Raw genomic sequence first — 70,968 nt, 5'->3', positions numbered from 1 at the left:
AAGAAGTTTCACTTCTTTATCCAGAAGCTACATTAGAGGAAATACCTTTGCTTTTGGCGGATACAGACTCTCTGTCGACCGTCTGTGTGTCCCATGTGTTCCTCTTAGGATGACATCATGCTGACCTCCCTTGACAAATGGCTCAGCCCAAAAACAATTTGGCAATTTTCATTTCCTTTCAAAATCATTCCATTTCCCTCCCTTCCCTGACTTTTTAAATTAATCTCACCCCACCTCTCTCTCTTTCACACACACACAATTTTCATTTTTACAAAACTATTTTCCTTTTCTTTCATACTCAATTTGGTCCCAAATCCCCTTTTTGTCGAAAAGAAGTTTGACAAAAAGTTTTCAGTCCTCTCTCCTTAAATTATTTCTTGACATTTAAGCCCGAGTTTGGCTGGCAAAGAACAAACTCATTATGCCCTTAAGTCATCCTCAGACTTCACAGCCTACAAATGTAAGTAGTTAAACAGAGTATAGATCATACAGCACTGGAGCAGAAAGGAATTACATGCAGAAAACAAGCCATCGGTGCCTGTCTGTGAGATAGAAGTTGATTTTCCAACTCAGCCTCTACAGCTAGATGGAACTTTAGTTCTGCTGGGTTTGACTGCACTTGAGCTGAGCAGCTGTATGGTTCTTACTAGATTTGAGCACAAGTTTCCTTCAAGGGTTCCCGGATGTGTCTTTGAGGGCAAGTCAGGTGACAAACCTTCATATTTAATAACATGTGGCCAATCAAGTTGAACTACTTCTCACTTTAGCTATCATCCCTTTTACAGTGTGAGAGAAATATGGGCTGACTCATGCAGTTTCATAGTTTGCAACAGGATACAACCTACTCCCGATTATCCGAATAGCTTGCGGGGACATGACTCGTTCCACAGTTACATGGGACTCTGGAGTCAGCACTTTCACCTCATGGCCCAGCTTGGCTCTCTGCTCCCAAGTGTCGGGCATTGGGCACTGGACCAAAGTTAGGACCCATCACTCCCCTCCAGCCCAGCTCCGCTATTCGTGGGTAGGCTGCTGGGGCCAGTGCCTGGGGTAGTTGCTCTGCACCCTTCTCTATTGCTCCAAGTTGAGGTGGGTTGGGGCACCAGAACTGAGATTGGGGGCACCTGTCTCTCCCACCATCTCAATGACCCCAGGTGGCACGGAGAAGGAATCTGCCTGAGTGCAATGCACAAAGGGATCAAATCAGGACAAGGGGGAGGAAAAGAGGTAGGCTGGGACAAGGAGTCTGGAGAGATTGGACCTGGGAGGGGAGACTGGGACCCTGGGGGTGGCCTGGAAGGGGAAACTGGGACTGGCAGCCACTCCTTTCTCTTCCTGCAATCCCCTGCCTCGTTCACTGCTCCCCTTCCAGCATCAACCACAAATGAGGCAGGCGCCTCTCTGACTGCCCAGCAGGTCTGACTTATGTTAACACAGGTGTTTGTGTGTCAGTGTAACGATTCCACCTGGCTCCGGTGGATGCTGGAGGCGATATCTCCTCATAGACACCCCAAGGCCCTGGAAGTGCTGAGCAGAAGCAGCACATGCTGTTACCTCATGGCCTTCCCCAGCAGAGGGATCATGACTGGGAACGAGGGAAGGCTGAGAGGTAACGGACCCAGGACACTGGCTCTGACCCCCCTCCCATGTGCAGAGCAATGCGACTGGGTCACCGCTCATGCCCATGCATGGACAGTGGAGAGAAGAGGGATCAGACAGGCCCTAGATTCCCCCACCATCATCTGTCTCTTTCCCCTTTGCAGACATGGATGAGGATTTCCGGGAGAGCCTGAGGGACTACGTCACTGCCCTCGTGGGCTCAGCCAGTCAATACGTCTGGAGGGACCGGAATGGGAAACCGCTCACTGAGACACACCTCACTGCTGGGATACAGGTGAGGACAGGGCAGCCTGGGAGGAGAGCTCAGCCTCTAAGCAGAGTCAAGATGGATTAGGACATGGATAGGAAACCACTGACTTTGACGCAGGGAATGAGGCAGGGGGGCATGCTCCCCTCACTGTCAGTGATTACCCACATTCCTGTGCAGCGTTGCCATGTGGCTGTTACCCAGCTGCCCCACCCCAGGGACAGCTTCATCTCAGCATGGGGTGAGCCCTGCTCATTGTTCACACTCTTTCTAAGCTCTGTGGTGTCCTCTGTCACAACTGTTTGTTTTGGTTCCTTTGCAAAATTCTCTGAGCTGGTGAAAGAATGTCACTTTAGCTTCTCCTTTACCTTTCAGGTACCTTCTCTGCCTCTGACCCAATCTTGGGGTGCCTCTCCTAACCGTCCATGCCAGTGCTGGGGTGGGGTTAGGAAATGCATCCATCCTGCTGGAGGTGAAAGGGGAAGGATCTGGGTGAAATCTTAGGTTCGTGGACTCTGGGGTAAAAGAATTTGGTGCTGGAGGGTTCGCCCGGCCTACGGACATGTCTCCAGTTTATGAGACCCATAGAACTAAATCCTGTTTTTGCTCAGCAGATGCCTATCAGCATTTAAATGAGAGGAGCTTGTTAGAACTAGTCTGAAAATTGGGGTGTTTTTCCTGAAGAAAACATGGAGTTTCCAGCTAACCCCAAAATATCTCTGTGTGGAAAGGTCATCGTGGCAGGTCCTGGGAATTGTAGTTCTTGTGACTCACATTCTCTATTCTCCTGGGTTGGGCACCTGGTTGGACTACATCTCCCATGATGCACTGCAGGCACCCTGCACCACCACCCCTCCCCAAGAGATGAGATGCTGCTTCTGCATCATGGGGATTGTAGGTCCAGCACCTCATCCTCCCCATTCTCTTCTATAGGTTGGTGTAATGGGGTGGTCACCCCGCTCCAGCCCTGAAAGGGTTAAAGGCCAGCCCTTGGAGAGGGCTGGGGCTGAAAGCCAATAGGAAAAGGCTGGGAGGCAGCCAATCAGGGCCAGGCTGAGCCCTATAAAAGAGCTGCAAGGCCAGACGTTACAGAGTCTCTCTCCCTCTTTGTAGAGAGAGAAGGACCTAGCTGTCTGAAGGAGCAAGGGTACCTGAGGCTGAGCAGTGAGGGGGAATAGGGCAAAGGAGCTGGGGAGCTCCAGCCTGTCAACTCCCCAGGCTGAGGCCTTGGTTTAGGCCTAAGAAGGTACTGGGGCTACAGGGGTGCAGCCCGAGGATAGGCGGAGGCAGTTGGTCCAACCCCCATGCTGGTGATGAGTGGCTGTTACGGACTGCAGTCTGCCCCTTGAGAAAGGGGCTAAATGATGACTGGCAGTAGCCATTGAGGCAAGGTGGGGATAGAGAGTTGGGGTTCCCCTGGGAGGGGAGACCCAAAGTGTGGGGACTGCTGTGGGGGCAGAACCCCAAGGTAAAGGGCACTGGGGTCTGGGAGGGACACAGGGGCCTAAGGCAGGCAAGACACTAGCCTGCAGAGGGTGCTGGACAAGAGCTAATTCCCACACGACCAGCAGGAGGTGCCGTGGCGGTGAGTGTTGATTGGCTACATTTGGGCTCCCAACTTGGCATGTAATTCCCATGAGCCTGGCCTACAGAGGAGAATGGGAGGTTGGGGCAACCAGACTACATTTCCCATGATGCCCCACAGTCTCCTTTCTTGGTGAGGGGAGGCAGTGCATGACTGCTGCAGGGCACCATGGGAGGTTAGTTCACACTGAGTTCTGGGGGTATAGAGGAGAATCAGGCATCTGAACCACACTTCCCATGACTCACCAGCATCTCCTCTCTTGATGCAAGTACCATGGCCCTGGTGCATCATGGGAGGCACATGCAGTGGCAAGGGAAGGGGGCAGGATAAGGTGGATTCAGGGGCTCTGTCTGCTAGCCCCTCTGGGGAGCGGTGTGCTCCAGCCATATTCTCCCCCCCCCCCCCCGGCCCTGTGCTGGAGCCGGCAGCACAGACCTTTCCACCTGGCATCACAGGGCCTCTGGGGAGGTGGGAATTGATCCAGCTGAGCAGAACTTCTGTGCTGGCTTCTTCGGCCTGATCTTCCTGCACAGCCCTCACCAAGCCCTTCAAGTCATGGTTGTTCTGCCTTCTCCCACAGCATAGACAGACCCTTAGACACAGACTGTAAAGTTCTCTTGGGTGTCAGCCTAGGATTGGCTGGGGTGGGTGCTACCCAGACCCCCTTCTAGAGGAGAATTGGATGCAGGGAGCTACTCTGCATGGGGGAATTGTCCGGCCTAGCTATTCTGGAATAGTTACTCTGCAATAACCTCTCCAGGATAGCACCACAGCAGAGACCATTCTGGAGCAATTTCTCCTTCACTACAAGATTTAACCCAGCCAAAACAATACCCCACCCCCCACCCCCAAATAAGAGCTGAAATTCACACCCAAACCACCTGCCTCCTGGAGAGTGATAACCCTCCCCAATACCACCAGACCCATGAGAGCCAGTGTCACTGATGCATTCTCGGGAGTCAGCCTCAGGCCGAGCCTGGCTGGGACAGAGGTTTCCAAAGTCCTCAGCTACAGGAACGTGCCGGCAGGGCAGGGCAGGGCAGGGAGCTGAGGCTGAGCTGCTGTGGGGATCAAATTATAAAGTGGTCATACCAGAAGCCCCAAGCAGGTGCCAAACTGGCTAACAGTGTCGCTCTATTAGGTGAGGCTGCTGTGGGGGGAACTGCAGCCATGAGGTGGAGACAGGGCCCCATAAAATGTGGTTCACCCCATCCTTGTCTTCCCTGTGCAGATGGCCATCACCTTCCAGAACCAGAGAGTTACCATGCTCTCTTTTTGAGGGAGAGGGTGAGTCCGAGGAGTGGGGGGCTGTGCCCCCAGCCGAGGTAACCCCAGGGAACCAGTCTGGCCAGCCCCACTGACTACAGGCTTTGGGACAGGAGATTGGAGTTCATATTTGCTTATAGGGTGGCTGTGTAGATGGGAGACTCTGACCCTGACACAAGGGGAGGCCCAATCTGAGTGGAGGGGGGAGGGATCTGTGCAGTGCCTCATGTCTCCGTTCTCCATCAAGGAGGTGGGCTCTGTGCAGGGTCTGGCAAAATGGGGGGACCTGATCTCAGTTGGCAGGGGGCAGGGTGTCTGTGCAGCACCTGGTGTGATGGAGGCCCCGATATCACTCATGGGGCATCTGTGCAGTATCCTGTGTGACGGGGACCCAGTTTCAGTCTGGGTCTGTGCTACAATTGCCCCTTCTGATGCTCTTGGCCGTCTCCTCTCCCGGCGGGTGCAGGACGGCAACTCCCAGAACCCGATTACCTGCTTGAAGGTGAGGCCAAGCAAGATGGCAGAGCAGCGTGGGCAGTTGCTGTGATGGTGCTGGACAGACATGCAGGAGCCAGCACCAGAGAAAGAGGCCCTGTGACAGAGCTGGAGGAGGAGCTGACACAGGAGGTGAAAACCTTCCTGGAGACCCATGCTTCAAGAAATTTGTCATTGTGGTGGGTGTCGGCATGCAGGTACCAGTCCTAGCGCTGGTGAATGGAGCTGCCGGTGCCAGGATTGCTGCCATTGGAGCTGGAGCAGGTGCTGTGACTGGGGTATCCATGGGCTGGGGCGTGGGTGTGGACATAGGGCAGAAGGAAACCAAAAGGGCCAGGGCTGCCAGAGGCCAAAGGGAGGAGGAGGACAACACTGCCAAGCCATCCGATGAGGACCCACTGATCTGAATGGTGACCCCAGTCTGGGGTGATGAATGTGGTAACAGGGCTGCATTGTGGCCCAGACCGGTCACCCATGCACCACCCCAGAGAGGGGGAGTCATCACCCACAGATTCTAAGAAGGGACATTGGTCCAACCTGCTCTTGAAAACCTCCAATGACTGTGTGACACACAGGCCCATCGGTACCAGCTGGCAGAGATTTCAGTGCCCTGTGTCAGCAACTCCTAACAGGCCTGACAAACTCGCTTCACCTAACAAACTGCTGTCATGGTTTGTAGCCATAAATAGTGTGGTGTAATGTATCGAATTCAAGCCGGGAGCACACTGGACATTAATATCTGTCTGTAGTTGTTGGGATATGTAAAGGTTAGCAAAGAGCTGGGAAACTGCTGGTGTGCTAGCATGGTATTAGGGAGTAAAGGCACAGACAGGCACTGTTTCTTTCCTTGATGGATAAAGTTCCCATCCCTCTCCCTTCCCTTCTGCCTGTTAAGGATAGATAAGCGTTGCAGCTGCATAAGGAATGTGACTGTCTGAAGGATACCCTTTGTGTGAAGAAGTGTTATCTCCCCACCCTTCCTTTCCCCGCTACATAAACAAGCTCAGGGTCATGGCCCTTCCTCCTTCCCCTGTGAACTGCTGATTAAGGGAACTTGTGGCTACAGTTATTGCAAAGAAATGTATCTTCAAGGTAAAAATGTGGGCATAATATGCTTAATGCTGTAAACAGGGTCGGTATAATTATATTCAGTACAAAGCTATTAATATTCATTATATGCACCTTTATATTATCAAACAATGGTTTTGGGCGTTGTCAAGGTTCCTTTCCCACTCTGAACTCGAGGGTACAGATGTGGGGACCTGCATGAAAGACCCCCTAAGCTTATTCTTACCAGTTTTAGGTTAAAAACTTCCTCAAGGTACAAACTTTGCCTTGTCCTTGAACCCTATGCTGCCACCACCAAGCGTCTTAAACAAAGAACAGGGAAAGAGCCCACTTGGAGTCATCTTCCCCCCAAAATATCCCCCCAAGCCCTATACCCCCTTTCCTGGGGAAGGCTTGATAAAAATCCTCAACAATTTGCATAGGTGAACACAGACCCAAACCCGTGGATCTTAAGAACAAGGAAAAAGCAATCAGGATCTTAAAAGAAGAATTTTAATTAAAGAAACAGTAAAAGAACCACCTCTGTAAAATCAGGATGGTAAAAACCTTACAGGGTTATCAGATTTAAAACATAGAGAACCCCTCTCAGCAAAACCTTAAGTTACAAAAAGACACAAAAAGGAATATACATTCCATTCTGCACAGCTTATTTACCAGCCATTTAAACAAAAGAAAATCTAATGCATTTCGAGCTAGATTGCTTACTGATTTTTTACAGGAGTTCTGAAGAGCATTCCTGACCTGGTCCTGGCAAAAGCATCACACAGACAGACACCCTTTGTTTCTCCCCCCTCCAGCTTTGAAAATATCTTGTCTCCTCATTGGTCATTGTGGTCAGGTGCCAGCAAGGTTATCTTAGCTTCTTAACCCTTAACAGGTGAAAGGGTTTTGCATCTGGCCAGGAGGGATTTTATAGTTCTGTATACAGAAAGGTGGTTATACGCTTCCCTTTATATTTGACAACCCGTGCCTCCCCAAATCACAGATAGGGTGAAAGGCTGGCTGGGATTTCTTCCTGGAGCTCTAGGAGAAAAAAGAGTTAATAAGACACATGCACCTCTAAATATACTACCAAGTGTATAAAGACTAACAATATTTTCCACATCTCACGGACAATTTTAACCAGTTGATTCTGGGAAGCTTTCACAGGAGAGTGTGTCAGCCACTTTGTTAGAAGCTCCTGAGATGTGTTGGATGTCAAAATCAAAATCTTGGAGAGTTAAACTCCACCGAAGAAGTTTTTTGTTATTTCCCGTGGCGGTACGAAGCCACTGTAGCGCAGCATGGTCGGTTTGCAGGTGGAAACGCCATCCCCAAACATATGGACGTAGCTTTTCCAGAACGTAGACAATGGCGTAACATTCTTTTTCACTGACTGACCAGTTGCTTTCCCTCTCAGACAGCTTCTTGCTGAGAAACACGACAGGATGGAATTCTTGATCTGGTCCTTCCTGCATTAAAACTGCTCCCACACCAAGCTCGGACACATCTGTGGTTACTAGGAATGGTTTGTCAAAGTCTGGGGCCCTTAATACAGGGTAAGACATGAGTGTTGCTTTAAGCTGGTTAAAGGCCATCTGACACTCTTCGGTCCACTGAACTGCATTTGGCTGTTTCTTTTTGGTTAGGTCTGTCAGTGGGGCGGCGATTTGGCTGTGTTGTGGTACAAATCACCTTTAATATCCAGCCTAGCATAAGGAGGATTGGACCTGTTTCTTTGACTTTGGGACAGGCCACTTTTGGATAGCATCCACTGTGGCCTGTAGGGGGTTGATAGTTCCTTGACCCACCTGGTATCCAAGGTAAGTCACTCTGTTTAGGCCTATTTGACACTTCTTAGCCTTAACAGTTAGTCCTGCCTCCCTTATGCTCTCGAAGACTTTTTGTAGATGTTCCAGGTGTTCTGCCCATGAATCCAAAAATATGGCCTCATCGTCAAGGTAGGTGACTGCATATGCTCCTAACCCCTCTAGGAGATCATCTACAAGTCTTTGGAAGGTGGCGGGTGCATTCCGCAGCTCGAAAGGGAGCACATTAAATTCATACAGCTCGACGTGTGGTGAAGGCTGAACTTTCCGTGGCAGATTCATCTAGCAGTACCTGCCAGTACCCCTTGGGCTCTAATAGTTCATCTGTGCATGGCATTGGATAGTTGTCTGGGCGAGTTACAGCATATAGCTTACGGTCGTCCATGCAACAATGTATCTCCCAATCTGGTTTGGGAACTAGAACCACTGGAGATGCCCATGCACTGCCAGAGGGGCGGATTACACCCATCTGTAACATATCCTGGATCTCCCATTCTATAGCAGTTTTAGCTTGAGGAGACACCTGGTAAGGTTGGACTTTAATTGGGTGAGCATTACCTGTGTCATTGGAGTGATATGCCCATTCAATCAGTTCTGGGGTGGCTGAGAACTTTGGCACATAGCTAGTACACTGCTTCTGGATCTGCTGTCGCTGCATACGCCCAAGGGTCATGGACAGTTTCACCTCTTCCACACCACCAGCACTTTTCCCTTCGTAGTAGACACCTTCAGGCCACTCAGCGTCCTCTCCTCCCTGGGCTGTAAACTGACAAACCTTTAATTCTCTGGAATAAAAGGGCTTTAGAGAATTAATATGGTACACCTTAGGCTTTTGGTTGGAGGTGGGGAATGCTATGAGATAATTAACAGCTCCCAGGTGCTCTTGGACTGTGAATGGCCCTTCCAACGATGCTTCCATTTTATGGGCTTGGAGTGCCTTTAAGACCATGACTTGGTCCCCTACTTTGAAGGAACGCTCTCTGGCATGTTTATCATACCAGGCTTTTTGCTCTTTTTGAGCATCCTGTAGGTTTTCTTTAGCAAGGGCTAAAGAGGTTCGGAGGGTGTTTTGTAAGTTGGTTACAAAGTCCAGAATGTTCGTTTCTGGAGAAGGTGTAAACCCCTCCCATTGCTGCTTCACCAACTGTAATGGCCCCTTAACCTCACGGCCATATACAAGTTCAAATGGTGAAAACCCTAAACTGGGATGTGGTACAGCTCTGTAGGCAAAGAGTAACTGCTGCAACACTAGGTTCCAATCATTAGAGTGCTCATTTACGAATTTACGTATCATGGCCCCCAAAGTTCCATTAAACTTCTCCACCATGCCATTTGTTTGATGGTGGTAAGGAGTGGCAACCAAGTGATTTACCCCATTAGCTTCCCAAAGGTTTTCCATAGTTCCTGCCAGGAAATTAGTTCCTGCATCTGTGAGGATGTCGGAGGGCCAACCTACCCTGGCAAAAATGTCTGCGAGTGCCTGGCACACACTTTTAGCCCTGGTGTTGCTTAGAACTAGTGCTTCCAGCCATCGGGTGGCAAAATCCATGAAAGTCAGTATGTACTGCTTTCCTCTGGGTGTCTTTTTCGGAAAAGGACCTAGAATATCCACAGCTACTTGCTCAAATGGAACTTCAATGATGGGGAGTGGCTGGAGAGGGGCTTTTACCTGGTCTTGGGGTTTTTCCATTTTTTGGCATACCTCACAAGTCTAGACATAGGTAGAAACATCCTTGCCCATTCCCTCCCAGTGGAATGACCTCCCCAACCAGTCTTTGGTCCTGTTCACCCCAGCATGGCCACGAGGATGATCCATGAGCTAAGCTCAAGAGCTTGACCCAGTACTTAGTTGGAAGTACCAACTGTCTCTGAGGATGCCAGTCTTCCTGGTGTCCACCAGAAAGAGTTTCCTTGTATAAAAGTCCTTTTTCTACAACAAACCTGGATCAATTAGAAGAGCTGAGAGGCGGTGGTTGCTCTGTGCTGCCGTCCAAGCTCTCTGGAGGCTTTCATCTACTTCCTGTTCGATTTGGAACTGTTCCCTTGCTGCTGGAGACATCAGTTCCTCATTAGATTGTGGACCTAGGCTTGGTCCCTTTGGAAGCGAGGTAGGGGATGGGGCTGTTTCCGTTGACTGTGAACCGCTCTCCACTGGTGCACTATGTTGGGGTCAGTTTCCGGCTGAGCCTCTTGTGTAGGGTTATCGGCTGCTGCTGGTTCAGGTTTGGTGGGGCCCTCTGGTGTTGGGGTTGCAAGTACTGGATTCAGTGCTGGCAATGGATCTGGTGCTAGTTGTTCTGCCGGTTCCGGTTCTGGGACTGGCTCTGTCTGGGTCTCTGGGACTGGATCCACTACTGCTGTTGCAGACATTGGCCTGGGGTCCGGGTCCATCACCTCTGACCGGGTCCTGGTAGAAGTTTCCAGAATAGAGCTAGGCATGACGGCTGGTTTAGCCTGGCTGCAGGTGACCATTCCCACCCTCTTGGCTGACTTGACACGATTGGCCAAGTCTTCCCCCAACAGCATGCAGATGGGATAATCATCATAGACTGCAAAAGTCCACGTTCCTGACCAGCCCTTGTACTGGACAGGCAACTTGGCTGTAGGCAAATCGAAAGAGTTGGACTTGAAGGGTTGAATCGTCACTTGGATCTCTGGGTTGATTAAATTGGGGTCCACTAAGGAAGCATGGATAGCTGACACTTGTGCTCCGGTGTCCCTCCACGCGGTGACCTTCTTCCCACCCACACTCACAGTTTCCCTCCGCTCCAAGGTATCTGTTAGGTATCTGGGCCTGAGGACCTCTGGGGTGATCCCAGTGCAATGAACTGTAATCTGTTGGGGTTCTTGGGGCAATTGGACTTTACATGCCCCGTCTCGTTGTATTTAAAACATCGTCCAGCTGACGGGTCACTGGGGCGAGGTGGGTTGCTGGAGAATGGTGTGGCGAGACAATAAGGTGTCTGGAGGGTTCCTTGGGGGGTAAGTGGAGCCTTGGGCAGCCCCCGGTAGTAAGGGGTGGTCTGAGGTTGTCCCTTCTGGTATCCGCTCCAACTGCGACCAGTTTTTTTCTTTTCTGCCACCTCCACCCATTTGGGTCCAATCTCCCCCGCCTCGATTAGTTTTGGGCTTCCCATCTAGGATGTATCTTTCTATTTTCTCAGGAACACCCTCTAGGAACTGCTCCATTTGCATTAGGAAGGGCAAATCTTCTGGAGATTCAACACTTGCTCCTGATATCCAGGCATCCCAATGTTTCACAATGTGGTAGGCATGTTGGGTAAATGACACGTCTGGTTTCCACCTTAGGGCTCTGAACCTCTGACAAGAATGCTCGGGTGTTATCCCCGTTCTGACTCTCGCCTTGGATTTAAACAGTTCATACTAGTTCATGTGTTCTTTAGGCATTTCAGCCGCCACCTCAGCTAAGGGTCCACTGAGCTGCGGCCTCAGCTCTACCATGTATTTGTCTGTAGAGATGCTGTACAAAAGGCAGGCCCTTTCGACATTTTCTAAGAAGGCCTCGGTATCATCGCCTGCCTTGTAGGTGGGGAACTTTCTGGGATGGGAAGTGGTACCTGGAGAAGGATTGCTAGGGTTTGTTGGTATATTCTGCTGAGCCTTTACCTTCTCCATCTCCTCCACATGCTTCCTCTTTTTTTCCTTCTCCTCCATCTCCATTCGTCTGAGTTCTACCTGTCTTTCATGTTCCTTTTCTTTTTTCCTCGGCCTCAAACCTGGCTAATTCCAGCTTTTGTTGAACTGTGGAGTCTGTCATCCTAACCTCTCTGTTTTTAACTAACTTTACACCGAAGAGTGAGAAAGAAAACAAAAAAAACCCTTGGCTTGTAAAATTTTGCTGTGGTGTAATATGATACCTATATTCTCTGATAGTGATTGTCAGCCTACAGAGAAATCCTAAAAAAAAGAAGAAACCTAAAACCTTTGTCTCCAGGCAAATAGGCAGAAAACCCCTCCAGTTGCTCTTAGGTAAAAAAAACAAAAACAAAACTTCAGGTCTGTCAAGACTTGTGAATTTCCCTGCAGGAGGTTAACTACCCTGCCTTTAGGTAGAGAACTCCAGCTCACAAAAGACAATTCCCTTTTGTCCCTGCTCTGGCCCCAAAGCAGAGAGAAAAAACTCTGTTTTCAGTTTAACCTGCTTTCCAGCAGCCCAAAGGAAAAAAAAATATTTCCTTTTCAAATCTGTGCTTCTGGTTCAAAAAATCTCAATGATTTCAAGTTGATTCCACCACTCTGCCACCATGTCAAGGTTCCTTCCCCACTCTGAACCCAAGGGTACAGATGTGGGGACCTGCATGAAAACCTCCTAAGCTTACTTTTACTAGCTTAGGTTAAAACTTTCCCAAGGTACAAACTATTTTACTTTTGCCCTTGGACTTTTGCTGCCACCACCAAACGTCTAACCGGTTTTATTTTATTAGGAAAGAGCTTGTTTGGAAACGTCTTTCCCCCCCAGAATCCTCACCAAAATCTTGCACCCCCCTTCCTGGGGAAGGTTTGATAAAAATCCTCCCCAATTTGTATAGGTGACCACAGACCCAAACCCTTGGATCTTAAGAACAATGAAAAAGCATTCAGTTTCTTAAAAGAAGAATTTTAATAGAAGAAAAATAAAAGAATTACCTCTGTAAAATCAGGATGGTAAATACCTTACAGGGTAATTAGATTCAAAATATAGAGAATCCCTCTAGGCAAAACCTTAAGTTACAAAAAGACACACAGACAGGAATATTCATTCTATTCAGCACAGCTTATTTTCTCAGGCATTTAAACAAACAGAATCTAATGCATATCTAGCTAGATTACTTACTAAGTTCTAAGACTTCATTCCTGTTCTGTCCCTGGCAAAAGCATCACACAGACAGACCCAGACCCTTTGTTTCTCCCCTCCTCCAGCTTTGAAAGTATCTTGTCTCCTCATTGGTCGTTGTGGTCAGGTGCCAGCGAGGTTATCCTAGCTTCTTAACCCTTTACAGGTGAAAGGGTTTTTCGTCTGGCCAGGAGGGATTTTAAAGGTCTTTACCCTTCCCTTTATGTTTATGACAGGGTGTCTGCAGCTCTTGTGGGTTCCTTCTGCCCAATGTTGCCACCCACCGCCACACCAATATACCTCCTGGTTGTAGTGTTACACCCCAATGGCCCCCTCCCTCAGGGGACCCCCAGGGGGAGGCAGATTAGCATTGTATATGCACTGTATATTGCTAATGTGGTTGCAAGCATTGCAGGGCATTTTGGGAAGGGTTAAAGGTGTGAGTGTGGAATGGAAGATTTTTTTGCAGGTGGCGAAAGGCCAGAGGGGGAAGGAGGAAAAAAGCAGAGAACTGGTTAATTTATACTCCAGCTTACTCGGCCAAAGCTCACAGCTGACGCTTGGCTGCCTGTCAAGAAAGATGGGGGGCCTTGAATTCACTGACTAGCTGTGAGAAAGACAGATGCAGCTGAACAGACTTTCAAGACAGCGAGGCCAGCATGAAGGAAAACAAAGTTTAAGGATGCAGAGATTGAAAACAGTGGCAAGATGACAAGAGGGGGAGCTGAGTCTCATGCCCCTGGAGCCGGGATGTTTTGGAAAAGTGAAGAGACCACAGAGAGCCGGTTTGGACTGGCACGAACACCAGAAGCAGAGGTCCCTGAGTGGAACGCCCCCCAAGAAACCCAGGACTTAAAACTCTCCTGAAAGCTGGAGCAACTCAAAGATCAGTAGTGGATCCTTGGACGGCCTGGGACCAGGACACCATTCCCATCCACCCTTCCCCATCCTTTTCTTATGATGTTACACCCAGGCCTGGCCAGTTTCGGGCAGTACAGGAGTAAGTATGACCGTGGGTTAGGGCTGGGGGTACTAACACTTTGTTTTTTCCTTCCTTCAGTAATGTGGGAAATTCCCAACACACTCTCCGCTGTTTTGTTTTATTCATAAAGCTTTAAAATTAGACACTTGGTGTGTTGCATCATCTCCTCCCCAAAAATGATCCTGTGGCATTGGCCTGATCAGCTGATGTCTCAGGCAGATCGGTAACAGAAATCTGTCACAGTACTGCCCACCCCACTCCCATCCCCACCCCAATTGTCATTGCTTAGCTCTGCAGCCTCAGAAGAAAGAAAAGAAAAAATAACACAAAGGCCGAAATACAGAACAAAACCTCTCCAACAACTCCAGGAAATTATTAATGATGTGACTCCAATAGTGCAATCCGTAGCTCTCCAGGAAGGTCTCAGCCTCCTGAATCAGCTCCTCCTCTAGTGCCGTCAGCAGGGTCTCATCCGGCTCCTTCATCTCCTCCCGGCACCGCTCCAGCAGCAACCTGCGCAGCTCTGCCAACTCCTCCGCCATTGTGCTTGATGTCTTCAGAAAGCTGAAATCGCCCTGAGACTTGCCGCCCTGAATTGACTGGCAGAGGAGGGGGGGCCCAATGCTGTTAGAAGGGGTGGGTGTGCGACCCTGTCTCACGAATGGACCCTCTGGCTACAGCAAAGCAACTTCCCCATACCCCTGTGACTGAGATTGGGGCCCCCATTGTAGATGGGTTGGAATCTCCCATCTCCGCAGCCACCCTGGAAGTCAGAGGTATGAGCTCCTGTGTCCTACCCCAAATACCAGAGCCCGTGGGGCTGGCTGGCAATTTTCCCTGTGGTTCCCCTGGCTGTGGCACAGACCCCTGCCCCCCAGACTCACCTTCTTCCTCAGAAAGTCAGCGTGGTCTCGGCGGGCTCTGTCCATGGCTCTCTGGTTGATGCGCCTCTGATAGTGCCTCTGATAGCGCTCTCTGTAGGTCTCCAGGAAGGTCTCAGCCTCCCGAGTCAGCTCCACCTCTAGCACCGTCAGCAGGGTCTCCTTCGGCTCCTTCATCTCCTCCCGGCACCGCCCCAGCAGTGACCTGCGCTTCTCTACGAACTGCTCCGCCATTGCACACGGTGTCACCTTCAGACAGTCATCCATGCGCTGGGACAGGCCATCCTGCGTTGAGGGGGAAAGGAGGGGCACAGGCTGTTAGAAGGGGCGGGTGTGTGACCTTGTCTCACCCATGGACCCTCTGGCTACAGCACAGCAACTTCCCTCCACCCCCCTGACCAAGGTCATGGCCCCCACTGGACATGGTTTGGAGCCTCCCATCTCTTCAGCCATCCTGGGAGCTGGAGATATGAACTCTCATCTCATGCGCCAAAGCCCAGAGCCTGGCTAGGGGTTTTCTCTGGCGTTCCCCTGGCTGGGGCACAGACCCAACCCCTGACTCGCCTTCTCCCTCAAAAAGTCAGCTTGGTCTATGCGGGCTCTGTCCATGACACTGTCGTTGGTGGCGTGACTCTGATAGCGCCTTCTGTAGGTCTCCAGGAAGGTGTTGGCCTCCCGAGTCAGCTCCGTCTCCAGCGCCGTCAGCAGGGTCTCCTCCGGCTCCTTCATCTCCTCCCGGCATTGCTCCAGCAGTGACCTGCGCCGCACCAAGAAGTGCTCTGCCATTTCGCTCCGTGTCACCTTCAGACAGTCAGCCATGCGCTGGGACAGGCCATCCTGCATTGAGCGGGAGAGGAGGGGGAGAGTACGGGCCACAAGGCTGTTAGAAGGGGCGGGTGTGCGACCCTGTCTCGCCCATGGATGCTCTGGTTACAGCACAGCAAATTCCCTCCCCTCCTGTGACTGAGATTGGGTCCCGTATCCTGCCGGGCGCTGCACTGACCCCCTGACTGAGATCAGAGCCACCATTGCAGATGGGTTGGAATCTCCCATCTCCGCTGCCACCCTGGGAGTCAGAGGTATGTACTCCCGTCTCCTACCCCAAAGTCCAGACCCTGTGGGGCTGTCTGGGATTTTACCCTGGGGTTCCCCTGAACGTGGCAAAGACCCCTGCTCCTCAGACTGACCATCTTCTTCAGAAAGTCAGCGTGGTCTCGGCGGGCGCTGTCCATGGCTCTCTGGTTGATGTTGTGCCTCTGATAGCACTCTCCGTAGGTCTCCAGGAAGGTCTCGGCCTCCCGAGTCAGCTCCATCTCTAGCGCCGTCAGCAGGGTCTCCTTCGGCTCCTTCATCTCCTCCCGGCACTGCCCCAGCAGCGACCTGCGCTGCTCCGCCAACTGCTTCACCATTGCGCTCGGTGTCACCTTCAGACAGTCGGCCATGCGCTGGGACAGGCTGCCCTGCGGTGAGCGGGAGAGCAGGGGGCCCAAGGCTGTTAGAAGGGGCGGGTGTGCGACCCTGTCTCACCCCTCTGGCTACAGCACAGCAACTTCCCTCCACCCCCCTGACCAAGGTCACGGTCCCCACTGGACATGGGTTGGAGCCTCCCATCTCTTCAGCCACCCTGGGACCCTGAGATACGAACTCCTGTCTCCTGCCCCAAAGCCCAGAGCCTGGCTGGGATTTTTCCCCGCGGTTCCCCTGGCTGGGGCACAGACCCAACCCCTGACTCGCCTTCTCCCTCAAAAAGTCAGCTTGGTCTCTGCGGGCTCTGTCCATGACACTCTTGTTGGTGGCGTGACTCTGATAGCGCCTTCTGTAGGTCTCCAGGAAGGTCTCAGCCTCCCAAGTCAGCTCCGTCTCCAGCGCTGTCAGCAGGGTCTCCTCCGGCTCCTTCATCTCCTCCCGGCATTGCTCCAGCAGCAACCTGCGCTGCTCCGCCAACTGCTTCACCATTGCGCTCTGTGTCACCTTCAGACAGTCGGCCATGCGCTGGGACAGGCCATCCTGCATTGAGCAGGAGAGGAGGCGGAGAATAGGGGTCCCCAAGGCTGTTAGATGGAGCGAGTGTGCGACCTGTCTTTCCCATGGACCCTCCAGTTACAGCACAGCAACTTCCTCCCTCTTGTGACTGAGATTGGGGTCCCTGTTGTGCTGGGTGCTGGACACCCGCCCCACCCACCCCGACTGAGATGACGGCCCCCATTGTAGATGGGTTGGAATCTCCCTTTTCCACAGCCACTCTGCGAATCAGAGGTACGAGCTGCTATCTCCTACCCCAAAGCCCAGACCCCTTGGGGATGGCTGCAATTTTTCCCTGTGGTTCCCCTGGCTGTGGCACAGACCCCTGCCCCCCAGACTCACCTTCTTCCTCAGAAAGTCAGCGTGGTCTCGGCGGGCGCTGTCCATGGCTCTCTGGTTGATGTTGTGCCTCTGATAGCACTCTCCGTAGGTCTCCAGGAAGGTCTCGGAGTCCCGAGTCAGCTCCATCTCTAGTGCCGTCAGCAGGGTCTCCTCCGGCTCCTTCATCTCCTCCCGGCACCGCCCCAGCAGCGACCTGCGCTGCTCCGCCAACTGCTTCACCATTGCGCTCGGTGTCACCTTCAGACAGTCATCCATGCGCTGGGACAGGCTGCCCTGCGGTGAGCGGGAGAGCAGGGGGCCCAAGGCTGTTAGAAGGGGCGGGTGTGCGACCCTGTCTCACCCCTCTGGCTACAGCACAGCAACTTCCCTCCACCCCCCTGACCAAGGTCACGGTCCCCACTGGACATGGGTTGGAGCCTCCCATCTCTTCAGCCACCCTGGGACCCTGAGATACGAGCTCCCGTCTCCTGCCCCAAAGCCCAGAGCCTGGCTAGGGGTTTTCTCTGGCGTTCCCCTGGCTGGGGCACAGACCCAACCCCTGACTCGCCTTCTCCCTCAAAAAGTCAGCTTGGTCTCTGTGGGCTCTGTCCATGACACTCTTGTTGGTGGCGTGACTCTGATAGCGCCTTCTGTAGGTCTCCAGGAAGGTGTTGGCTTCCCGAGTCAGCTCTGTTTCCAGCGCTGTCAGCAGGGTCTCCTCTGGCTCCTTCATCTCCTCCCGGCACCGCTCCAGCAGTGACTTGCGCTGCTCCCCGAACTGCTGCGCCATTGCGCTCGGTGTCACCTTCAGACAGTCGGCCATGCACTGGGACAGGCCGTCCTGCATTGAGCGGGAGAGGAGGGGGGCCAAGGCTGTTAGAAGGAGCGGCTGTGCGACCCTGTCTCACCTATGGACCCTTTGACTACAGAACAGCAACTTCCCTCCACCCCCCGACCAAGGTCACGGCCCCCACTGGACATGGGTTGGAGTCTCCCATCTCCGCAACCACACTGGGACCCGGAGATGAGAACTCCCATCTCCTGCCCCAAAGCCCACAGCCCATGGGACTGGCTGGGATTGTTCTCTGGGGTTCCCTTCACTGGGGCACAGTTCCTGCTCCATCCCATCCCCCCCGACTCACCTTCTCCCTCAGAAACACAGCGTGGCCTGCGTGGGCTCTGTCCATGACTCTCTGGTTGTGGAAGGTGATGGCCATCTGTGCAGGGAGGACAATGCTGGGGTGAGCCGCCGTTTATGGGGACTTGGCTCCACCTAGTGGCTGCAGCTTCCACCACAGTAGGCTCACCTAACAGCAATGCTGCTAGCTGGTGTGGCAGCTGCTTGGGGCTTCTTGTGCCGCCAGTCTCCAGTTTGTTTCTCACGGCAGCCCAGCTTCGGCTCCCTGCCCTGGCCTGCACTTTGCACTTGCAGCACCTTCCTGTAGCCCAGGACTCTGCAAACCCCTTTCCCAGCTGGGCTTGGCCTGAGGCTGACACCTGTGAGCATGTCAATGACGCCGGCTCTCACAGGTCTGTCGGTATTTGGGAGTTTTATCCATCTCCAGGAGGCAGATGGTTTGGATGGGAATCTCAGCTTTTTTTTTTTTTTGGTGGGGGGGAAGGGTATTGTTCTGGGCTGGGTTAAATCTTGTTGAGGAAGAGCAATTGTTGGCCTGAGACCTGATCGGCCCCGCCCCCCCCCCCCACACACACATTAAACCAGCCTTGGGAGATACTCAGGGATATCTCCACTAAAAGTGTAAAGAAGAAGAATGTTCTGCTGCTGATAAAGCAGCCCCAGCTCAGGAATGTCTCTCACAAGCGTTATAACCACGGAGGTTGTGAAGTGGAGACACCAAGGGCTGGGAAATCAGGGAGGATACAGAAGAGACTGAACAAATGGTAAGATAAGCCCTGACCAGCATTTTATGCTGACCCTCTGCACAAACAGTGAAGGTCAAAACCAAGTTACCATTTGGGCATGAAAGAGAAAATGTACAGAACGTGGGCAGGAAGAAGGACACATAGGTGCCAGGGTGTAATTGTTTAAAATTTCTGTTATTTAGGGGTGTGGGATAATGTGATAGGTTTAGTAAACATGAAAGAGGGAGCTAATTTTACCTATATAATGGAAATGAAAAACAATGCACTTTGGGAATGAACTCCGGACTGCAGTACAACATCAAGCTACATCATCCTACCCCCTGCACGACCGTGACATGTATGGGCTCCAGGAACCCCTGATGAATGAATCCTGACTGGCCATTTGGTGAAATTTGTCTGTATATCGGGAGAGGTGAGCATAAGGGATTTGATTGGTATATGTGTTCTGTGTGTGTTGCTAATAAATAGATGTTTAGAGCACAACTGTGTAAGGCTCTTTTGCTGGGAAAAGGTTCTGCATACCTGTACAGCCCTGAGCCCCGAGGGGAAGGGCAGATACTTAAATGGACCAGGTTTCTTCCTGATCCCCATGGGTATGGACAGGTTTGCCAGAAGCTGGTGTAAGCAGTTTGGATGAGCTCCACCCTGACATCTGGTGGTGAGGTGTGGCAAGTTGTGGAAAAGAACTTCAGGGGCTGATCTCATTTGCATAGGCACACCCACCCCACCTAGAATGAGGCCATAGCTGCCCAAATGGTCACTTTGGCTGCTGTGGGATCCCCAGTGTCTCTGTTATTGGGGCAGGAAGAATAAATTTTTATTACCCTGATTATGGGCATCAAGGACAGTAGAACTGTACTTGGCCTTTTGTTATGATGGAGGGACTCGCCATCAACTAAGTAACACTCCCTAGGCAAGGGACATGGGTTCCAAAATTCTGTGAATGGAAAAAGGCTGGGGATAGGTGTTAATACTTGGTGGCATGGGCCCCCTGGTGAGGGCCTTATATGCTAATTGCACTTCCTCCTCTCTCCACTGTAGAACATCAGAGCTAATTTTGATTCTATTAGAAGTCTAGTTATAGGCTGCTGAGCTGAATTCACTTTGGGCTAATGGTGCACCAGCACTGAGGCTCCCCTACTAAAGCTGAAATCACAAAAGAGCTGAACTTACTATGAGCTGAAATCACTGAGTGTTGTGTTAAGTAGTGGGGGAGCCTGAAGATATATGCAAAAAGAAAAGGAGGACTTGTGGCACCTTAGAGACTAACCAATTTATTTGAGCATAAGCTTTTGTGAGCTACAGCTCACTTCATTGGATGCATCTGATGAAGTGAGCTGTAGCTCACGAAAGCTTATACTCAAATAAATTGGTTAGTCTCTAAGGTTCCACAAGTCCTCCTTTTCTTTTTGCAAATACAGACTAACACGGCTGCTACTCTGAAACCTGAAGATATATGGTGGAGCAGTTTGCGGGACGGCGAGCAGAGCGGCTGGCGGGGCGGAGTGGCTGGTGGGACTGTGAGCAGAGCAGAGCGGCTGGTGGGGCGGAGCAGCTGGCGGGGCGGAGCCCCATGGAGAGGTGGGGCCAACAGCTTTGGACCACGTAAGGTGCCCCTTAACCCCTCCCGCCAATCTCCACCCAGGTTGGGAGGTAAAACTCTGCAGATAAACTTTCGAACTCTGGGGCTCCCCTGACCAGGGACAGAGACTTTTGGGTCGTTGGACTTTTGGGACTTTGGGTGATTTTGGGTTGCTGGACTCAAGAACCAAAGGGAAAGGACATGCCCCAATTTGCTTGGGGTGGGTTTTTTGCTCATGGGTTGTGTTATGAATCCTGTTGGTGGTGTTTCCCCAACATAATGCCACATTGTTTCTCTCTGTCATTAAAAGTCTTTTTGCTACACTCAGACTATGTGCTTGCGAGAGGGGAAATATTGCCTCTTGGAGGCACCCAGCGGGGGTGGTATATATTTGTCCCAGGTCACTGGGTGGGGGCTTGAGCCAGTTTTGCACTGTGTTATTGGAATGGATCCCCTAGATATTGAACCCGGCCCTTGTTGCTGCCAACTCTGATGGGCAGAAGGGTTACACTGGGAATGGGCGACAGGGGATGGATCACTTGATGATGACCTGTTCTGTTCATTCCCTCTGGGGCAGCTGGCCCTGACCACTCTGGGAAGACAGGACACTGGGCTAAATGGACCTTTGGTCTGACCCAGTATGGCTGTTCTTATGCACTTATACGTCGTACACCCTGAGCCCTCAGTAGGGAAAGGGTGAGGGTACCTTAAATTGACTGGGTCACGCCTTGAGCCCTTGGTAGCGTAGGTAGGTGGGGTGCCCTAAACTGACCCAGTAACACAATGACTCCAGAACAGTCTCTGCTTTTGCACTATTCTGGAGTGGCTACTGCAGAATATTTATTCCAGAATAGCTAGGTCAATCTATTCCTCCCATGTACATAAGCTATGACCCCCCCCCGCCATTCTCCTCTAGAAGAGGGCCTGCGTCGCACCTATCCCAGCCTATCTGAAGCTGACACCCAAGAGAGCTTTACTGTCCATGCCTATGGTTATGTCTACACAGCGATGTAAGCCCAGAGTTAGTAGGAATGGAGTTAGCAGCCCCTGGGGTTGTTAACCTAGGGCTGGAGCATCTATACGCATTTGTAACCCCAGGTTAGGAGTGGTTGAACCCTGGGTTCCAGCTTGGAGCTCCAGCATCTACACTGCATTATGGAGGCCAGAGTGAAACCACCCATATCCCAGAATTGCTAGCACCTGCCCCAGCTGCAGCTGCCCTTTCCCCCTTTGGTGGTGGTGCAGCCTGGGAAAACTGAACTGTTCAGCAAACCTGACTGGCCACAGGAGAAAGAAAGTCGGCCCCATGCAATTGTGGGATACTTTGGGCAGCCTCCCAGAGCACAAGTCCAGCAGGGCTAAGGCTAGGCTGTAAAGCAACAGGCCTTAAACCCTAGCTCCCAGCTTGACTCAGGCTCGGACCCTCCATCCCTAGGTCCCTGAATTCAGGATCACAATAGAGCCTTTTGAGCCACCTTCCCCCATCTCACCACATTTGCCTCTTATGATTCACTACAGCCACCAAAAAAGGACACTGTGGTGTATTGTGGGAAATGTAGTTTGGCTGCCTTATTCTCCTCTATATTCCCAGCTCCATGGTCAAACTAGAACTCCCATGGTGCCACAGGGCCATGATGCCTGGCTTCCCCTCACCAAACAAGGAGATGCTGGTGCATCATGGGAGAGGAAGTCTAGTTGCCCCATTGTCTTCTAAGGCCAGGCTCATGGGAGATGCTGTTCAACTAGGATGCTCAACTGGGATGGGGTGTACCAGGCCCTTTAGGGCTCCTGCTGGAGGTATTGCAGTCCTAGCACACCCCATCCCAGGAAAAGGAGCAATGCGGGTGGGTCCTCCAGGCCTGCAGGGAAGCAGCCAATCAGGGTGCAGCAGGCTCAGTTAAAAGGAGCTACAAGGGCTGAGCAGGGCAGTTGCTGGCTGGGACCAGAAGGGTAAAGAAGGCCTAAAAGGCTGAGAGACTCCACAGGGAAAGAGACTGGGGAGAAACCCAGCTCACACAGGGACAGGACTGGGAAGGTGTCCAGGCACAGAGGCCTGAGAGAAGACCCTGAGAACTCAGGACAGAGACAGAGAAACTCTCCAGGCAAGGAGGTCTGGGGGAGACCCTGCTCACACAGGGAACAGACAGAGAACCCAAGAAGGTGGTGGGACAGATTGGGAAGCAGCCCAGGAAATGCAGCAGTAGCAACTGGGAAAGAAAGCAGCAGGTGGCCGCTACTTGCAGGGTCACTGGGTTGGGACCCAGAGTAGTGAGCCAGCCCAGGTCCCCCACTGGTGCAGTGGCCAGAGCCCTGAAAAGGGGGCAAGTTTAGTATTAGAGCCTGAGAAATGGGCTACAGTTTAAACAGGCCCAGAGATGAGGCTCAAGACCCCACAGAGGGCCAACCATTTGTTGGACTGTGTTACCCGGGAAGAGGTTCCTTTGTATGTCTTTAGACGATGTGTGACTTAGCCAAAGGGCTGAGGCACCCCTGACTATGGCAACCGCTGACAGGGGGCACCAGGAAGATAAAAAGGGAAGAGTGCAGGATCACACCCAGCTGACAGGAGGTGTTCAAGAGAGGTGGGTGTCCCCCCATCACACCAACCCATAGAGGAGAATGAGGCATGTGAGGAGCATGAACTACAGTTCCCAGGAGCCACCTTGGCAGCATTGCCAAATGGAAACATATGGGGGTTTTGTAGGAAACTCAACGGGTTCTGCACGAAAAACCTAAACAAATATCCCCACTTTTGGGCCAGTTCTGATAAACTGCTGTCATTTACATGCCAAAATACAAAGGGCAGGTGTATCCCCATGCCCGGGGACTGGCATGTTGATGTTATGGGCCTCATGAACTGGAGACGCATCCGTAGACTGGGAAAATCCTCCAGCATCAGCTACCCTCTGGTCTTGTCAAATTCTTCTACTTTGGAGTCCAGGAACCTGAGACCTTTTCCCAGGCACCTCCAGTAGCATGGCCCCAGTTCCCAGCACCTCACCGGCCCTGGTATGAATGGGAGAGGGGCAACAACCCACTATCAGGTCAGAGGCAGAGATGGTACCTGGCAGGGAGAGGAGAAGCCGAAGCAATGTTTCTTCATCACATCAGATAAATTCTGCAAAGGAACCAAAAGAAATCATCACGTCACAGACTCCACAGGACTTAGAAAGGCTGTGAACATGGGGATGGTTCGCCTGGCGCTGAGATGCAACCGCCTCTGGGGTGGGGCAACTGGGGAATTCAGGGTATTGGGGTCATCACTGACTCCAAGGAGAGAGCATCCCCTTCCTGCTCCCTCCAGCAGAGCTGGCCGGTCCCCACCTTTATCTTGGCAGCGAGCTGTGTCCCGGTGAGCAGCTCCCCATGCCGGTCCGTCTGGATGTGTTGACTGGCCGAGCTCACCAGGGTGGTGACGTAGTCACTCAGGCTCTCCCGGAAATCCTCATCCATGTCTGCAAAGGGAAGAGTGACGGACGATAGTGGGGGAATATAGGGCCTGTCTGATCCCACTTCTCTCTACCTTCCACATGTAGGGCTGATCAGCGCCCCAGTCACATTATTCTGCACAAGGCAGGGGGCTCAGAGCCACTGTCCCAGGTCTGTTACCTCTCAGGGTTCCCTTGCTCCCCATCATGATCCGCTTCCCAGGTAAGGGCATCAGGTAGCAGCGGCTCCTGCTTCTGCTCAGCACTTCCAGGGTCTTGGGGTGTTTGCAGGAGGATGTCGCCTCCAGCTTCTGCCGGAGCCAGGTGGAATCGTTACATTGACACACAAAAATACGTGTTAACATTAGTCAGACCATCTGGGCAGTAAGAGAGGGTCTGGAGGAGCCCGGCCTGGTTTGTGATAGGCATTGGAAGGGGTGCAGTGAACGAGGCAGGGGATTGCAGGAAGAGAAAGGAGTGAGTCCCAGATCTCAGCCTCCCCCCACCCTGTACCCAGTCTATCCAGACGCTTTGTCCCAGCATGCTCCTTTCTCTACCCCGGGCATGGCTTTTCTCCGCTCCACACTGCAATCAAGCAGCTTCCTTTCCCATGCCACCTGGGCTCATTGAGAGCATGGGAGAGACAGGAGGTCCCCTCTCAGTTCTGGTGCCTGGCCTGGAGCAGTAATTGCAGAGAAAGTCCAGCTTTGCTTCTCTATCCCGAGGCTGGAGTATGTTTCGTTGCTCTGTGGGGACGGAGCATGCTCAGTCTGGGCAGAATGTGGAGCTGTGAGGGGCTGGAGCATGGTCAGCATGGACGAACTCTTTGGAGACTTTAGCAGCTAAACTCCAGCCAGTCTCTCCTGAGCATGTGCAAAATGAGATTGTCCAACAGCTGGTTTCTTGCCCTAATGTGTGGGGGATTTTCTCGGGAACATCCCATGGCATATCTTTGATACACTGGCCACTCCACCCACCATCAAATTTAGAGTCCTTACTCTGAATCAGGGAGGGCGAGGGGGCTAGAGATGTTAAAAAAAGGAACATAAGAATTTTCTTTCAATATTGCCAAACAACGTGTTTTTCTTTAGCCTCATTCTCAGAAACAGCTGGAGGAAGCAAGCACAAATTCAGCTGGAGGCAGAGAACAAGCATGGAAAATTTCATCCCAAACATTTAAAGTTTGGCAAAGTTATAAGTAACTTTAAAGGGGTCTTATAATGGGATTTGTCAGGCAACCTTTATAAAGATTGGGGCTACCAGCCCCCAAGAGGGGAAAGGCCCCGTGTCCCATTACCCACCCCCTGAGCCAGCCAGTCCCCAACACTGAGTCTGGATCGCAGCTACCACCCCCCAGATGATACAGGCCCTGGGTCCCATTCCCCCCAAGTCCCCCAGTCACCTGTATGATTTGTCTCAGATACTTCTCACCACCCTGGACTCCAAGGATCTGGGAGCTGCTCCAATCCCTCACCAGCAAGTCTAGATGCTGCAGGGGAGACAGGAGGGGACTGGGAGTCACTGGGGGGGGTGGGGAGAGGCTGGGACAGGGAGAAGGACGGTGTCTGCTGGGGAAACGTCAACCCGTCGGGAGTGGGGCAAGGGGTGCATGGGGCAGGAGCATGCTGTGGAGTGGGTGAGGGGTGCAATATGGCGATACATGGGGCAGGGCAGACGGGAGGGAAACCGTCTCACCTGAATGGGCTCCAGTCCGTAGGCTTCTCCCACCACTTCGGCCACCTGCACAAACATCTGTGGAGAGAAAAGAGGGGTGGGGTGAGTCTGGGGGACCTGGGAGGCATTTAGTCTGGGGGGAAGTAATCCTGCCTGTGAACAGAAAGGGTCCTGAGCACCCCCTTCCCCCACATCTGAGCTTCTCCCTCTGCCCAGGGCAGAGAGTGAGGCCCAGTGAGTGCAAAATGAATCTTGAGATGGACAGAGACGATTTCAGTGGGGCAGAGAGAATGAGGCTGCACCTGGCCATGGGAGTGGGAGGGAGGCCATGGGACACAGGGGTTTGGCACCGGGGCAACGACTGTCAGTGCACACCCCTCCTCTGTCTGGTTTCAGGGCTTTCTCCTTCTCTCTAGGGTGCTCTATAGATGTGTGGGGGGAAGCGGGAGTGGGTCTGTGATCAGCATTTGGGGTCCTTTTACCGAGGGGTTCCACTCCACAAACACACAATTGCTTCAGGCTGAAGGATGCTATCAACTTTCTTAGTGCAGCCCTAGGGGTCAAATCACAGCTCTGCTCATGCCTCGAACAATCCTGGCCATGCAGCATTTCCCTGAGCTCTGCCTGGGCCTCCATATCTCTGCGTGAACCAAGTTTTTGCCAATGACAGAACCCAGGGCAGCGAGAGCAGATAAAACCCTCCCCCGCTGACCCCTCCCCCACACAGAGAATCCCCCCGGGGCACGGTACAGGGGCAGGACACACCGTATGCCGCAGGCAGCAGTGATGTCACTAAGGACGCAACTCACAGAGACTTGACCTGGCGTGGCTGGGGCTGGGTAAGAGCCTGAAGAGAAGAACAGAGCAGAGCAGGGGACAGAGCAAACGCCCCAGGCCCTGGCCCCAGCAGCCTTCCCACTGATGGCGGAGCGGGGCTGGAGGGGAGGGAGGAGGCCTAACTTTGGCCCAGTGGCCCATGCCGGACACGTGGGAGCAGAGAACCGTGCTGGGCCGTGCGGTGACCGTGCTGACTCCAGAGGCCCACGTGACTATGGGAGAGTCAGTTTCTCTCTCTGGGCCTCAGTTTCCCTCCAGGACCTATGGGGAGGGATAATAACCCTGTGGGACTAACAGGAGAACCTGGCTTGGCCACATTCTCCATTGCACTGCCCGGCCTCACCTCCAGGTATTCGAGATCCGGGTCCTTCACCCGACGGCCAATGTTTAGTATCTGCAAATAATCAGTAGACAGAGAGAGCTACAGCAATGAGTAGTGACGGCCACCCCAGGCCACTTCCCAGCCACGTCAGCAGCCCTGAGCACAGCGCCCCCTAGTGCCACACTGGGACATTGGGGCCAACGCTGAGTGCCAGGGGAGAGCGCCCCCTGCTGAGCCTTCACCATAATCCCTGCAGCACAGCACCCCCTAGTGCTGCACTGGGGCATTGGGGCAGCCTTGATTGCCAAGGGAGAGCGCCCCATGCTGAGCCCCTGCCCCGCTGCCTGCAGCACAGTGGCCCCCAGGGAACTTCCCAACCTGGTAGGAGCTGAGCAGCATGGATAAGGCAGAGAGTTTGATGCTGGTCTCCTTGTTCCTTTCAATGTCCATGGAGCCCTCGGTGTCGACCAGCAGCACGGCCACCTGGGGGGGGGGGCCAAGAGTGAGAGCCCCGGGTCAGCTCCTGGCTTTGTCCAGCCACCCATAGCCCTTCCATCCCCAGAGCCTGCCCACTGCTCAGCCCCCATGGCACCTGGCATCTCATTCTTGCCTTCCCTGGAAGTCCCCCAGTGTTAGCTCCCTACTTCTGTCTCTTCTCCATTCCCCCTCTTCTCTCTCCACCTGGTTCCCCTGGGGCCTCCTTTCCCATGTCTTGGTCCATCTCTCCCTGTTTTCCCCCATTCCCTCTGTTCCCAGCCCTCTACCCTGTTCCCCATTCCCTTTTCCCAGCCCCCGCATGGCCTCCTCCCCCTTCCCTGTGCACCCCCAACACCCCCACTTACCTTTCCCCCCTTGGCTGGGACCCAGAAGGGCAGACTCCATGCCCACACCCCCTTGGTGACTTGCTGCTCGTCCGCACGCCACTCAAACCCCTCCAGGAGCTTGTCCTCCTGGCCCATCCATGACCCATCCCTCACGTCCTGCGGGGAGGGAACATGGCAGGGGGGAGGTCAGTGCATGGTGGGGGATGAGAGTGACTGGTACCCCCCTCTTACCCCAGACTGCAAACCCTGGGAGGGGCACAGTGGTTAATTGTGCTAGTGTGGGGCGGGGAGGAATACATGGTGACAGGTGTACTCGTAATCTGATAGACAAACAGACCCACTGCTGTCTAGACACAGAGAGAGAGACACGCTGTGTTCCAGACAGGCAGACAGATGCGTTAGGGTCCAGCCATGGCCCGAGCTAACTGGACATGGTGCGGGGAGGGCTGCTCACAGACACATGTTTAGCTCTGAACCTGCCAGCAGGGGGCAGGATGGGGCTGCTCACATTCACAGCTCACTCCTGCTCCCGTTCACACTCACCGGGCTCTGGAGCCGGCGCAGCAGGTAGTTCAGCAGGAAGGATTTGCCCCAGCGCTGCTCCCCGATAATGGAGACCAGGCAGACAGGGGCATCCCCCACCCCACCTTGCTCCAGGCAGCCGCTCAGGGCCTCCTCGTCCAGGGTCAAGTTCCCTTCCTCGTCCAGATGCACCAGCTGTACCGGGCGCCCCGACTCCGGCTGAGCCCCCGGCCCCTGCTGCAGGGAGAGAGCAGTGTTAGATCTGGGACCACACCCCCCAAGTGAGCCGGTCCTGCAGCTCCCTGATCAGAGCCCCATGCCCCATTCCCACCCCCTGGAGCCAGCCCATCCCCCTGCCCTAGGGCTGGATCAGAGCCAGAACTCTCTGGAGGGGAAACACCCCTAGATTCTTGCTGGAACACATCAAGGGAGACTGCACCTGGCTGGGGAAGACCTTAAAGAAATGGAGACTCAGGTGATCTTCAGTGGGAGGAGAAGAGCAAAGATGAGACAAGATGCTGATGATCAACAGATGTCTCAGGCAGTGGAGCTAAGGAGGGCTTGAGGATGTTCGACCACTGGGAGGCTTGTAGGCCAAAAGCCTAATGGGAAGAAATTTTTTCAAATAAAATTGTACTCCATTTTGCTTATTTTGCTTTATACTCCATTTTTCTAGTTTTGAATTAGTAAGAAGAAATTGTTCTGAGTTTATTCTTTACTGATTCTCTAATGATCGTTTTGAGAATGATAGAAGTTTTATGGCTGTAATTGCTTTATTTACTGTTCGGTGAGAATGAAGAATGTATGGTAATTAACTGAGAAGGGACAGCTAGGCCAGATGATCAAGAAGGGAGTGGAGGAGTCAAGGGGTGCCAATTTTCACCCAGATGGCAGACTGACGACCCTAAAGCAAAGGCATGCACCCCAAGGACAAGATAAAGAGTGGAGCCAGAGGGACGAGATAAGAAACAGCTGTGGATAACTCCGAGTAACAACCCAAATAATGCTGATTGGAGGAACCTTGAACAGCTCTGGTGTAACACAAAAGGTCCAGAGACTTGTATGGGAATTTATCACTACAAAAGAAGGGTGTATTGCCATGGGACTTTGGATTCATTCTGCATCAACATCAGAGCTTCGAACATGCTCGACAGAGCCCAGCTCACCCTCCCTCATGTGCAGTTTCCTCTGGCCACTGAAACTGACCGAGCAACACTAAGGACTGGTAACTATAAGATCCAGCTGCAGAACCTTTGGTGTGTGTGTGTGTGGTGTGATTGAATGCATATGGTAATTGTTGTATCTTCAATAAATGTGTCATATTGCCTTTTTTGCCCTGAAAAAGGTCCTGTGTGCTTCTTATGAGCATAACAGCCGTTCATGGCCAGAGGACTGATCTCATGGAATGGACACCACCTGAGTAGGGAGAGAGATAGACTTCCAGGATGGAGGTTGGCACAACTGATTAAAAGGGCTTTAAACTAGCAACCCTCGGAGATGGCCTTTGAATCTCAAGGCCTGATTCTTACACTGAGCGGGAGGCAAATCAAGTAGGAGAGGACACAGCAATGGAGAAAGGAAAGACAGGGGCTGGAGAATGGACGACAAGAGGAACAATAGTGCTAAGAGCACCGACACTAACAGTCAGGTGGCCGATACTGGCAGTAAAAGGACTGTACCTACCTGGGTGAGAAATCTGAGCAAAGCCAAGCGGAATCAGTAAGATGTTTGCCCAGCAACACCAGGAGCCTGGGTGACAAAATGGAGGAAGTAGAACTACAGGTGCAGGATGGGAAACCAGATATTATGGGGAGAACAGAACCATGGGGCAATAACAGCCTTGGCTCGGTTACAGGAAAAAAAGAAAAAAGGCAAAGGTGGCGGAGTAGCATTGTATATTCATGATGAGGTGGAGTGTAAAGAAATGAGAAGGGATGGAATGGATAAAACAGAATCTGTTTGGGTCATAATCACTGTAGGGGAGGAAAGCTACCAGAGGCTCCCCAGGGAGAGTGCTTGGGGTCTGCTACAGACCCAAAGGTCCAGTTTGGGGTGGATAGAGACCCCTTTAATAGTTTGAATGAAAGAAATACCACTGGCAATTGTGTGATTATGAGAGACTTTAATTTTCCAGACAGAGATTGGGGGAGAAATCTATTAATAATGGAAGGGCCTGGATATTCACCAAATAGTCACGAACCAACAAGAGGTGATGCCAGTTTAGATTTGGTATTGGTAAGTAGCGAGGACGTCACTGAAGAACTGGCTGTAGAGGACAGTCTTGGTTCGAGTGACCATGAGCTAATTCAGGTTAAATTAAATGGAAGGATAAAGCAAAACAGGTCGGCAGAAGGGAGTCCTGGATTTCAAAAGGGCAAACTGTAAAAAATTAAGGGAATTAAGTAGGGAAGTGGATGGCTTGCAAATCTCAAGGATCTGGATGTGGAGGAGGCTTGGAATTACTTTCAGTCAAAGTTGCTGAAACTCTCTGGAGTCTGCATCCAGGAAGACACCTGTAGGGAAGGGCGTATAAATAGCCTTATAAATAAAAAGAAAACGAGGAAAGAAGAAGTGGGACTGCTAAGCACTGAAGGTGGGGTGGAGATTAAAGATATAGCTGTAAGCAGAGTCTGAATGACCTCTCCCCTGACATCTGGTGGTGAGCTGTGGAAAAGGACTTCAGGAGCTGATCTTGTGTGCATGGACACACCCACCCTGCTTAGGTGCTCAGCATGATGGGATTGCTTTCCCAAATGGTCACCTTTGGCTGGTGTTGGATCCCCAGCTTCTTTGTTTTTGGGGTAGGAGTAATAAAGGGTTGTTATCCTTGTTGTGTGAATCAAGGGCAATAGAATTGTACCAAGCATACCCCGAAGGAACGCACATACACACGTATGTACATGTGTTGTGGGCCTTGCCGGCTTTGCCTAAGGGTCCCAAACACCACTTGCCCCTTCCTCTCTCCTCTGTATAACAGAGCTAATTTAGACTCAATTGAGAGTCTTGTTACATGCTGCAGAGCTGAAATTGCAGATACCTAGGTCTAAGTATTAGACCTGCTTTCGGACAGTGTCTCTGATGCAAGAGACTGCCCAGTGTGCACCAGTAGTGAGGCTCCCCCACTAACAGCTGAAATCACTGAGAGCTGTGTCAAGTGGGGGGCCCAGAAGAGACCTTGGTGCGGCCAGCAGGGTGGCTGGCGGAGAGTGTCAGAGCAGAGCCCCGGAGAGAGGGTCAGTGAATGAGTGCCCGAGGAGCAGAGAGAGTAAGGCCTCCTTCTACCCCGCCATTTTCACCCAGGGCAGGAGGAGAACTCTGTGGATGCATCTCTGAACTCTGGGGCTTCACTGTCCAAGGACAGCAACTGTGAATGGGGTGCAGAGAAGGGACGGGCACATTAAATGGCCTTTTGGGTTGCTGGACTTAAGAACCTGAGGGGAAAAGGACACTGCCCAGCCACTTGGGGGGTGGGTCTTTTACTCATGGTTTATGTTTATAAACCCTGTATGCAGGGTTTTCCCAAATTAACAAGTTACTTCCCTACTTTTATTAAAAGTTTCTTTTCTACACTCAGACTCTGTGCTTGAGAGTGGGGAGGTATTGCATCTCAGAGGTGCCCAGGGGTGGAGTGTAAGTTTCCCAGGTTACTGGGTGGGGGCTCGAGCCGGTTCCATGTTGTATTGATGGAAAGGAACCCCTAGATATTGAACCAGGCCCTGGTTGCTGTCAGCTCCAGCTCACAGAAGGGTTACCTAGGTGTGACCTAACTGCTAAATGAATACCTTGCCTCAGTTTTTAATAAGAGGAATGAGAAGCTTGTGGCAGGATGGCCATGTTAAAGAAAAATGAATTCAAATTGGAACAGGTACAGAGAAGGGCTACTAGGATTATTTGATGACTGGAAAACCTGCCTTAGGAGAGAAGACTCAAAGAGCTTGGCTGATTTAGCCTAACCAAAAGAAGGCTGAGGGGAGCTATGATTGTACTCTAGAAAAACAACAGAGGTACAAATACCAGGGAGGGAGAGGAGTTATTTAAGTTAAGCACAAACATTGACACAAGAACAAAACGTTATGAATTTTCCATTCACACTTGCACCAGATGTGCCATAACCACTAAAATTAAGGTCACAGTGTTAACTGAGCATGCTGGGGAGAGGAAGGCAGGGCCTGGCAGTAGGTGATATTGCTGAATATTTCATCACCTTTGAGAGACTGTGCACCCTCTATGCATTCCTGAAGATCACAAGATGACCGCATTGGTAGCAAAATTGACTGGAAGAGCTTTGGACATATTCAACAAGATGCCTACTGAGGATGCTTCTGACTATGGTATATTTAAGGATTTGGTTTTGAAACAATTTCAAATTACATCTGAAACTTACAGAGTAAAATTTAGAGCCATTAAGAGAGGGGCTCCACTAAGTAATGTGGCTTATGTAAACCAGATGAAGGATCTGTTAGATAAATGGGTCAAAGGAAGGGGAGTAAATAGCTTTAAAGTGATGTGTGATTTGGTTGTACAGGAGCAGTTCCTGACTATGACCAATGATGATGTAAAGCAGTGTTTGTGGGAAAAGAAAATGGACTCAGCCGAAAGTCTTGCTTCTTATGCTGATCAATACGAGCAGTCCCACACTGCCAGAGAGGCTGGGCAAATCGGAACAAAATGGGTGGAGGTAGCAGAGAGGAACAACCGTAGTCACAGTTTGGGAAGATACCAAAAGGGACAGCCCGAGACCATGCCATACCACCATGGGCAGCCCAAGGCCCCACCTACACCCCAAGGAAAACCCCAGACACCTTATCCTCCCACCACACCATTCTCCAGCAACCCACCTCACCCCAGTGACCAGTCAGCTGGGTGATGTTTTAAATGTAATGACCTAGGGCATGTAAAGGCCAACTGCCCCAAGAACCCCAACAGATTGCAGTTCATTGTACCGGGGTCACACCAAAGGTCCTCAGGCCCAGATGCCTCCCAGATATGCTCAGAGCGAAGGGAAACTGTGAGTGTGTGGGAAAAAGGTTATCGTGTGGAGGGACACTGGAGCACAGGTGTCAGCTATCCACCAATCCTTAGTGGACCCCAAATTCATTAACCCAGAGGCCCAAGTGACGATTCAATCCTTCAAGTCAAACTCTTTTGACTTGCCTACAGCCAAGTTGCCTGTCCAGTACAAGGGCTGGTCAGGAATGTGGACTTTTGCAGTCTATGATGATTATCCCATTCCCGTGCTGCTTGGGGAAGACTTGGCCAACCATGTGAAGCTAGCCAAGAGGGTGGGAATGGTCACCCGCAGCCAGGCTAAGCCAGCCTCCAAACCTATCCCTGTTCCTGAGCCTACTACAAGGGCCCAGTCTGTGTTACCAGAGACGCAGATTGAGGTGGTGGAACCAGACCCCATGTCAACATCTGCAACATCCGTAGTGGATCCAATCGCAGAGACCCGGCCACAGCCATTCCAAGAACTGGAATGGGCGGAGCAACCAGTACCAGAACCATTGTCAGCACTGAATCTAGTGCTCGTAACCCCATCTGCAACTCCAACACCAGAGGGCACCACCAAGCTTGCACTGGCAGCAGCAGATAAACCTATGCAAGAGGCTCAGCCAGAGCCTGAACCCCAACCTAGTGCACTTGCAGAGTGCGGTTCACAGTCAACAGAAACAGGCCCATCACCTACATCGCTTCCAGAGGGACCAAGCTCAAGTCCACAATCCAGTGAGGAACTGATGTCTACAGCATCAAAGGAACAGTTCCAGGCCAAGCAGGAAGCAGGTGAAAGCCTCCAGGGAGCTTGGACTGTGGCATGGTGCAACCCACCGCCTCTCAGCTCTTCTAATCGATCCCGGTTTGTTGTAGAAAGAGGACTTTTATACAAGGAAACTCTTTCTGGTGGGCACCAGGAAGACTGGCATCCTCAGAGACAGTTGGTAGTTCCAACTAAGTACCGGGTAAAGCTCTTGAGTTTAGCCCACAATCATCTTAGTGGCCATGCTGGGGTAAACAGGACCAACGAACATTTGGGGAAGTCCTTCCACTCAGGAGGGAATGGGCAAGGATGTTTCTACCTATGTCTGGTTTTGTGAGGTGTGCCAAAGAGTGGGAAACCCCCAAGATCAGGTCAAAGCCCCTCTCCAGCCACTCCCCATAATTGAGGTTCCATTTCTGCAAGTAGCTGTGGATATTCTGGGTCCTTTTCCGAAAAAGACACCCAGAGGAAAGCAGTACATACTGACTTTCATAGATTTTGCCACCCGATGGCCGGAAGCAGTAGCTCTACGCAACACCAGCGCTAAAAGTGTGTTCCAGGCATTAACAGACATTTTCCCCAGGGTAGGTTGACCCTCCGACATCCTTATGATTGATTTTCAGTGTCCTAAAAACCCAGGGATTTGGTCTGTGCTCACCAGTACCAATTGGTAAGGATATTATTCTCAAGCCTCCCCAGGAAAGCGGGTGTAAGGGCTTGGGGGGATTGCTGGGGGAAGAGGAACTCCAAGTGGTCCTTTTCCCTGGTTCTTTGTTAAAGCGCTTGGTGGTGGCAGAATACCCTAGTCTAAGGGCAAGATTTTGTGCTTTGGGGAAGTTTTTAACCTAAGCTGGTAGAAATAAGCTTAGGGGGTCTTTCATGTGGGTCCCCACATCTTTACCCCAGAGTTCAGAGTAGCGAGGGAACCCTGACAAGTACATCTTCTCCAGCAGTGGGGCTACCCTTTCTGAGGTACTAGGGTGTCTTTGTGCCCTTTCTACTGTGGAGGGGAGGAAGTCAACAATGATGTCTCAGGCAGGAACTGTGGTGATAACCATGGTACCGAGGTGCTGGGTATCACTCAGTACTGAGGCAGAGGGTCCCAAAGTGCTGGGTATCAGAGAGATGGGCACAAAGACTATTGGTACTGAAGGTTAGTGCTGGGGGAAAAGCCATCTGCACATATAGCCAGTACTTCAGGCTCTCTTTTCACAGTCAGTACTGTGACACCAGAGGGACCCATCTTAGGCCTCTGTCTACACTTCGACTGCAGTCTGAGAAAAATCGTAACACATGGTGATTCTTGTGTCTCACTTCCATAGGCATAGAAGGGGTGACCTAGGTCTCAGCTCTGGGGAAGGACTTAGCTACTCCTCCCGTCTCAGAGACTGACCCCTTCTTTGACAAGTGAGTCCAAGACCTTGAAGTTGAGGCACAGCTCACAGGCTCACTCAGGGATGAAGCCTGTTCAGGGCTCTCACAGCATTTTCCTCTGGAGGCTCAGATATGAGGAGGAATAGTGTGAGGTGAGCCTCTCTCACCTTCTGAGTTCCTTTACAAAAAGGACAAATTGAATACCTATTGGGGATATACCCTTCCCCAAGACAAAAGGGCACTCCTCGTGTTCATCATTCAGCAGAATAGCTGCATCACAAGAGGAACAAATTCTGAAAAGCAGGGACCCACAGACATAAAAACAATCAGACCATCTAACAACTATACTATCTAATTCTGGACTAATTTACTAACTTGATACACACAAAAGGCATGTAATTCATGAAGAGTGCAAGAGCACTGGGCAATGCCAAGGGTTCTGCCTCTCAACCACAGGAGGTTAGAGGGAACTGAGGGATGTTTGGGCATGCTCTGTCCTCTGTGCTCTTGGGGGGGGGGGGGAAGCGGGCGGGGAGGAGGCTGTAATCCAGAGACCCCTTGGTGTCAACTGGCAGAGGGCACAGGGGTGCATCAGGATTACAGGGATCTGCTGGGTTTGGCCTCTATGTACAAGTTCACCAAAGAGTGTAAAAGGTAAGGGGCCTACTGAAAGTCTGTGTCACGGTGGTCATTGTAATCATTGTGAAATGTAGGTATGGACAATATGTAAGGAGTTATGTGTATATATATATTGAAAGTTATGTTCTTAACGTCTGAGTTGGAGCTGGTCACCAGAACATGATAAACAAATTTCTCTCAGGCAAGAGATGTTTATCTGTTTGGCTATATGTAAATTGAATATTTTATTATTTAAAATGGACACCCGTTTACATTCTGAGCTGAATGCTAATGAAGGGATTGTGACATCTTCAAGACAGAATTTACAGAAAGAAATAAACCAGCAGGCGGGAGGCCTGTTTACAAGTGAAGACAATTGATTTTTGGACTATTATTGTAGGTACAGAGCTACACTTTGCTTCCTTTGCTGAGGAGACCAAAGCTTGTTTCATGAAAAAAGGCTCAGAGCCAGGCCTGGCTGAAAAATGCTGCAAAAAGTTTGAGGTGAGCTACACGTTATTAGAAAAAGGGCATGTCTTGTTAATTAAGTCTAGGCTCTGGAATACATATCATTATTTTGTTTTATATGTAACCATTTGTTTCCAATGTTTCTACTTGCTATTACTTGAATCTCTGTTCTTTGTTCAATAAACTTATACATGCTTTCACTATAAACAAATCTAAGTAGAGGAGGTTACTCACCCTGTGCCGTAACTGACATTCTTCGAGATGAGTGTCCCTGTGGGTGCTCCACAGCAGGTCAAGGTGCATCCCAGCACCTTTGATCGGAGATTTCTACAGCAGTACCCCTACGGGCCGCGCACGCGCTGTGCCTACCTCTCGAGCTGTCAGTGTTTGAATAGCAGGTGCACAGCCTGGGCTCCTCAGTTCCTTCTCTACACTGGAGTGTGTTACAAATTGCGAAGTGGAGGGGAGGAGGGCGAGTAGTGGAGTTCTTCGAGAGAGATGTCCCTGTGGGTGCTCCACTTCAGGTGACTGAAAAGCAGTATTCTTTAGGATGGCTGGGACTTCAGATGAGGTAAGAAGGCTGTCGACAGCTCTACCCAGTCTGGTGTTGGATGCTGCAGTGTGGATGAGAGCGTAGTGATTAGCGAAGGTAAGGTTAGATGCCCAGGTAGCTGCCTTGCATATGTCATACCGTGGGACATTACGGAGAAAAGCCGTGGAGGTGGAGACAGCTCTGGTAGAATGTGTCCTAATTGATATAGGAGGTTGTATTTTCCTGAGTTGGTAACAAAGGCGTATGCAGTCAGCAATCCATTTGGAAAGTCTCTGCGTAGAGATGGCATTGCCCTGTGAGCGGTGAGTAGTAGAGACAAAAAGTCTGGAGGTTTTCCTAAATGGTTTTGTTCTATCCAGCGTGATACAGCATGGCCAGAGGGCAGCAAGGGAGTACTAGAAGGTAGCCTTATTCCCTATAGAGGGAATAAAGTTTGCTATATACTAATTAAAGCACCTGAAGCCAATTAAAGAACCTGAAGCCAATTAGAGCACCTGAAGCCAGTCATATGATAAAAACCCCCTGCTTCAATCAGACCAAGAGGAGTTGGAACAGAGTGGTTTGGAGCTGGAGCAGAGAGCAGTTTGGAGGAGTTGAAATAGAGGAGAGTTTGGAGAAGTGCCGTGGCTGGCTAGAAGACCAAGACCCTAGGTAAAGAGACACCTGGCTTGTGCAGAGAGAGAGGGCAGGAAGCCCCACAAGCTGAAGAGCAGGAGAGGGAAGTAGCCCAGGGGAAGGAAGCACTAGTTCAAGTGGTTTACCACTATCCCCTGGGCTCGGACCCGAAGTAGAGGGTGGGCCTGGGTCCCTCCCTCTCCACTCCCCTCCTCTAGGACACTAGTGAGGCAGTTAATACCCCAGTTCAGGGGTGAGAAAAGGTGCCCTGAACCCTCCCCAAGAAGAAAAAGCGCGAGACCCATCAAAGTAGTGCCAGCAATTTGCCACAAGTGAGATCCACGCCCTGGGGACTTAAACCAGGGTTAGCCAAAACCCTCCCATCCCTAAGATGGACAACGTGGTCAAGGCCCTAATACAAGCCACCGCAGCCCAGCAGGAGGCTACCTGGGTCTGAGCAACCGCCCAACAGGAGGCAACTCGGATGCAGCAGGAGACTCATCGTCTGTTGATGAGTCAGGCTGCCCAGGACCGAGCCCTGGTGCAAGAGCTGGTGAACCAGATGAAGGCCTTTATGGAGCTGAACCGCAACTGCGACGGGACCCGGACCATACGGGCCAGCCACTGCCTACAGAAAATGACACTGGAGGATGATGTGGAGGCATACCTCCTGGCTTTTGAAAGAGCAGCCCAGTGGGAGGCCTGGCCCCGAGATCAGTGGTATTGTATCCTTGCCCCATTCCTGTGTGGGGAGGCCCAGAAGGTCTACTACGATATGGCCACGGAGACTGCAGCAGATTACCCCCTGCTGAAGGCAGAGATCCTGGCCAGATCCGGAGTAACGATGGCGTTGCAAGCCCAGAGGTTCCATGAGAGGCAGTATATGGAGGAAAAGACACCCTGAGTGCAATTGTTTGACCTGATCCACCTGACCCGGAAATGGCTGCGCCCTGAGGCCCTCAGCTCTGAGAAGATGATGGAGCTCCTGGTATTGGACCGGTATATGAGGGGGCTACCACCAGCCTCCGGGCTTGGGTTGGCCAGAATGACCCCTCCACCTATGATGAGTTGGTCGCCCTCGTGGAAAGACAGCTGGCAGTCCGTGAACTGTTCCAGACTTCAGGGGGTGAGACATGGCAAAACAGGAAGCCAGTCCCAAACCCAAGGCCTCTGACTGTTGAGAACTCCAGGAGAACCATAACTGGGAGGAAAGACACCGAGGAATGGCCTGAGGCCAAGAAAGGACGTGGGGGTTGGGGAAGAGAGGACTGGGGGGGCTGGCCAAATAGCTGCAAGCAGAGGGCGGCAACCGGAATAAGGGGGCAGTGTTACGAGTGTGGGGAATTGGGGCAAAAAGCAGCCCAATGCCCCAACAGGGAAGAGTGTATGCAGTGTAATCTGGGGGATCACAGGGAGCAATGTGGCCTAATCGGCCTGGTAGGGGTCGCAATGACCTTGCATGGGTATACAAGATCAGTAAAAATGAATGGTACTGAGACCATAGCATTAGTAGATTCCGGGAGTGCTGTCACGCTGGTCTTGGGGAAGTTGGTGGGGCAAGACCAACTAACCCGGGCCAAAAACACAGGGGTAATGTGCATTCATGGCACCTTAAATTGCTACCCCACTGTTCCGGTACGGATTGAGATCCAGGGGACTACTACCAGGGTGACTGCAGGGGTGGTCCCCAGGCTCCCCTACTCTGTCTTAATTGATAGGGACTTCCCCAGATTTGAGAGCTTACTCCCCCCAGTAGAGCCAGGGGAGGGTAGCAACCCCCGGGCTGAGACTGAGGCACCTACAGATAGCCTCACCCCAATGTTTGCTGAATTTGCCCCAGAGTTATTCTCATCCCCTGGAAAACCCCGAAAGTCTAGACGGGAAAGGAGGGCAGATAAAAGATTGGGGACCATGATTCTCGCAGAGAACCAGAAAACCTCCCTTGTTGGTAGGTGAAACCGTTCAGGAGGCCAGGAGACAATTCAGGCCAGTGAGGACTCGGAGGCGGTTCCCAGCCCAAGTAGGGGCAACCCAGGGGGCGGAGTAGAAACAGGCCCCCTAGAATTAGGCCAGATTGGTACCACACATGAGAATTTCGGGCAGGACCAAGCCAATGACCCGCTATATGTGAATGTGAGGGAGGAGGTAGTGGAAGTAAATGGCGTACCCGTGGAAGGAAAGACCAAAGGCCCAAGGCCATATTATGAGCTCAAACACGATCTGTTGTATAGGATAGAGCAAATACGAGGGGAAGAAGTAGAGCAACTCTTAGTCCCACGGAAACACATAAGGGCAGTACTAGAGTTAGCTCACAGTCATCTATTTGGGGGACATCTAGGAGTAGACAAGACACTGGATAGAGTCCTAAGAAGGTTTTATTGGCCAGGAACACGTGCAGAGGTCCAGCACTATTGTGCCTCCTGCCCTGAATGCCAATGGCATAGCCCCCAACCTCACTTGTGGGCCCCATTAGTACCTTTGCCTATTATTGAAGTCTCTTTCCAGAGGATAGCAATGGACATAGTGGGCCCACTGCAAAGATCGGCACGGGGCCACCAAAACATATAGTCATCCTTGACTACGCCACGTGGTATCCAGAAGCCATTCCTTTAAGAAACCCCACATCCAAGGCAATAGCAAAAGAACTACTCCAGGTTTTTGCCAGAGTGGGCATCCTTAAGGAGATCCTGACAGACCAAGGAACCCCTTTCATGTCAAAATTAATGAAAGACTTGTGTACCCTACTCCACATCCAACCCATACAGACCTCAGCCTACCATCCACAAACAGATGGACTGGTCGAGCGGTTTAACCGTACCCTTAAAAGTATGATCCGGAAGGTGGTAGCACAGGACGGAAAAGACTAGGATACCCTTCTGCCGTATCTAATGTTTGCTATATGGGAAGTCCCCCAGGCGTCCACTGGTTTCTCTCCCTTTGAACTACTATATGGACGCCACCCACGCGAAATATTAGATATTGCCAAGGAAGATTTGGAAGAACAACCCAACCCAGGAAAGAATGTCATTGAGCACGTGACACAGATGAGAGAGCGAATAACTCGAATAATCCCTATAGTACGAGAACATTTGGAAAAAGCACAAGAGGCCCAGCGGACATATTACAACCGTCGGGCAAAAGTACGGAGATTTCAGCCGGGGGAACGGGTGATGGTGTTAGTGCCTACAGCAGAAAGCAAACTCCGAGCCAGCTGCCATGGACCAGATGAGACAGTGGAAGCCATTGGGGAGGTGGACTATAAGGTCAGACAACCAGACCGCCGAAGGCCAGAGCAAATCTACCACATCAACTTACTAAAGCCCTGGCGTGACCGAGAGACGTGCCTGGTCATTCGGGGAGCTCCACCCCAGACAGACGACCCACAGGGGCAGGTGAAGATATCTCCTGAGTTAACTCCAGAACAACGAACAGAGGTCATTGATATGATCCAACGGAACCAGGACATGTTCTGTACACAGCCGGGCCGTACGACACTGGTCCAACATCATATTGTCACCAGTCCCGGATGTAAGGGAGATGATAAGACCATACCGAATACCAGAAGCTAAAAGGGAAGAAATTAGGACAGAAGTGAAGAAGATGCTGGAACTCGGGGGTTATTGAAGAATCCCACAGCCAGTGGTCCAGCCCTATCGTCCTAGTCCGCAAGACTGATGGCACCCTGAGGTTTTGCAAGGACTTCCGGAAGTTGAATGAAGTATCCCAATTCGATGCCTATCTGATACCATGCATTGACGAGCTAGTTGATCAGTTAGGCAAGGCCCAATACCTAACCACTCTGGACCTGACCAAAGGATATTGGCAAATTCCTCTGGCCGAGAATGCCAAGGAAAAGACTGTCTTCTCTACACCTGATGGCCTGTTCCAATACACTGTCCTCCCTTTCAGACTCCATGGGGCCCCTGCAACATTCCAACTACTTATGGACAAACTGCTGCGACCCCATGCCAAGTATGCCGCCGCCTATTGAGACGACATAGTTATCCATAGCCCTGACGGGGTAACGCACCTTGGAAAAGTAGAAGCGGTGCTAGACACCCTGAGGAAGGCCGGCCTCACTGCCAACCCTCTCAAGTGAGTGATAGGACTAGCTGAGGCCAGATACCTTGGGTATGTAGTAGGGAGAGGTTTGGTGAAACCCCAATGAAATAAAGTGGAGGCAATACAAGGTTGGCTTTGACCAGTCTGCAAAAAGCAGGTCAGAGCATTTCTAGGGATAGTAGGATACTATCAGAGATTCATCCTTCATTTCGCCACAAGAGCAGGGCCATTGATGGATTTGATAAAGGCTCAGGGCCCCGAGATAGTAAAGTGGACTGATGTGGCAGAAGGAGCATTTGCAGATTTAAGGACAGCCCTTTGCTGCCACCCAGTACTGATAGCCCCAGACTTCGAGAAGGAATTCATCCTACAAACAGATGCCTCAGAGGTAGGGCTAGGAGCAGTCCTTTCGCAGATGGTAGGGGAGGAGGAACACCTGATCTTGTACCTCAGCTGGAAACTCCTCCCCGGGGAACAAAAGTACGCTGACGTTGAAAAGGAATGTCTGACAGTAAAATGGGCTATGGAGACTCTCTGCTACTACCTACTGGGCCAGCGGTTTACCCTCGTGACAGACCACGCCCCACTCCAGTGGATGCACAGAAACAAGGAGAAGAACGCAAGAGTGACTAGGTGGTTCCTATCCCTGCAACCCTTCCATTTCCGGGTACAACATAGGGCCGGAAGCCAACACGGCAACGCTGATGGCCTATCATGACAGCACTGCCTCTCGTCCCAAGTAGCCCAACCCCATGGTCTTGAGCAGGGAAGGGGGATATGTGATACAGCATGGCCAGAGGGCAGCAGGAGAGTGTTAGAAGGGAGCCTTATTCCCTGTAGAGGGAATAAAGTTTGCTATAGACTAATTAAAGCACCAGAAGCCAATTAAAGCACCTGAAGCCAGTCACATGATAAAACCCCCCTGCTTCAATCAGATCAAGAGGATCTGGAGCAGAGAGCAGTTTGAAGGAGTTGAAGTAGAGGAGAGTTTGGAGAAGTGCCGTGGCTGGCTAGAAGACCAAGACCCTAGATAAAGAGACACCCGGCTTGTGCAGAGAGAGAGAGAGGGCAGGAAGCCCCACAAGCTGAAGAGCAGGAGAGGGAAGTAGCCCAGGGGAAGGAAGCACTAGTTCAAGTGGTTTACCACTATCCCCTGGGCTTGGACCTGGACTAGAGGGTGGGCCCGGGGCCCTCCCTCTCCACTCCCCTCCTCTAGGACACTAGTGGGGCAGTTAATACCCCAGTTCAGGGGTGAGAAATGGTGCCCTGAACCCTCCCCAAGAAGAGAAAGCGCGAGACCCATCAAAGTAGTGCCGGCAATTTGCCACACCAGGTAAAAGGATAATGCTTTATGCACATCAAGAGTGTGCATTGTCATTTCAAAGGCGTTCGTGTGAGGCTTTGGGAAAAATATCGGGAGGTGTATAGGTTCATTGAGGTGAAAGGAAGAGTGTATCTTAGGTAAGAACTTTGGATGTGTGCAGAGTGTGACCTTATCTCGGAAGAATGTGGTATACGGAGGGTCAGCCATAAGCGCCCCCATTTCTCCTACTCTTCTGGCAGACGTGATTGCTATGAGGAAGGCGGTCTTCATGGATAGGTGGAGAAGGGAGCAGGTAGCCATCGGTTCAAAGGGTTTATCCATCAGGGCTTTGAGGACTAGGTGTAAATCCCAAGGTGAAGCAGGCGGTTTTACGTCTGGGTATAACGTCTGGATTCCCTTCAGGAACCTTTTGGTGACTGGATGGGCGAAGACCGTAACATTGTCAATCTTATGGTGGAAGGCGGTGATTGCTGCGAGGTAGACCTTGAGTGAACTCGTAGAGAGGCCAGATGTTTTAAGGTGTAGCAGGTAATCCAGTATCAATGGGAGTGAAGCAGAAGCTGGAGAAGTCTGTCTGTCAGCACACCAAGCTGTGAACCGTTTCCATTTATGCAGGTAGGTAGTGCACGTGTTGTGTGTTCTGCTGTGCAGCAAGACAGTGCGTACTTGGTCCGAACATGTTAACTCTGCATTAGAGAACCATTGATCAGCCAGGCCTTCAGGTGGAGGTGTTGTATGTCGGGGTGAAATAGTTGTCCCCGGCATTGTGATAGGAGGTTGTTGAGTGGGGGAAGGGAAATGGGAGGCTTGACTGACATGCACAATAGGAAGGGGTACCACAATTGTCTGGGCCATGCAGGGGCTATGAGAATGATGTTGGCTCTGTCTGTTCGTATCTTTTGAATTACTCTGTGCAATAGAGGCATTGGTGGGAATGCATACATGAGAGTTTCAGTCCATGGGAGCATAAAGGCGTCTCCCCGTGAGTGTTTCCCCAGGCCTGCTCTGGAGCAGAATGTTGGACATTTTTTGTTTGTTGCTGTAGCAAATCGATCCAGTTGGGGATAACCCCAGGTCTGGAAGATGTTGGAAAGAATGGTGCTGTTGAGTTTCCACTCATGTTGTAAGGGGAATGATCAGCTGAGCTCATCTGTGGTGGTATTCTGAGAACCTAGCAGGTATTAGGTGGAAAGATGGATATCGTGTTGAAGGCACCAGTTCCAAAGTTTTACCGCCTCTGTGCAGAGGGAGTGTGACCGGGCTCCACCCTGTCCGTTGACATAAAACATGCATGCGATGTCAGTCATGATTCGAATTCGGTGGTTTTGGATGATGGGAAGGAAATGGAGGCAGGCATTGTGTATGGCTCATAGTTCTAGCAAGTTTATGTGAAGCTTGGTTTCTGAAGTGGCCCAGAGACCCTGAGTGGTGAGGTGGCCGATGTGTGCCCCCCATCCTGTGAGGGATGCATCTTTGGTGATGGTAATCAAAGGGGGATCCTGTCTGAAGGGAATCCCGGTACAGAGGTTGATGGGAGAGGTCCACCACAGACGTGAGTCCTTGACATTCTGGTGTATTGTTATTAACTTGCTTAGGCTGTGCTTGTTTGGTTTGTATACCGTGGTTAGCCAACCCTGAAGGCATTGTATGTAAAGGTGAGCATTTGAGACCACAAATGTGCAAGCGGCCATATGTCCTAAGAGCTGTAGGGAGTCTCGGACTGTAGTCTGTGGGCTGGCATGTATCTGGGTAATAAGGTTGCACATTGTGTGGAATCTGTCCTGGGGGAGAGATGCAAGACTGGTGGTGGAATCGAGGTTTGCACCGATGAAGTTGATTTGTTGGGTAGGTTGTAAAGTAGATTTGTTTTTGTTTATTTGCAGGCCCAGGGTGCAGAAGCAGTGAAGGGTTGCAAGAGTTGCGTGGTTCGCTTCTAACTGAGTGGGAGACTTGAGGAGACAATCGTCCAGGTAAGGAAATATAAGAATTCCTTTTTTTCTGAGATGTGCTATTACAACTGCATTTTGGGGGTACACGAGACTCCCCCAAACATCGTATGCACTGTGAATGGATGGCATCCCTACAGGAGGTGCATCTCTTGAAGCCTGGGGAACCAGTCATATCCAAACCGCGGAGGGTTTTTTTTTTTTAAGAAATAAATGTAACAATTAATGTAACTTATCTAATTAGTAACTCTAATGTCTAAAACTAACTATCTAATCTCAAAGGGCACTGTTGAACTCCGTCTGTAGCCGGGGACAGTAGAGAAGGAACTGAGGATCCCGGGCTGTGCACACACTGTTCAAACACTGACAGCTCGAGAGGCAGGCACAGCGTGTGCGCAGCCCACAGGGGTACTGCTGTACAAATCTCTGATCAAAGGCGCTGGGACGCACCTTGACCTGAAGTGGAGCACTCACAGGGACACTCATCTCAAAGAACTGTGTGTTAAGCAGACCTGTGTTCTAAGCTGTGACTGGTAAGCTGGGGTGTGCTGTTCTTTAGGGAGCAGTGGATCTGGGAATTCTGTGAGTGCCAGTGGTTCAGGGTCATAGGATGTGGAGGTGGATGTGTGCCTATCACTAACCTGTTCAGAAAGAACAGAGCCTGCAGAGGCCTAGAGGGAGAGCTCATGTTGCCAAGGGCTGAGGTTGGGGAACTGACCCACGGCATGCACAGACAAGGCATCCTCACACTAAGGGCAGGTGGTAGAGAGGTGCCTCACAACACTAGGTACCCCTGGGAAGTGTCACAGAGGGCAGTGTGGTTGAAGATGTGATCCCCAGAGGCACTGCTGACCAAAAGAATCTGATTGTGTGTACATGAGGCTCATGCACACCAGAATGGATCCATGTGGACAGTTACTTGAAGAATAGAAAATTTTCAAACAAGCCAATCCTAAATTTGTCATTTCAAATCAACATTTTGACATAAAAGACGAGTTTGTTTTGTATTTTTAAACTGAAGAATCAAACCAATATTTCAAGTTGAAACAAATCTAAACTTGTCATTTTGCTTCAAAACAACCCTTGTCAAACAAAATTACACTTGCCATTTTGCTTCAAAATGTTGATTTGAAATGAAAATGTTCATTTTGACACCTCCCCCAGGAATATCTTTTTTTTTCATCAGAATCAAATTTTCCCACCAAAAAATTCAGTTTCAGTTGGTGGGAAAGTTTTCTTCACAGCTCTTTTCAATCAGTTCTAGCAGCAGTGGCTGACATGGCAGATCACAGTCTGCTATCCTGGAGTGAAGGGATGTGGGACAGGGAGCGCAGCATCAGGGTGTAAGGGGAGACAGAAAAACAGAATCTCAGAAAACAAGGAAACAGGAAACAGGAAAAGGAAGGAGTGGAGGAGCAGAGACAAAGAACAACAGTGAAAGAGAAAGGAATAATAAGAGACCACAGGAGTGACACTAGGGGAAATATGGAGGGACACCCCTGCCCAGAGGAAAATGGAAGAAAAAAGGAAGCCAGATGAAAGGGTGAGAAGAACAGAAGAAAAGATAAGGACATGCAGAAACTGAGCACAAAGAGTCAGGAGAAAACACAGAGAGGAAGTGGAGATAAAGATGGAAGAAGTTGGGGAAAGAAAACACGAGAAGCAGATTGAGAGAGGCAGAGGGAAGCGACTGAAGAAGTATTAAATTATTTCTGTTATACTGACATGGGCTATCCATCCTGATGCACATCCAATGTGGCTGGTTACTTACATTCCTCTATTCTGAATGGTGGCTGCCTCAAGTGTACATATACCAGTGGTGGGCAGCCTGCAGCCCACGGGCCACATGCCGCTTGTCAGGGTAATCCACTGGTAGGAACGGTGAACCATGGCCACAGGGAGCTGTAGGGGGCCGTGCCTGCAGACAGTCAATGTAAACGAACCATCTTGCGGCCTGCCAGCGGATTACCCTGATGAGCCGTGTGCGGCCCCCGGGCTGCAGATTGTCCACAACAGACAAATACCCACAACAAGCACGGTTATCTCATTTTATCCCTCCTCCTCACCCTGGCACCCCAGCTATCTACAGCCTCCTCAATATCTGCTCCCACCACAGCTTCCTTGCACTCCCAGAAGAAGCCTACATCTCCCTTCCCCCATCCCACTCAACAGTAATTCTTTTTAAAACTGCATTAGTTCCCTGAGCCAGATGGGGTTACCGGGTGGGCCGGGATCAGAAATTGACACGTGCATGTCTGTTGAAAGTGCAGGGATGGGAGTTCAGAGGGGCAGTACCCTGTGAGATTCAGAACAGGAAGATAGGAATTGACACACTGGATCAAACTAATGGGCCCATCTCAGAGGGTATCACCCAGAGCACCTCCTGCTACCTCAGATCACACCAGTGGGCCCTGCCACCCTAGCATCCCTCTGCTGCACCACACAAAAACAATGGTCCATCTACAAATTCAAATACTGTCTCTGTGCTGCCGACTCACAGATCTACCCTCTCCTTCTGTCCAGACTGAAATCTCAGCCTCTGACATCTCCTTGTGGATGTCTAACCATCAGCTTAATCTCAACAGGGCTAAAACAGAGCTCCTAATCTTCCCCCTCAAGACTCCTCCCACCCCCTTTTCTCAACCACTGTGGATATTGCCCCCTCCTGCCAGTCACTCAAGCACATACTATCTTCAGCTCAGATCACTCTCTGAGGGCAGGTCTACGCTACCCGCAGGATCGGCAGGTAGCGATCGATCTATTGGGAGTTGATTTATCAAGTCTAGTCTAGACGCGATAAATCGATCCCCGAGCGCTCTCACATTGACTCCGGAACTCCACCGCCGCGAGAGGTGCAGGCGGAGTCGATGGGGGAGCAGCAGCAGTCGACTCAGCGCCATGAAGACGCCGCGGTAAGTCAACCTAAATACGTCGACTTCAGCTACGCTATTCCCGTAGCTGAAGTTCCGTATCTTAGGTCAATCTCCCCGCAGCCCCCCCAGTGTAGACCAGGGCTAAGTCCTCACATCCAGGCTATATCTAAATCTTACTGGTTCTTTCTGCAGAACATTTCCAAGATAGGCCTTTCCTCTCCATCCACACAGCTAAAATGCTCATCCAGGCTCTCAACATCTTACATCTTGATTACTGCAACATCCTTCTCTCTGGCCCTAACAAATGCAGTCTTGGCCCACTCATCTCCATTCAGAATGCTAGCCTGTTACTCTGGCCTCTGTTTGAGTGCCTTCACTGGCTCCCCATTTTCTATCATACTGAACATAAACTGCTTGACTTTACCTCCAAGGCCTTTCATGGCCTATCCCCACCCTACCTATCACCTCTCATTCAGTATCAAAAAGTCGACTCACACTTCCAGTTGGCCTATGATCCCAGCCTGTCACCCACTTGTTAAATTTTCAAACAAGCACCTCCGTGCTGCCTCCCATGCTTGAGAGGCACTATTCATAAACAGTTGCAGAGCCACCGCATGCTGACCATACTGCCTAATTATTTCCTTGTAGTCCCCATCTCTCTGTGTTCATTTGTTGTCTCTTGTGTTATACTTAGATTGGAAGCTCTTTGGGGGAGGGACTGTCTTTTTGATCTGTGTTTGTACAATGTCTAGCACAATGGGGTCCTAGTCCATGACTGGGACTTCTAGGTGCTACTGAATTGCACATAATACATATTGTAATAGCAATAATCATACAACTACTACCAATAGTTTAATATCTAGTCTATAAGAAGGAGGTAAATATTTTAAATCCTCTATTATGCAGCATCCTGGTGGTTGGCTTTTTTGTTGTGAATTATGATGGTTGAGATTCTTTTTAAATTAGCCAACCATGGTAAAAATAGTCATATAGTGATCATGCAAATCCCTGAACAATGCTCCTGTATTGAGAGAAGCTGGGGCAGTACAACTTCAACGCAATTTGGGGAATAATAGACACACACGTTAACTTTGTTCTGGTAAAATCAATTAAATTCTTGAAGTATCTCCACTATTATTCCTGCTTTTTCTTTCCTAAGATTTTCTTTAACCTGTGTTTGAAAAGCAAAGATAAAGAATAATAATCAATCATTGAACCGCATATCTTTATTTCCGTCAGGGTTCCTTCCCCACTCTGAACTCTGTGGTACAGATGTGGGGACCCACATGAAAGACCCCCTAAGCTTATTACTACCAGCTTAGGTTAAAAACTTCCCCAAGGCACAAAATCTTGCCCTTAGACTAGGGTATTCTGCTACCACCAAGTGCTTTAACAAAAAAACAGGGAAAAGGACCACTTGGAGCTCCTCTTCCCCCAGCAATCCCCCCAAGCCCTTACACCCCCTTTCCTGGAGAGGCTTGAGAATAAACAACTTAAGCACAGACCATCTTGGATTTCTTAGGACCCTAAAAACCCAATCAGATTCTTAAAAAACAGAACTTTATTAGAAGAACAAAACAAAGATAAAAGAAACACTCTGTAAGATTGGAATGGACGATAATCTCACAGGCAGTCAAATTCAAAACATAGAGAATCCCTCGAGGCAAAACCATAAGTTACAAAAAGACAGAAAATAGGAATACACATTTCCTCCAGCACAGCTAATTTACAAGCCAAAACAAAGAAAAACCTAACGCATTTTCTAGCTAGATTACTTACTAACTTTACAGGAGTGAAGGGTTTGCATCCTTGATCTGTTCCCGGCAAAGGTATCACACAGACAGACAAAAGCCTTCCCCCCCTCCCCCGGATTTGAAAGTATCTTGTCCCCTCATTGGTCATTTGGGTCAGGTGTCAGCGAGGTTACCTGAGCTTCTTAACCCTTTACAAGTGAAAGGGTTTTGCCTCTGGCCAGGAGGGATTTTATAGCACTGTATACGGAAAGATGGTTACCATTCCCTTTATATTTATGACAATTTCAATTAAAAAAACATGAATAGAAAGGTCCATCTTTAAAATCTGCACCTTTAACATGGGGTGACAGAGAGAAACAGTAAGATCAGCAGCTAACAAGCATAGCTCCTCTCCACATGGCTCAACCCCCAACTCAGACTCCCTCAAAACTTCACATCCTTCATCTCCACCAAGACTCCTCCTTTCCAAAAGTCTTTGCAAAGAGAGACCATTAGCAACATGCCCAAAGGATCAACAGATGAACAGGGGTGGGCAAACTTTTTGGCCTGAGGGCCACATCAGGGAATAGAAATTGTATTGAGGGCCATGAACGCTCACAAAATTGGGGTTGAGGTGCGGGAGGGCGTGCGGACTCTGGGGTGGGGCTAGGGATGAGAAGTTTGGGGTGTAGGAGGGTGCTCTGGGCTGGGACAGAGGGGTTCAAAGGGTGGGAGGGGGATCAAGGCTGGAGAAGAGGTGCGGGAAGGGGTGCAAGTTCCGGCTGGGGGTGCAGGCTCTGGGGTGGGGCTGGTGATGAGAGGTTTGGGGTGCAGGAGGGTGCTCCAGGCTGGGATTGAGGGTTTTGGAGAGCAGGAGAGGGATCAGGGCTGGGGCAGGAGGTTGGGGCATTGGGAGAGGCTCAGGGGTGCAGACTCCAAGCGGCACTTACCTCAAGCGGCTCCTGGAAGCAGTGGCATGTCCGTTCTCCGGCTCCTACATAGAGCCGTGGCCAGGCGGCTCTCCAAGCTGCCCCATGTGCAGGCACTGCCCCTGAAGCTCCCATTGGAGCACGTAGGAGCCGGAGCGGAGCCATGCCGTGGCTTATGGGAGTCGCGTGGTGTAGCCTCCAACCCAGCACCCAGGCTGGAGTGCCAGAGCAGGGCTGAGCCGCGTGGTGCGGCCTGCGGACCAGCTTAAAACGGCTCACGGGCTGGATCTGGCCTGCGGGCCATAGTTTGCCCACCCCGGGATTAAACTGTTTCAGCTCGAGGAGGAGGAGGAGGGGGGACTTGTTCCAGAGCTCAGGTCACCTCTTGCAGTGCCTCCTGCCAGTAACTCTCTCTCTTTTAAATTGAAGGGAACTCCAGTTTCAGTGCCACCTCTGAGCGCAGCTATGGTAGCACAGTATGAGGGAATGCCTCAGGCAGTAAAGTCCCAAGCATTTCTTGGCTTTATCGGTGAAAAGCAGCACCTTATAGTCAAACCAGAAACCGAAGGCAGTGCAGTGCCCCAGGAAGCACTGCTTAATAATCTGATTCCCACATCCACACCACCTTAAAATTCTAGCTTGATTTAGGATGCAGCCACACCAAGAGCAGATTGCAGTGACCCAGTCTGGAGGTTACAAAGGCACAGACCATGGGAGTGAGTTCTGCATCTGAATGAAACCTTCACAAAATCCTGGACAGAGTCAGATGCATCCCTCGGCCCTTCTACTAAGTCACCAGCTAAGAGCAGCTAGGGGCACAATCATATAACCGAAATGCAACACAGGTCACAAATGGTCACATTGTCAACCAATGGGGAGAAATCATCTTCACCACCTCCTTTGACAGTTTCCCCAACCTACCAGGATCAACTCAGCCTTATGCAAATTGATTTCAGCCAGATCACTCGCATCCATGCCCAGTCTCCCACACATTAGTGTGTGCAGAAACTGCCTTGGGATCTCATATTAACCATGACTTAGTGGTTCCAGATTCCACAGAGAACCCATCCAGAGAGCCAAGAAGAACAAATGCACATAACCTCCACTGAAACAAAGCTCTGTGAATATTCTGTGGCTCCATAACAACTGGCCCATCTCAAGACAGCAGCATTTGAAGTTTTCATGCTTTCATGGGCTGTGCCAAACACAGATAACATTCATAATTTGAAATAAAAAGTTCTCAAGATATACCTGTGTTTGCCATCTGCTACAGGTAGGTTGTATGGGGCACCATAACCTGACAGTGGCCAAATCCAGACCCTTCAGCAATGAAACCCGCCCCAACAGTTTAAATCTGTCACTGTGCACTATTTCCTTAGCTGCAATGTCATGTTCCACTCCGCTTACCTCTCTCTCTCTTTCTGGTTCCTTCTGGCAATCATGCAAAGAAGCAGGAGATCGTTGGAGCAGGTCTGGGGCCTGTGAGAGTTGGAGAAAAAAATGTTACCTATTAGAGTCCAAAAAGGCCAGTATCATCACAGGATTTTCCTCACACCCCTTTGCAAACACACAAACAACTCCCCTTAAATACACAGAGTGACAGTCAGAAGAGATGGAAGACGGGTGAAGGTCCCCTCTCCTCCCTGTGCATCACTTGAGGCTGGAAAGGGGTTGCAGACCTGTGGAACGGTTGCAAAATACCCAAGTGTCACTTTACCCTTTTTTACCTGTGGTTCTGGTTGTGGTTTAGAAGCCACTGTTTCACCAGTGTGGGGAGGAGGGAGGAGGGAGGGATAGCTCAGTGGTTTGAGCATTGGCCTGCTAAACCCAGGGTTGTGAGTTCAATCCTTGAGGGGGCCATTTAGGGATCTGGGGCAAAAATTGGGGATTGGTCCTGTTTTGAGCAGGAGGTTGGACTAGATGACCTCCTGAGGTCCCTTCCAACCCTGATATTCTATGAGGAGGCTTCTGCTGAACCTTTGAGAAATGGAATGACACATTTCGAATAAGCCTGAGACAGATTGATAATGTTCAACCACATGTGGTTAGGGAGCTGACAGGTGCGTACAGGAAGTTGGAAGGGGAAAAGAGGCTGGGGAATGACTGTGGCTTAGAGAGGCATGTAGTTTACACCAGATGCGAAGGCAATGCAATGGCCGTGTGTGCGAGCACACACAGACACACGCACACAGAGAAATATCTAGTTAGATTATGTGGCTATCGAAAAGGAGATATCTGTCTAAGGAAGCCAGTAACAATGGCACTGAAAGCAATAAACGATGATGTCATTTGACCTGGCCAGCAACAGACTCTTCTCAGAGGGGCAGGCTGAGGTGAGCTAAACAGAAAATTGTGGGGGCTTTGGCCCTCTTTCCCTATTCCTATGTTAAAATGCGTAACAGTTAAAGTGGGCAGAAAGGGGAAATGAAACTATCCTAAAAAGAGAAAAAAAAAACCTTTATTCATGACTGAAGAAGAGATGTCATCGAGAGATCATGGGGTTTTAGATAGACTATTCATGAATAACTAAACCAAGAATATAAACTGGCTCTTACTAGTTTGCCCAAGAATTTCAAAAAGAGTTACAAAAGGGGCGTAGCTGTATTGTCATCAAAATCTGAACACTTTGAGGCCTCTATAATTAGAATTGTTAGAGGGATTGGTTTGCTTGTTGATGGCATTGTGATGGGAAAATAAGTTACCCTAGCTTCCACCTGCACTCCATACTCAAGTTCAATATCCTTTTTGGGGAATTTCCTCATCCTCACAAGCCTTACTTCTGATCTCATTATGCTAAGAGGTGGTATAAATGCAGCCCTTAATCCCATTGTAGGCCACGTCTACACAGTGATGTTACATTGATTTAATTTGTTCCCTCTAAGAACAGTGATTTAACTATATAGGACTAAAGTGTATTCACATCATTTGGTCTTCCTAATACAGGTACCTTTCTTGTTAAGCTTTCTGTCCACACAGTTTTGCACTTACTCAAATCAACCACTCAGTATTCAAGTGGTGCTATGACCTGGGACTGTTGTCATGGCACACTGAGGGGTGTGAGGGACAGGAACGACATGTTGACGTCTTTCTCTCTTATCCAAACCCCCCTTCCCTTAAACACCCAGAGGAATGGTCAGAGGTGATATAGATGGAAAGGGAGTAAAGCTCCCCTCTTGTCTTACTGACTCACTTGGGGCTGGCAATGGGCCGCTGACCTACTGAACGGCTGCAGAATACCCAAGTGTCACTTGCCCCTTTTTTTTACCTGTGGTTCTGGTTGTGGTTTAGAAGCCACTGCTTCACCAGTGCGGGGAGGAGGCTTCTGCTGAACCTGTGAGAAATGGAATGAGACATTTCAAACATGCCTGAGACAGATTGATAAAGTTCAAAGTGACATTGTGAGGGAACTGAGAGGTGCACACAGGAAGGTGGAAGGGGAAAAGCAGCTGGGGAATTACTGTGGCTTAGAGACGCATGCAGTTTAGTCCAGATGCAAAGGCAATTCAATGAACACATGCGTGAGCACACATAGACACCTACACACATAGATATATCCAGTTGGATTATGTGGCTTTGGAAAAGGAGATCACTGTCACAGGAAGCTAGTAACAACGGCTCTGGAAGTAATAAACGATGATGTCATTTGACCAGGCTGGCTACAGACACTTCTCAGTGGGGCTGGCTGAGGTGGGCTCCGCAGAAAATTGTGGGGCCTGTAGCCCTCCTTGCCTATTCCTAGGTTAAAATGCTTAACAGTTCAAGTGGGGGGAAAGGGTGAATGAAACTATTCTAAAAAGACAAAAATAACTTGTTTCTTGACTTAAGAAGAGATGTCATCCAGAGGTCGTGGGGTTTTAGACAAAGTATTAATTAATATCTAAACCAAAAGAATAAACTGGCTCTTACTAATTTGCCCAGGAACTTCAGCAGGAGTTACAAAATGGGGTAGCTGTATTGTCATCAAAATCTGAACAATTAGAGGCCTCTAGAATCAGAATTGTCAGAGAGAGATTGGTTTGCTTCTGATGGCATTGTGATGGGAAAATAAGTTACCCTAGCTTCCACCTGCACTCCATACTCAAGTTTAATATCCTTTTTGGGGAATTTCCTCATCCTCACAAGCCTTGCTTCTGACCTCATGATACAAAGAGGTGGTGTAAATGGAGCCCTTAATCCCATTTCTGGCCACTTCTACATAGTGATGTTACATCGATTTAATATGTTCCCTCAAAGAACAGTTTATTAACTATATTGGACTAAAGTGTATTCACATCATTTGTTCTTCCTAATAGAGGTACCTTCCTTGTTAATCCTTCTGTTCACAGAGCTTTGCACTTATTCAAATGAACCACTCAGTATTCAAGTGGTGCTATGACCTGGGACTGTTGTCATGGCACACTGAGGGCTGTGAGGGACAGGAAAGACATGTTGACCTCTCTCTCTCTTATCCAAACCCACCTTCTCTTGAACACTCAGAAGAATGGTCAGAGGTGATATAGATGGAAAGGGAGTAAAGCTCCTCTCTTGTCTTACTGATTCACTTGGACCTGGCAATGGGTTGCTGACCTTCTGAAAGGCTGCAGAATTCCCAAGTGTCACTTGCCCCTTTTTTTACCTGTCGTGCTGGTTGTGGTTTAGAAGCCACTGCTTCACCAGTGTGGGGAGGAGGCTTCTCCTGAACCTGTGAGAAATGGAATGAGACATTTCAAACATGCCTGAGACAGATGGAAAACATTCAACCCCACATTGTTAGGGAGCTGAGAGGTGCGCACAAGAAGGTGGAAGGGGAAAAGCGGCTGTGGAATTACTGTGGCTTAGAGAGGCATGTAGTTTAGTCCAGATGCAAAGGCAATGCAATGCACCTGTACACGAGCATACAAAGACACACGCACAGACAGAAATACCAAGTTAGATTATGTGGTTATGGAAAAGGACATCAGTGTCTCAGGAAGCCAGGAAGAACGGCACTGGAAACAATAAACGATGTTGTCATTTCACGGGGCCCGCAATAGACTCTTCCCAGGGGGGCGGGCTAAGGTGAGCTTAACAGAAAATTGTGGGGGCTTTGGCCCTCCTTGCCTACTGCTAAGTTGAAATGCTTAACAGTTAAAGTGGGGAGAAAGGGGGAATGAAACTATCCTAAAAAAGACCCCCAAAAATTCTTGTTTCTTGACTGAAGAAGAAGATGTCATCCAGAGTCTGTGGGGTTTTAGACAGACTATTCATTAATAACTAAACCAAGAGAATATACTGGCTCTTAATAGTTTCCCCAGGAATTTCAACAAGAGTTACAAAAGCGGGGTAGCTGTATTGTTATCAAAATCTGAACACTTTGAGGCCTCTAGAATCAGAATTGTGAGAGGGATTGGTTTTCTTGTTGACGGCATTGTTTCATAGAAATGTTTCATAGAATATCAGGGTTGGAAGGGACCTCAGGAGGTCATCTAGTCCAACCCCCTGCTCAAAGCAGGACCAATCCCCAAACAAATCATCCCAGCCAAGGCTTTGTCAAGCCTGACCTTAAAAACTGCCAAGGAAGGAGATTCTACCACCTCCCTAGGTAACGCATTCCAGTGTTTCACCACCCTCCTCGTGAAAAAGTTTTTCCTAATATCCAACCTAAACCTCCCCCACTGCAACTTGAGACCATTACTCCTTGTTCTGTAATCAGCTACCACTGAGAAAAGTCTAGATCTGTCCTCTTTGGAACCCCCTTTCAGGTAGTTGAAAGCAGCTATCAAATCCCCCCTCCTTCTTCTCTTCCACAGACTAAACAATCCCAGTTCCCTCAGCCTCTCCTCATAAGTCATGTGTTCCAGTCCCCTCATCATTTTTGTTGCCCTCCGCTGGATGTTTTCCAATTTTTCCACATCCTTCTTGTAGTGTGGGGCCCAAAACTGGACACAGTACTCCAGATGAGGCCTCACCAATGTCGAATAGAGGGGAACGATCACGTCCCTCGATCTGCTCGCTATGCCCCTACTTATACATCCCAAAATGCCATTGGCCTTCTTGGCAACAAGGGCACACTGCTGACTCATATCCAGCTTCTCGTCCACTGTAACCCCTAGGTCCTTTTCTGCAGAACTGCTGCCTAGCCATTCGGTCCCTAGTCTTTAGCGGTGCATTGGGTTCTTCCATCCTAAGTGCAGGACCCTGCACTTATCCTTATTGAACCGCATCAGGTTTCTTTTGGCCCAATCCTCCAATTTGTCTAGGTCCCTCTGTATCCTATCCCTGCCCTCCAGCGTATCTACCACTCCTCCCAGTTTAGTATCATCCGCAAATTTGCTGAGAGTGCAATCCACACCATCCTCCAGATCATTTATGAAGATATTGAACAAAACCGGCCTTCCCATCCTTTGTGATGGGAAAGGAACAGCGAACAGCAGAGAGGCTAACAGAGAGGAGTTTGCCTGGGATCTGCCTGAGAAGAGGTTAGCTAAGGGCTGCATTAAGGAGCTGTGTTGGTGAGTATCTGAGTGTCTGTTGTGGGGACAGTTTGACAGTCTGACCGTGTGCTTGATTGTTGGTTTGAAAAGTGTGAATTGGGGGTCCTTTGTTCCAGGTGAGCCTTGAGTGGGCCTGACTGTTATAAAAAGCCAGTCAGCTGCGAACCAGCTGCGCGGCGAGCAGCAGAGCGGCTAACAGAGGGAGTTTGCCTTGGAGTTCGCCCGGGGAGAGCCCACTGAGGCTTACATCTCACTGGCTTCTCTGAGTAGTTACTACAACTCCTGAGGAAGCTTGTAGAAGGAAGGTAATATGGATGGGGAGCGTTCAGCTGTTGTGACCTGCAGTGGATGTGCCATGTCTGTCTTTCTTCCACAGGACAGAAGCGACTTTGTCTGTACAAAGTGCAAGCTGGTCTCCATATTGGAAGAGAAGGTTCAAGGTCTGGAGAAACAAGTATCGACCCAGTGCTGCCTAAGAGAAACTGAAGATTTCCTGGACAGATGTCAGGATATGCTTCTACGGGCACAATGTTCTGAGGATTCAGAGTAGGCTGCACTGCGGGGACAGGAGGACAGTGAAGAAATTTGGGAGCTTGTGACCTCCAGAAGAAGAAAGGGGAGCGTCCATGTACCAGCAATGAAGATACAGGTAAGTAACCGTTTTCATGTTCTCTCCACAGATACTAAAGCGGAGAGTGGACTAGATGATACATCTGAGGGAAGGGAGCAGAAGGAGACTCCGCCAATTGGAAGGCATGAGATGAGCTGTCCTAGGGATGGGGGTCCCACGACCACCGCTCCCAAGAGAAGGAAGCGGGTGGTGGTGGTTGGGAACTCTCTCCTCAGGGGGACTGAGTCATCTATCTCCCGCCCTGACAGGGAAAACCGAGAAGTCTGCTGCTTGCCAGGAGCTAGGATTCATGATGTGACGGAGAGATTGCCGAGACTCATCAAGCCTTCAAACCACTATCCCTTCCTGCTTCTCCACGTGGGCACCAATGATACTGCTTGCGTGGATCACTGCAGACTACGTGGCTCTGGGAAGAAGGATAAAGGAGTTTGAGGTGCAAGTGGTCTTCTCGTCCATCCTCCCCGTGGAAGGAAAAGGCCTGGGTAGAGATCATCGAATCATGGAAGTCAACGAATGGCTACACAGGTGGTGTCGGAGAAAAGGCTTTGGATTCTTTGACCATGGGATGGTGTTCCAAGAAGGAGGAGTGCTAGGCAGAGACGGGCTCCACCTAACGAAGAGAGGGAAGAGCATCTTCGCAAGCAGGCTGGCTAACCTAGTGAGGAGGGCTTTAAACTAGGTTCACCGGGGGAAGGAGACCAAAGCCCTCAGGTAAGTGGGGAAGTGGGATACCGGGAGGAAGTACAAGCAGGAGCACGCGAGAGAGCAGGGCTCCTGCCTCATACTGAGAAAGAGGGACAATCAGCGAGTTATCTCAAGTGCCTATACACAAATGCAAGAAGCCTGGGAAACAAGCAGGGAGAACTGGAAGTCCTGGCACAGTCAAGGAATTATGATGTGATTGGAATAACAGAGACTTGGTGGGATAACTCACATGACTGGAGTACTGTCATGGATGGATATAAACTGTTCAGGAAGGACAGGCAGGGCAGAAAAGGTGGGGGAGTTGCACTGTATGTAAGGGAGCAGCATGACTGCTCAGAGCTCCGGTATGAAACTGCAGAAAAACCTGAGTGTCTCTGGATTAAGTTTAGAAGCGTGAGCAACAAGAGTGATGTTGTAGTGGCAGTCTGCAATAGACCACCAGACCAGGGGGATGAGGTGGACGAGGCTTTCTTCCAGCAACTTGCAGAAGTTACTAGATCACAGGCCCGGGTTCTTATGGGAGACTTCAATCACCCCGATATCTGCTGGGAGAGCAATACAGTGGTGCACAGACAATCCAGGAAGATTTTGGAAAGGGTAGGGGAAAATTTCCTGGTGCAAGTGCTGGAGGAACTAACTCGGGACAGAGCTCCTCTTGACCTGCTGCTCACAAACTGGCAAGAATTAGTAGGGGAAGCAAAAGTGGATGGGAACCTGGGAGGCAGTGACTATGAGATGGTCGAGTTCAGGATCCTGACACAGGGAAGAAAGGAGAGCAGCAGAATACAGACCCTGGACTTCAGAAAATCAGACTTTGACAACCTCAGGGAACTGATGGGCAGGATCCCCTGGGAGAATAACATGAGGGGGAAAGGAGTCCAGGAGAGCTGGCTGTACTTTAAAGAATCCTTATTGAGGTTACAGGACAAACCATCCCAAACAGTGATTTAACTATATAGGACTGAAGTGTGTTCACATCATTTGGTCTTCCTAATACAGGTACCTTTCTTGTTAAGCTTTCTGTCCACACAGTTTTGCACTTATTCAAATCAACCACTCAGTATTCAAGTGGTGCTATGACCTGGGACTGTTGTCATGGCACACTGAGGGGTGTGAGGGACAGGAAAGACATGTTGACCTCTCTCTCTCTTATCCAAACTCCCCTTCTCTTAAACATCCAGAGGAATGGTCAGAGGTGATATTGATGGAAAGGGAGTAAAGCTCCCCTCTTGTCTTACTGACTCACTAGGGGCTGGCAATGGGTCGCTGAACTACTGAATGGCTGCAGAATTCCCAAGTGTCACTTGCCCCTTTTTTTTACCTGTGGTTCTGGTTGTGGTTTAGAAGCCACTGCTTCACCAGTGCGGGGAGGAGGCTTCTCCTGAACCTGTGAGAAATGGAATGAGACATTTCAAACACACCTGAGACAGATTGATAAAGTTCAAAGCCACATTGTGAGGGAACTGAGAGGTGCGCACAAGAAGGTAGAAGTGGAAAAGCGGCTGGGAAATTACTGTGGCTTAGAGGGGCGTGTACTTTAGTCCAGATGCAAAGGCAATGCAATGCACCTGCGCGCGAGCACACACAGACACCCACACACATAGAAATATCCAGTTGGATTATGTGGCTATGGAAAAGGAGATCACTGTCACAGGAAGCCAGTAACAACGGCACTGGAAGCAATAAACGATGATGTTATTTGACTGGGACGGCGACAGACTCTTCCCAGTGGGGCGGGCTGAGGAGGGCTACCCAGAAAATTGTGGGGGCTTTGGCCCTCCTTGCCTATTCCTAGGTTAAAATGCTTAACGGTTAAAGTGGGCAGAAAGGGGAAATGAAACTATTCTAAAAAGAGAAAAAAAAAACCCTTTATTCATGACTGAAGAAGAGATGACATCGAGAGATCGTGGGGTTTTAGACAGACTCTTCATTAATAACTACACAAAGAGAATAAACTGGCTCTTACTAGTTTGCCCAGGAATTTCAGCAAGAGTTACAAAAGGGGCGTAGCTGTATTGTTATCAAAATCTGAACACATTGATGCCTCTATAATCAGAATTGTTAGAGGGATTGGTATGCTTCTTGATGGCATTGTGCTAGGAATAGAAGTTACCTTAGCTTCCATCTGCACTCCATACTCAAGTTCAATATCCTTTTTGGAGAATTTCCTCATCCTCACAAGCCTTGCTTCTGACCTCATTATACTAAGAGGTGGTGTAAATGCAGCCATTAATCCCATTTTAGGCCATGTCTACACGGTGATGTTACATCGATTTAATTTGTTCCCTCTAAGAACCGTAATTTAATTATATCGGACTGACGTGTGTTCACATCATTTGGTCTTCCTAATACAGGTACCTTTCTTGTTATCCTTGTGTCCACACAGTTTTGGACTTATTCAAATGAACCACTCGGTATTTCCGTCAGGCTATGACCAGGGACGGTTGCCATGGCACATTGAGGGATGTGTGGGAGAGGAACGAGATGCTGACCTCTCTCTCTTATATCCAAACACCCCTTCCGTTAAACACCCAGGGGAATGGTCAGAGGTGATATTGATGGAAAGGGAGTAGAGCTCCCCTCTTGTCTTACTGACTCACTAGGGGCTGGCAATGGGTCGCTGACCGTTCAGGCTGCAGAATTCCCAAGTGTCACTTGCCCCTTTTTTTTACCTGTGGTTCTGGTTGTGGTTTAGAAGCCACTGCTTCACCAGTGCGGGGAGGAGGCTTCTCCTGAACCTGTGAGAAATGGAATGAGATATTTCAAACAAGCCTGGGACAGATGGAAAACATTCAACCCCACATTGTTAGGGAGCTGAGAGGTGCACACAGGAAAGTGGAAGAGGAAAAGCGGCTGGGGAATTACTGTGGCTTAAAGAGGCATGTAGTTTAGTCTAGATGCAAAGGCAATGCTATGCACGTGTGTGCGAGCACAAACAGATGCGCGCACACATAGAAATATCCAGTTATATTATGTGGCTATGGAAAAGGAGATCACTGTCTAAGGAAGCCAGTCACAATGGCACTGGAAGCAATAAATGATGATGTCATTTGACCAGGACGGCGACAGACATTTCCCAGTGGGGCGGGCTGAGGAGGGCTACAGAGAAAATTGTGGGGCCTGTAGCCCTCCTTGCCTATTCCTATGTTAAAATGTTTAACATCATTTGATCTTCCTAATAGAGGTACCTTCCTTGTTAATCCTTCTGTCCACACAGATTTTCACTTGTTCAAGTGAACCACTCAGTATTCCCGTGGTGCTGTGAACTGGGACTATTGCCTTGGCACATTGAGGCATGTGTACCAGAAACTAAGGGAATTCTGGATCTGGGCATCCAAATAAAACTCCCACCATTCCTCTTCTGGCATCCATTACTTATGCCAGGGCCAGTTTTGAACTGGGATGAGGAAGCATGGAGGAGCCACGAGCACGTGATCCTGACAGTCATTAATACCACCAGGAGGCTGTACATGAACTACTAGGTTTTCAGGCAGATGGATTGGTCTCTGTGGTTTCATAGGGGCTGTTGTTGCCATGGGGATACAGCTAATGGAGGAGGAGCAGGAGGCTGAAATCGAGACTGTCATAAATAGAAAGGGAAGGGTAAACCCTTTTAAATCCCTCCTGGCCAGAGGAAAAATCCTCTCACCTGTAAAGGGTTAAGAAGCTAAAGGTAACCTCGCTGGCACCTGACCAAAATGACCAATGAGGAGACAAGATACTTTCAAAAGCTGGGAGGAAGAAGAAAAACAAAGTGTCTGTGTCTGTCTGTGTGATGCTTTTGCTGGAGACAGAACAGGAATGGAGTCTTAGAATTTAGTAAGTAATCTAGCTAGGTATGTGTTAGATTATGATTTCTTGAAATGGCTGAGAAAATAGCTCTGCTGGATAGAATGAATATTCCTGTCTGTGTGTCTTTTTTGTAACTTAAGGTTTTGCCTAGAGGGATTCTCTATGTTTGAATCTAAACTTACCCTGTAAGGTATCTACCATCGTGATTTTACAGAGGTGATTCCTTTTTACTTCTATTAAAAGTCTTCTTGTAAGAAAACTGAATGCTTTTTCATTGTTCTAAGATCCAAGGGTTTGGGTCTGTGGTCATGCAAATTGGTGAGGATTTTTACCAAACCTTCCCCAGGAAGTGGGGTGCGGTTGGGAGGATTTTTGGGGGAAAGAGGTGTCCAAACTACGTTTTTTCAGGAACCCAGATAAAGTTTGGTGATGGCAGTGGAAAGGTAAAAGGGTAAAATAGTTTGTACCTTGGGGAAGTTTTAACCTAAGCTGGTAAAAGTAAGTTTAGGAGGTTTTCATGCAGGTCCCCACATCTGTACCCTGGAGTTCAGAGCGGGGAAGGAACCTTGACAGAGACGTTACTTCTCCAGGGCATTTCTTTGGAGCAGCCTCACTCGGTGGAGCTCTGCTTCTGGCCTGGGCCAACTAGCACGGACTGGTGGGACACAAACAAGATGCTGACCAACCTCTCTCATATACAAACGCTCCTTCCCTTAAACACTCACAGTAATGGTCAGAGGTGGTAGTGGTGGAAAGGGAGTAAAGCTCCTCTCTTGTCTTACTTGACTGAATTGGGGCTGCTAATGGGTCGCTGCACGTTCCCCTTTCCTTACCTCTATTTCTCCTTCTTGTCCCTTTTGGCCATCATACAAAGAAGCAGGAGATCTTTGCGGTGGGTCTGGGGCCTGTGAGAGTTGGAGAAAAATTGTTGCCTATTAGAGTCCACAAAAACCAGAATTACCACAGGATTGTACTCATACCCCTTTTGACACACACACACACACACACACACAAACCTCTCCCTTACACACACACAGTGACAATCAGAGGAGATGGAAGAGGGGTGAAGCTCCCCTGTCCTCTCTCTGCATCACTTGGGGCTGGCAATGGGTCACTGATCTAGTGAATGGCTGCAGAATTCCCAAGTGTCACTTGCTCCTTTTTTTTACCTGTGGTTCTGGTTGTGGTTTAGAAGCCACTGCTTCACCAGTGCGGGGAGGAGGCTTCTCCTGAACCTGTGAGAAATGGAATGAGACATTTCAAACATGCCTGAGACAGATTGATAAAGTTCAAAGCCACATTGTTAGGGAACATTGTTGCGGATGATACTAAACTAGGACGAGTGGTAGATACGCTGGAGGGCAGGGATAGGATACAGAGAGACCTAGACAAATTGGAGGATTGGGCCAAAAGAAATCTGATGAGGTTCAATAAGGATAAGTGCAGGGTCCTGCACTTAGGACAGAAGAACCCAATGCACCGCTACAGACTAGGGACCGAATGGCTAGGCAGCAGTTCTGCGGAAAAGGACCTAGGGGTGACAGTGGACGAGAAGCTGGATATGAGTCAGCAGTGTGCCCTTGTTGCCAAGAAGGCCAATGGCATTTTGGGATGTATAAGTAGGGGCATAGCGAGCAGATCGAGGGACGTGATCGTTCCCCTCTATTCGACATTGGTGAGGCCTCATCTGGAGTACTGTGTCCAGTTTTGGGCCCCACACTACAAGAAGGATGTGGAAAAATTGGAAAACATCCAGCGGAGGGCAACAAAAATGATGAGGGGACTGGAACACATGACTTATGAGGAGAGGCTGAGGGAACTGGGATTGTTTAGTCTGTGGAAGAGAAGAAGGAGGGGGGATTTGATAGCTGCTTTCAACTACCTGAAAGGGGGTTCCAAAGAGGACAGATCTAGACTTTTCTCAGTGGTAGCTGATTACAGAACAAGGAGTAATGGTCTCAAGTTGCAGTGGGGGAGGTTTAGGTTGGATATTAGGAAAAACTTTTTCACGAGGAGGGTGGTGAAACACTGGAATGCGTTACGTAGGGAGGTGATGGAATCTCCTTCCTTAGAATAGTTTTTAAGGTGAGACTTGATAAAGCCCTGGCTGGGATGATTTAATTGGGGATTGGTCCTGCTTTGAGCAGGGGGTTGGACTAGATGACCTCCTGAGGTCCCTTCCAACCCTGATATTCTATGATTCTATGATTCTAAGATAGATATAAGAGTGATATAGGTATTGTAAAAGGTTATGAATATCAGTTCCATGCTGTACTATTATGCTGAATTTCTCTCTGTAACAAATGCAGAGCCAAAGTACTAATTATCTCAGGCTGGTACAAGGACTGAATTAATAGGCTATGCAAGGAGATGATAAGAATGGCCAGTACAAGACAAAGAGTCTGTGCTGGAGAGTGATAAGAACTTTGAGAAAACAATGCTCTTCTTTGAAGCAAAGATGCTCTTCCCCCCCACGGGGGCCCCTTATCATGCCTATGTAAATCTTTGTAACCAAAGAGGGAAAAACAGTAGGATGAAACTTGTTAAACCCAAAAGAGTCCTGAGACTGTGTTTTTAAGTAAAAGAATGAATAATGAGTGCATGGAATTGAATGTCTAAAGCAGGTAACCCCAACACCAAGAAATATCCAGTTAGATTATGTGGCTATGGAAAAGGAGATCACTGTCTATGAAAGCCAGTAAGAAATGCATTGGAAGCAATAAAGGACGATGTTATTTGACCGAACCGGTTACACACTCTTCTCACTGGGGCGGGCTGAGGTGTGACATGTGTCTATTTTCTGACCTTGGGGCAGATGGATGAGGTGTTTCCAAAAACAAATATCGTGGACGCTTGGAACTGACAGAGCAGATATCTTGACAGCTGATGGAAAGGAAATATTTGCACTGCCAGGGTTGCCAGTGTGTCGATTCTGGGCTATTTCTGGATCATGCATTTGCAGAAGTTTGTGAGAGAGCAAGGAGTATATCAGGACATGGGGACTGCTAACTAAAGCTAATTTGAGTGGAGAGAAATGGCCTGTATTGGCATCATGTTTTGCCCACTGTGCAGCATCCCATCAGTGACTTCAGAGGTTACAATCTACCCGGCATTGCAGGGATTCCCTTGGGAGGAAATGATTTTGGCCCTATTCCTGGTGTACACCTCCTACAATATATGAGACCAGATTTGAACTGTATCAGAGATTTGTGTCCAGGACCTGTGACAGTTTTCTCTGTTTTGGCTTTGTGTCTGAATGATCAGTGGTGGGTGTTTGCCCCAAGGGGGACCCCTTCAAAGCTCAATGCCAGGACCTTTTCCTGAGACTGGAAGATGGAAGCAGTAAGGGAGCAGGGAGAGGGCCAGTGGAAAGGGGGTGACTCCTCCAGAGCCCATTCCTGCCTCCCCCACCTATGCCCAGATCCTGCCCCCAGCTGAGGACTCTGCTGTCTAGGCAGCCCCACTACTCTGCTCTGGCTTCATCTCTGGGTCTTCCCCAGGTTCCCAGCAGCTCCATCCCCTGTACTCCCCTGCCTGGTTCAGGGCTCCAGCATCCCTCCCTGACCTGCCTCTGATCACCCACCACCAAACTAGTCCAAGCCCAGCACCTGCTGGCTCAGAGGATATTCTACAGGGGAGAGAAAAGAGCTGCCTGGCACAGGAGCAGAGGGGCTGGAGCTGCCAGCAAGGGACTTCCATTTGGCCTGCAGGGCATCAGCTGTTCCTTCCTGCTCCCTGCTCTCAGCTCTGCTGTAAAGGCAACCCTGTTACATGGCTCCAGCTGGCCCTGGACTCCTGGCATCTCTGGCCCTTGCTCTCCCTGGCTTCCAGGTACTCCCTTTCCCTCCCACCTGCAGCTCTGAGCTAGGGTGTGTGAAGGTTCTCAAAGGTGGGTCAGCATGGGAACCCCACAGCCAGGACTGGGCAGGGGAGCACAGGTCCAGAGCCACTGGGAGCTTGGGTGAAGCTGTACTTACAGTGGACCCCCCAGTGGGGAGGAGGACAGAGCTTCTGATGTCCAGGAGACTAAACAGAAGGCCCTCACAGGTTGGATGTGCCTCTCAGGGGGCCCCTTTGCTGCTTCGGAGTCCTCTGCAATTGCCTTGCTTGCAGGTGCCTAACACCATCACTGGCTACAGTGACAATGTGAAAGCTATTAACACATGTTGGAAGAACATTTTCTGGTCATCCTGAACCTGCCAAAGTGTGCTCTTTGGCACAGGCACATTACAAGCTCTGACACCTCACTGATTCTCAGAGATGGGGTACATCTACTGGAACAGAAGCCCTGTCTGTGATTTCTCTTACTGGCCCTGCCACAAACTCTACCCTCCAACAATTCTGAGATGCAACCATGAACACCATTCCACTGTGACATGGCTGTCCTTTGTTTCAGGCACTGCCTGTGAGTCAGGTTATAGGAGATGGGGGAAGTAATGGCAATAGAAACATGTGTCTACAAGGGAGTGAAGACTTCAAGGAGATGTGTTCCCTGTTTGTAGGGGGAAGGACCTGGGTACAGTAGTGTGGTCCAGGTTGGAGGTGGGGGGAAATGGAGTGAGTGGGTCAGGGGCATGACTGGGGAGGTGTACCGAAGCAGGGCTGTTGGGGCCCAGCTGGCTGGCTCAGTACGCAAATTGTAAGACATTATATGTACCACTGCTTAAATGACTACTAATTCCTAGCAACAAATCCTTTCCTAATTTAAAAACAAACAAACAATCTATGTTAATGCAGAGTTAATGTTGCTTAGTGGTATGTTGTCCCCTCACAGAACACAGAGCTGAATAAAACTCTAGCTTCTGAAACCCAGAAAATGCATAGCTGAGGGTAGCCCTTACAACCTTAACTCTTCCCTTTCTGCAATGCCCCAGTATGCCCATTCACACACATACCTTGACTCTTCCACCCCCACAGTTGCTGAAATATACTAACACTTCCATACCTTTTACAAACCCATTCATTCTCACAGGATTCCATCTGCTACTACTAAAGGAAACACCACCTTCCCTGTACCCTCTTTGACCAATGCCTCAATATACACATGGCACATATTTGGATTGGCCATTGGCACTATGAGATTCAGGAGTTTCTAGACAATCTTTTGCCATTGAATTCTAATTAGAAATAAGGCACCAATTTCTAACAGTCGGGGTGATTAACCATTGACACAAAGAACCAAGGGAAATGTTGGATTCTCCATTTCTCGGCTTAATCAAAGCCAGACTGGAGGCCTTTCTGGAAGATGCTTTAGCCAAACAAAAATTATGGGGTTCAGTTTAGATTAGATGATCTAATGGTCACTTATGGCCTTAAAATCTCTTAATCTGTGACCTCATCTACCCACTCAACCATACACAGATACACACTGATCGATTATAAGCTCTTTTGGACAGGGACTTTCTGTTTGTTGTTTGCACGGTGCCTATATCGCGGATGCACAGGATCTGGGCTGCAGTCCCCTGGGAGTAATCCCTTCAGTGTGCTGGACCCCAAAGACCCACACTGTTTCATTAGGGCAGGATTTGCAGTCTTTGGGCTCCAGCCACCCCTGTTTCGCTCCATGGCTGTCTGCAGCAAGTTCAAATAAATTCAGACTCCTGAGAGAGACACTTTACCTTTGTACAGCACCATGCACTTCAGTAAGTATTTGCAGCAACTCCAAGCAGACTTTTTAAAATAAATTAGGTTCTAATAGTTAACTGGAACACAGCATCTGGAGGTCTTTAGGTTAGCCTGGGAAAGGTCAGCTAAAGACAGTTCATATTGGTGGGATCCATGGCCATAGAGCCATGCTCTGCTTCAATCCCAGGCCTCTCTCCTTCTCACCCTGTCTCTAAGTTACCAGTGAGAGAACCTGTGAGTCCTATTCTTAACACAGGCCCAGCTTCCTTCAGTCCATTGTCTTCCTCCTTTAAACCATGCTGAGTTCACATGTTCAGCCAACCTGGGCTTCCCTGTCATTAAGTGTCAATGTCCCTCCATTAATATATGTTCATTCCAGCCAGCTTTTGATGTTGTGTTCATAGCACCCCAAACAGCTGGACGATTCAAACCCTCATACATCCCCTCTGTTCCATGACCAGGATTTCTAGGTGCTACAGTGATACAAATAAATAAATAAATAAATAAATAAATAATTCTTATGAGAGAGACTAGCTGACCCTAAAAAATTAACTAAAGAGGCCAATGCAAGAGTCCCATTTAGGACAAATCTTTTTTTTTTTTTGCTAGCTAAGGCTCCTGCCAGAGAGCACGAGGCCTAATGGACCAGGTCTAGTCGTTGTCACTGGCTATCCCTTGATACGAGGATGATGCCTGCCACAGGGAAAAGTCATTGATGAGACTTAAGATGGTGGAGGAGTCCACTCTATGCTCTATAGGTTTCTCCACATATGTGACAGATGGTTGCTTGGAGAAAGCATAACTGCTGACCAGCATGCTGTGTCCTTTCCTTCCTTCTCTGCCATTTCTCAGTCTCTTGAGCAAGGCGATTCTTTTCCAAAAGCATGGCTTGATGTATGATGCGACACCATTACGGTCTATTGCCAACCAGCTCATCCCAGTTTGTAGGTTCAATGACTCCCTTCTTAACATATACTTTCAGGGTGTCCTTCTAGCATCTCCTCTGTCCTCCGTGGGTCCTCTTACCATGACTAAGTTGAAAAAAAAAAAAAAGAAGACTTGCTTCAGAAGACAAGTATCAGTGTTCCACACACAATGGCCAGCCCAGTAAAGTTGATGTTTCATAAGCTTCGCCTAAACACTGGTGATGTTAGCTACAGAGAGAAGGCTTGGATTGGTGCAGTGGTCTTGCCATCTGATATGGAGAATCTTCATCAGACAGTGCTGTTGGTACCACTCTAGATGCTTAAGATGGCTTAGGTGTGTCACCCATGGCTCACACTCATAAGAGTGGGGATGACTACGGCACTGTAGACCAGGATCTGCAGATCTCTGTCAATAAAGACATGGTGGAGCAACTTTCCAAAGGATACGCTGACACAATGGATCCTTTGTTCAATCTCCACATCAAGATGGGCTGTCTGGGAGAGGTGGCTATTAAGGTAAGGAAAAAGGTCAACACTGTCCAGGTGTCCACCACCAATTATGATTTCTGGGAGAAAGGGCACAAGTTTTGATGGGGAAGGTTGGTGTAGCACCTTAGTCTTCCCAATGTTGAGGGAGAGTCCCAGGCTATGATAGGTGCCTGAGAAAAGATCTAGGGTGGATTGCAAGTCAGCCTCAGTATGCCAAGGATAGCACAGTCATCAGCATACTGAAGTACAGTAATAACAGCATTGTTGACCTTAGTTTTAGAATGAAGATGCTGCAGGTTGAAGAGCTGCCCGTCCATGTGATACTCATTTCCAATTCCAGAAGAAAGGTGGTCATGAATAAAAATCAAGATCACGGCAAGATAAATGGAAAAAAGGTTGGGGCAATAACGTAGCCCTACTTGACACCAGTACAGATGGTGAACAGGTCTGTCTCCAACCCATTAGAGGACAGTGGCAGTCATCCCATCATGAAGTAACCTGAGACCACAAATGAACTTCAGTGGACAAGCAAACCTAGACAGCACCTTCCATAATGTTTCATGACTGATGGACTCAAAGGCCTTAGTTAGATCAATAAATGCCATAAACAATGGCTGGTGTTGTTCTCTACACTTCTCTTGGATCTGTTGTGCAATGAAAATCATGTTGATGGTGCCCTGAGATGGTCTGAAACCACACTGGGAGATCTTCGCCAAGAGGAAGGAGACAATTCAAGAGGATGCAAGCCAGGATCTTCCCAGCAATGAAGAGGAGGGCAATGCCTAGGTAATTCCCGAACATTGACTTGTCCTCTTTCTTAAAGGTGGTTACAATATTGACATTCTTTAGGCGGGGCGGAATTTCCTCATTAACCCAAATCTTAACAAGAAGTTGATAAAGTTTTTGCACAACTGCTATTCCACCAGCTTTGAAGACCTCCACAGGGATGCCATCTGGGCCTCATTTTTTGTTGTTCCTAGTCTGAGTGATGGCTTCAGAAGACTGGGGGTAAGCAAGAGGTGCTATTACTGGATGTTGAGGAATGGACTTGATGGTGGCAGCTGAGACTTCAGATTCACGGTTCAAAAGAGTCTCAGAATGCTCCCTCCAGCATTGCTTGAGGGCTACCTTGACCTTAAAAAGGGTGGAGTTCTCCTGGGATAACAGAGGGGTTGTGCTATGAGAATTTGGCCCATAGATGGCTTTCATTGCTTGAAGAAAGCATAGCAAAAGTGAAATAGACTGCCAGGAATGGAACATATGTACTTCAATACCAGATAGGAAAGGATCTGATTAAAAGGTCACATGTGGGTGGCACCAAATTATTTTGTGCTTGCTAAGCTTGTCCTGAGCTCAACCTTTACCCTAGCGAAGACAAGACCTGAGTTTCCCCCCACTATTTTTGTGCACTTGTCATACTGTCCCCCACTGCTTAGGAAAGGCACAGTCCTATGATCCCTCACAGGGATTCCTAGGGGCATTGCTCAAAAGAGGGAAGCATTTTCTTAACTCTGCATACCCTGGGTTTCAAAGGGTTAAATTAAGCTACTCTTCACTTTCTGGAAGAGCATAAGGCACCACTGGGCAACCTCAGCTCTGTGTTAACAAAGTTTTGGGGCAGTGAATTATGTAACAGAGATTGGAATCTGCTCTTAATTGCATCCTGAGCTTCCTAGAGTTCAGAGCCCCACCTCCAATACACAGGGTGACCTTTCAACCTCTGCAGCCACAAACTACATCCTTACACAGCTGCGACCGAGAGGAAGGCTGTCAGGACTCGAGCGTGAAGTGGTGCCCACTAGTGCATCTGCAAGGTCAGAGGTTGAGGCCTCAGGTGAAAATAAGGCAATGAATGCAAAAAGATCAACTGCTTACAACAGAGTCTGCAACTGAATT

At 49.7% G+C, this 70,968-nt stretch overlaps 2 protein-coding genes across 2 annotated transcripts; both read right to left on the bottom strand.

Moving 5' to 3' along the window:
• Positions 1-14,204: 14,204 nt before the first annotated feature.
• LOC141988513 (uncharacterized) lies at positions 14,205-16,033 on the bottom strand. Its single transcript, XM_074954309.1, has 4 exons — positions 15,974-16,033; positions 15,351-15,623; positions 14,790-15,071; positions 14,205-14,504 (listed from the first exon to the last, which is right to left on the bottom strand). Exons 1-4 carry the CDS (start codon positions 16,016-16,018, stop codon positions 14,205-14,207), a joined length of 900 nt encoding a protein of 299 aa, XP_074810410.1. The 5' UTR covers positions 16,019-16,033.
• LOC141989237 (uncharacterized) lies at positions 16,019-60,413 on the bottom strand (the record flags this gene model as incomplete). Its single annotated transcript, XM_074955675.1, has 19 exons — positions 60,354-60,413; positions 59,562-59,627; positions 55,068-55,133; positions 53,718-53,783; positions 51,860-51,931; positions 28,224-28,439; positions 27,699-27,836; positions 27,235-27,339; positions 26,878-26,928; positions 25,719-25,775; positions 25,426-25,512; positions 24,205-24,334; positions 23,920-24,050; positions 23,660-23,713; positions 18,272-18,346; positions 17,698-17,970; positions 17,151-17,423; positions 16,521-16,793; positions 16,019-16,246 (listed from the first exon to the last, which is right to left on the bottom strand). Coding segments are annotated over exons 1-19 (2,421 nt in total), but the record flags the coding sequence as incomplete, so codon positions are not given.
• Between the last annotated feature and the right edge of the window lie 10,555 nt (positions 60,414-70,968).

Source organism: Natator depressus, chromosome 6 (assembly GCF_965152275.1).
Source record: "Natator depressus isolate rNatDep1 chromosome 6, rNatDep2.hap1, whole genome shotgun sequence".
Classification (NCBI taxonomy): domain Eukaryota; kingdom Metazoa; phylum Chordata; order Testudines; family Cheloniidae; genus Natator; species Natator depressus.
Note: the sequence above shows the minus strand (reverse complement) of the source record. Positions and strands in the feature narration are given on the sequence as shown.

What these genes read in the sequence shown, in the direction of transcription:
- LOC141988513 (XM_074954309.1), bottom strand. Translation starts at nt 16,018, where the DNA reads ATGGACAGCGCCCGCCGAGACCACGCTGACTTTCTGAAGAAGATG. An exon ending in CTGACTTTCTGAAGAAGATG is followed by an intron (nt 15,624 to 15,973) that starts GTCAGTCTGAGG and finishes CGCTCAATGCAG; the next exon opens with GATGGCCTGTCCCAGCGCAT. An exon ending in CTGACTTTCTGAGGAAGAAG is followed by an intron (nt 14,505 to 14,789) that starts GTGAGTCTGGGG and finishes CTCCTCTGCCAG; the next exon opens with TCAATTCAGGGCGGCAAGTC.